At 35.4% G+C, this 60,432-nt stretch overlaps 1 protein-coding gene across 3 annotated transcripts; it reads left to right on the top strand.

Moving 5' to 3' along the window:
- The first annotated feature begins 26,623 nt into the window (after positions 1–26,623).
- Positions 26,624–50,664, top strand: LOC145684309 (uncharacterized). Of its 3 annotated transcripts, XM_081756492.1 has the most exons (4): positions 26,624–26,864; positions 32,041–32,468; positions 33,605–33,774; positions 48,231–50,664. In XM_081756492.1, exons 2-4 carry the CDS (start codon positions 32,113–32,115, stop codon positions 48,239–48,241), a joined length of 537 nt encoding a protein of 178 aa, XP_081612618.1. In that variant the 5' UTR covers positions 26,624–26,864; positions 32,041–32,112; the 3' UTR covers positions 48,242–50,664. The 3 variants fall into 3 exon arrangements, with proteins under 3 accessions (XP_081612618.1, XP_081612616.1, XP_081612617.1); XM_081756490.1 differs by lacking the exon at positions 33,605–33,774 and having other exon boundaries at positions 26,666–26,864; XM_081756491.1 differs by lacking the exons at positions 26,624–26,864; positions 33,605–33,774 and adding an exon at positions 26,955–27,451.
- Positions 50,665–60,432: the final 9,768 nt, after the last annotated feature.

Genomic DNA, 60,432 nt, shown 5'->3' with positions numbered 1-60,432 from the left:
GAAGTCATATGGTTTACACTTGTTTAGTCGTACTTCTGGTCATTCTAAGCTATGTTATCGGGTGCCTGATTGGTTATCTGAAACCGTAATTATGCGACTAATCGAATGAATCGCTGATTAGAATATTTGCGGTCTATTAGTCTACTGGTACTCATAGCGAAAATACATGCAATAAAGCTAGTCTTAACACTGCAACAGAATATCATTTTATGAATATCTTAAAAGGACATGGATGTTTGTTCCAACTACATCTTCAAAGCGTGCGAAAACTCAGCTATAAAATTCAAGAAGTATTTTCTTTTTTGTATGTAATATCGAATCCTCTTCTGGTGTTTTGTTCAATACATGACAAAATTGGTAATTTTGAAAAGAAAAAGCAATATATGTGCAATATGAAATCAGAACAAGGGGTCGATATTAAAAACTAAGAATTAATTTCAACTTTTATTCTTATGGATATTATGCACGTTGTAGGTGCAACGCTTCTTTCGTTCACTTTTGTGTTTTCTTTAGTTAAGTAGTCTTTAACACCAGTGGATCAGTGTGCACTTTATTTGCATCCATCCAGCTAGGAAAAGTTATTGCTAGGCAGTGTATGTACCTGTACAGCTTCCAGCAATTCGATGAAAATTGGGCCAATATATATTGTCCAGCAAGAATTCTTACTGAGCAAGAGGGCTTGCTGGACCGGCAAGGACCTCTAGATAGGGAATCGGTGTGATAATTACCGTAAATCTTGTACAATAATAACACACCTGTGCTTTTTTTTAAAAAAAATCTAAATATTACGGTAAATTACCGTAAAATATACGGTACCAAATTTCTTTCTAAACACGGTCAATATTACTTTGCTTCTAAATATATGGTCTGCCGTTTTTATGAAAAAACGGTGGTCCGTAAAATTTAGGGTAATCGGATGGCAGCGAGAGTTGACGGTAATCGGTCAGTAAATTTAAGGCGAAATTTTTTTACAGTGCAGCGCAGTCCACCACATGTAAATAGATGTAAAGTGTTCATGTTTGTGTATGAGTACGTGTGTATGTGCTTGTTTCTGAATATTTATATGCGCGTGTGTCTTGTAATTGTTATATTAATATCCAGTGGATTAAGTGAAAGTATAAAATGGATTTGATGACTGCCAAATTGACGTCAGCTTGGTAAGTCATTATTTTTTAATATTTAGTAATATTAAATTAGATTATAGTTTAGCGTCGTTTTCAGGAGCAAAGCTCTACAAGACATGAACCTACAGTTTAACGTCGGATTTGAAACACATCACACGAGCTCCTACCATGAATCAAACCTCGCTCGAGAAAGGCGCATACGCTAACCATAGCAACGGGGAGCTCAACATTTAGTAGTATGTATATTAAGTTGTAAAATTATATTCGTTTAATTTTCACTAATATAATCTTCACAATGTAAAGCCTTCGCTAGGCACGTTATCTTGTTTAAAAACAAAAAGCCTATCTCTTATGTTTCTGTCTCGGGGTTGGACTGCGGGGTGATTGAAATCTGAAAAGATGTTTTTATTATATTCTGTACAGTAGATCTGCTCCTTCAAAATCTCCGTGTTTGATAAGAATGAACCTCCCTGACTCACGAAAATGTATACGTAATAGAACAAACCATGCACATTAAATGCCAGACTAATATAGCAAACATTGAAGATGCCCCCCTAAAAAATTTTCTTCGGCCGCCCATGTCTGGAGGTACACAATTTCGTATCTAAGTAGATACGATGTGGATGTATTCAAAGTCTGATTTACCTATCAAATTCCAGGAGCGTTATTTAGGGGGTAATTCCTGCGTTTGTTATATACATATATAGATATAGATAGATATATAGATATACTGTATATATATAAAGATAAGTAGGAGTGGGTCTTTAAAATTAGTTCGGAAAGATAATATGAAAATCTGGCATAATTTACAAGAATCCATCTAGTCTAATATAAATAAAATAAATAGTTTGTTTGTGTGTTTGTCTGTCTGCGGCCTGGGGACCAGACGAGTGGACCGAGAGTTACCAAATTTTTGTCAGGGGTACCTTGACCCAGGCCCCAAATCAAGACGAATCTTTTTTGAAAAAAAAAGCGAACCAGGGGGTCTCGGGGGCGCTTACAGGGACATGTAAAAGTGGTAGAAAATGGCCGATATTACTGTCAAATTAATAGTTTTCGCAGTCGTTGAAATCAATGGTGAAACTCTGATCACATTAACTTCCAAATTCACCCTATTCGAGCAGGGGTCCGACCAGGGGGGATGTCGGATACCGAGACAAGAAAAAGTCACCATTTCAACGACCGCGAAAACTATGAATTCGACAGTAATATCGGTCATTTCCTACCACTTTTACATGTCCCTGTAAACGCCCACCTGAGACCCCTTGGGTGGATTCCTAGACATGTAAAAGTAATCCAAAATGACCGATATTAGTGTCAGATTCATAGTTTTTGCGATCCCAGAAATGAATGGTAACACTTCAACAGGCGTTGTCTTCCAAATACTGTCCCCATGCGAAGAATGGGTATATTCAGCTGTCTAATATAAATAAAATAAAAGAGTTTGTTTGTGTGTTTGTATGCTTGTGTGCGGCCTTTGGACCAGACGAGTGGACCGAGAGTTATCAAATTTTGGTCAGGGGTACCTTGGCCTAAGTCCAAGATCAAGACGAAGCCCTGTTTTCAAATTTCGAACTAGGGGAGTCTCAGGCTGGGCGTTTACCGGAACTGGCTTGGGAACCAGACAAATTTACCGAGAGTTACCAAATTTTAGTTACGAATACCTTGGTCAAGGCTCCAGACCACAGTTAAACGATTTTCTCAAAATTCGAACCAAGGGGGTCTCAGGGGGTCGTTTACCGGGACATGTAAAAATAGTAGAAAATAACCGATATTAGTGTTGAATTCATAGTTTTCGCGGTCGCTGAAATCAATGGTGAAATTCCGATCGCATTAACTTCCAAGTTCAAGCTATGCGGCACCGGGCCGGGGGTCACCGGGGGGGATTGAGATATCGAGACATATGAAAGTAATACACAATGACCGATATTAGTGGATCGCTGAGATCAATAGTGACACATCCATTAGCGATGATTTGCAAATTCAGCTACAATTGTATGTGGGCCGGGAGTCAGCGGGGGGTGGGGTGGATACCGAGAGATGTAAAAGTAATCCAAAATGACCGATATTAGTGTCAAATCCATAGTTTTCGCGGTCACTGAGATGAATGGTGACACTTTCATTAGTGATCACTTGCAAATTCAGTTACCATTGTATGCGAGCCGAGAATCAGCGGGGGGAGGATACCGAGAGATGTAAAAGTAATCCAAAATGACCGATATGTGTCAAATCCATAATTTTCGGGGTCGCTGAGATGAATGGTGCCACTTTCATTAGCGATCACTTGCAAATTCAGCTACCATTGTATGCGGGCCGGGATTCAGCGGGGTGGGGGAGATACCGAGACATGTAAAAGTAATCCAAAATGATCAATATGAGTCTCAGATCCAGATCCATAGTTTTCGCGATCGCTGAAATGAGGGTGATACTTCCACAGGCCTTGACTTCCATGCGAAGAATCAGTATATTTAGCTAATATATATATATATATATATATATATATATATACTGATCAAAAAATTAGAGAATCAGATGAAAACTCATGTAAAACTTCTTACGAAAAATGTGAGAACACTGTATCTTGTCCAGTTCAGATTAAAATCATGAACGTGAAAACGAACCGTTAGGAACATCTGTCCACATGATCAGTGACGTGGCGCTACCAGATATCACTTTGTAGTGTGGCGCTGCCAACACATTCCAGCTCCAGGATACTTTTGTTCTCATTGTGTTTAGTGCGTCACAAATCCACGTAGTGAAATTGCGCAACAACGTCATTTGCCAGAATCGTTGGCATGGCGAGCTGTCGGCAGGTTGGAAGCTGGTCAGTCACAGCGGGAGGTGGCACATGCCATAGGAGTGGCAGAAAGAGTGATTTCCCGATTGTGGAATCTATTTCAAACAACTGGAAGTGTTCGAAGAAGACATGGACAGGGCCGCTCACTAGCAACCAAAGCCAGAGACGATCGTTATCTCTTGTTAACAGCCCGTCGAAACCGGCACCAGAATACAACTCTGCTCCCGCGAGCCTTCCGAACAACAACAGAACGCACAATATCCACTCAAACGGTCCGCAATCGCCTTCGAGAAGGTGGTCTGTACGCACGTAGGCCTATGGTGTGTGTCCCATTAACTCCTATACACCGTATGGATCGAAGATAGTAGGCGGAGAAACATCGTGGGTGGGGACGCAATGAATGGGGCAATGTTTTGTTCTCTGACGAGTCTCAATTCAGTGCGGAGCCTGATAATCGACCTGTTTTCGTCTGGAGAGAGTGTGAAACACGACACAATCCCATGTTTGTGCGAGAAAGATCCCAGTATCATGGTGGTGGACTGATGGTGTGGGCAGGAATCAGCATTGGTGGGCGTACTGAGCTCCACATCATCCGAAATGGCTCTTTGACGGCTCTCAGATGTAGGGATGAGATCCTGAAAACACTTGTTCTTTCTTATGCTGGTGCCATTGGTGATTCGTTCCTTTCATGGATGACAATGCTCGTCCTCACAGAGCTCGGTTAGTGGATGAGATGCTGGATGCTGAAGGTATCGCTCGAATGAAGTGGCCAGCATGCTCTCCGGATCTCAATCCAATTGAGCATGTCTGGGATATGCTTGGCAGACGAATTGCCGCTAGGCCAGTACATACAACAACCATTCCAGAGCTGGAAGTCGCTCTTCTGTATGAGTGGCAACCCATCCCCCAAGAACTCATCGATAATCTGATTGAATGTACCCCTCCCAAAATTTTAGATTGGAACATAAATACACCTGTCTTATGAAAAAAGTAATAAATCCTGTACTCATTCAATAATAAAGCCGTATAAAAAAATAGGTCAATAACCTTTAAAATTTGAATATTTGGCCATAAGACGAACACCAACATTTACAATGGGTCCTAGAAAAAGGTTTACCAAATTTTGTCATTTGATAATTCCCAAATTTAAAAGGGAACATGTAATAAACCTCTGTGCATACCCATATAACGTGCTAAATCCTTATCAAAAGGGTCAATAACTTCCGAAATTTGTTTTTTGGTAGTTCTTTACCCATGAAAGGGAGCGATGTGGACCATCCAAATTTATAGTGGTACATATTGAAGACCTGTATTATGATACCAAATTCTTATATTAAACAATTTCTAAAACTGAGTGGATGAGCAAGATACCCCCTCCCAAATTTTAAAGGGTGCATCAATGTACCCATGTCTTATGATAGGAAATGAACCTATATACATGACGATATCACCATATAAGGTATTGCTTATGTTTATATTTTGGCAATTTTTTACCCATGAAAGGGAACAAGGTGGACCACCCAAATTTATCATGATACATGTTGAGGTAATGTACTATGATACCGAATGCTTAAATTGGAAAATTTCAAAAATTTAAGGCGTTGGCCATGGCACCTCTCCCAAAAATTTAAAGAGGTGCATCAATGTACCTATGGTTTGTGATAGGGAATGTACCCCTATAGATGATCATATAACCATATAAGTTAATAGGACCTCATCCAAGGGGATAAATTGGGCCAACATCAAACACGTGGTTGTACTAAAATTTGGCAATTTTGTATCCATGAAAAGGAACGAGGTGGACCACCCAAATTTATAGTAATCTATATTAAGGTTCTATACTATAATACTAGATATATAATTTGGGTAATTTCCAAAATTAAAGGGGTGGGCCAAGGTACCCCTCCCAAAAATTTAAAGGATTGCACAAATGTACCTATGTCTTATGATAGGGAATGGACCCCTATACATGACCATATAACCACATAAGGTAATAGGACCTCATCCAAGGGAATAAATTATTTCAAGAACGAAACACGTGGTACAACGTATTGCTGAAGTTTATATTTTGGTATTTTCTACCCCTAAAAGCGAACGATGTGGACCACCCAAATTTATAGTAATATATTTTAGAGTCGTATACTTAGTGTTGTAAAGAAACGTTTTTTTCTGTGAAGTTTTTTTTAATAAAAAAAACATCGTTCTTTTTCATGTTTTTCAAATGTCTGTTTCTTTTCTGGCAACTATTATTTATTGATTTATGTTTCAGATTATTGAAATAATCAACAGAACTTGAGTCGAAGCCCTCGTAACTTACAAATCGTTTGTTTCTTTGTACCTATACGAGCAAAATTGTGTGATAATTCCTTTCGGGTCCAGGTCATTTTTGGCGTTTTCCTACATTTCCAGCTAGTGACTTATTGCTCAAAAACTATTTATTCGATTGATATGGTTAAGGCCTTGTTTTTCAGAAAATGGATGTGGCTATTTTGTGGTGTAAGTTGCATTGCAGTGTTGACAACGGGTGGGAAATTATTGAGGGAAATGTAGGGGTGAAACTTTACAAAAAATTTCCTAACCGAATTTCAAAACTTTTTGTATCTGGTACCACTGCTGCCATATGGGTTCAAGTCACCTAAAAAAATCTTTGGTGTATTGACAATATACAGTGAAATCCTTAAGTCGCTGGCTTCCATTCAAAGAGGGAAAGAAAAATTTCTGTCATACACAAGAAATTTTGACACTTTTTACGCCTCATAAGCAAAAATCAAATATGCCGGGGCTACACCTTCTCTAATTATCCTATTGAAACTTTTAATGGTGCGTTCTGTAGGGCAAAGAGGAAGCTTTCAGATAGTGGTACATTTGTTTCAATGTAGCCAGTAATAGGGTAATAATAGAGAGGAAAAGGAAATTTTTCGAATTTTTCCTCTAATAACTGGGAATTAATTGTTTTGAGTGGAAACGCTGCAATCAGACAGACGAAAACTATCTGAAAATAAACCGTAGCACTCCAAGAATATACCCTACAAGCATCATGGCGATATAAAACAAAGTAAGGATGCAATTTTTTAAAAAAAAATCTGAATCTACCTCAGAAATTCACCATTTTCTTATCATTTCCATAACATAGTTTATTATAAACCTCAACTGTACTTCCCCAAATTATTCTAGTGAAACTTTTTATGGTGCGCTGTGTAGGCTAAGGATGAGTCTGTTAGATACTGGTACGTTTGTTCGAATGTAGCCAACAAGAAGGAAATAATAGAAATAAAAAAGAGAATCTTTTCCAAAATTTGCCTCTAAAATCTGGAATTAAAATTTTCTGTAGCTGGCAACACTACTATCAGACACAAACAAACTATCTTAATATAAGTTTTGGTATCTCTCTAATATACCCTACAAATATTGTGACGATATCTAATAAAGTAAGCATGTCAATAAAAATATCTCATTCTACCTTTAAAAAAATCACAGTTATCCTTCCAATTAGAGAACAAAGTCTACTGTAAACCCCAACTGTACTTCCCCTAATTATCCTATTGGAACTTTCTATAGTGCGTTGTGTAGAGCAAACTAAAGACTTCCAGATACTGGTATGTTTGTTCCGATATAGCCTACAAGAGGGAAATAATAGAGATAAAACATATAATTTTTCCAAAATTTCCCCCTAAAATCTGGAATTAAAATTTTCTGTAGCTGGCAACACTCCTACCAGACAGACGCAAACTATCTTAAATTAAACATTGGTACACCACTAATATATCCTACAAGTATCATGGCGATATTTAAGGAACAAAGCTTCTAATTACCAAACATATATTACGGTAAACAGAAAAGTAAGAAAAACCTAGAAAAATCAAGGGTTAGAACCTAAATACGAATTTTACGTGCGCTCCCTAATTATCCCATTGTAACGATCTGTACTTGCGTTTGTTAAGTAAGGACAAATGTTCGATTGGCGTAAGTTGACTTGCACTCGGAGTTATAGGTACGGATTTATAAACAAAAATTTCTACTTTTTGCCCAAATATAGGAGTATTTTAATTTCCCTAATTGGCAACACTGCGCGCAGGCCCGTCCAATTGATGTCAACAATTAGGTATCCATCCGAGGTATCTACCTGGCAACTTTTAAGGATGTCTTTCTACTACGAAGGAAGCTACAGGGAAAAAAGAAGTAAAGGAAATTCGAAATTAGAAAATTCTCAAATTTTTGACCGGGGTAAAATTTGAGAAGGAAATTCGACACCAAAATAAAAAGAAATTAATATGATAAGCTATGGTCCAACGATATTTGGCAAGAATAATATCCCGATATCCTAATTAGTATCCACACAGGAGCGGATTAAAAAAGTGACACACCAGTGTGTGCCACTTTCGCCTCCTGGGCCACCGAGTGTACATTTGATTACATTTTTTTGACTACTAACTCGTGTTGTTGTTAGTAGTCAATGTTATAGTCTCGACTAATAATAATATAGTTGTTGTAAACAATAACTTTATAAGGAAAATTTTCTCTTCTTTTTACATATTAGTTCCAACACTTGGTGAGAATGCAGAGTGTTTCAAAATGAATATCGGGGTTTTAATCTTCATAGTACTTATTGCATTTTACGTACAATTATAAGCAATGCATCAAGTAAAAGAGCACCTCAAACAGTCTTTGCTACAAGTATTCAATGTGAGATTCATTCGTCACACGGCACACATCTAGTCGATAGGCGAGAAAGGCCCATAAACTTTCTGCCATATGGCACAAAACACATTAAATGTAGGGGAGTCTCGTTTCAACTGTACCATCTCCTGAGGATTTGCTGACGGCCAGATGCAAACATTATGAGTGTTCACATTAGCTCTTAGGTGAAAGGTCAATTTATCACTGAAGACGACACGATCCAGAAAATCTTCATTGTTATGCAGGGATATTTCACTTGCGAAATTGGCATGTAAACCGTAGTCTGTAGGCTTTAGACCTGTAGCAACTGCAAATGATAAAGATGTAGTTGCAAGCGTCTCCTTAATATTCTTCACACAGACGGTTGCACTGTACAGATTAAGTCTTTATTAAAACACAAAAAGCTTTCTAGTCTCCATCTTTGCTACTTGCTCTTTCTAACGGCAGACAGAAGAAACAATGCATGTACATGCGTGCGTACAAAACTGTTTGAGTTGATCTTTCAATTGATATAATATTTATAATTGTAATAGATACTACAGAGTTTCAAAACCCTAATATTAATTTTGAAACACCTTGCATTACTTCAAATTGAGTCACCTATATTCATGTCCTTTATATACATATCATCAGGGCCGGTCCTACTCGATTTGTCGCCTCGTTCAATGGCATAATTTGCCGCCTCCCCCTTTCTCCAGAAAGAACAAATCTTAAAAGTCATGATTTTAAGTATGCTACTTCACCATGAACAACGTAGGGGAAAGTAAGTGCAGTCGCACTCAGAAAGGCTTAAATACTTACTAAAAATGCAATTCCGTTGTGTTTTTTTCTTCAAATATTAATCTATTATGTTAGTGAAAGATAAAGCAAACACACCTGCAGAGCAAAGATGGTAATCCTTTTTATAGAATTCACTATCGAGCTTCAATCTCAATGTATCAGTTTGCAATTCCTTTTTGCAACTAGCTCTTTTATCTTTATTTCTTGATTTTTCTTCTACATCTTCTAACATTTTTTTAAAAAAAGAAAACTTGTTTCTATTTTCAATGATAACGAACTTGTTTCTGACAAAAACAAGACTAGTTTCATATCAAAACTTTGATAACTTACTAATTCGAACAGATATTCACTACTATTCGAGAATTGAATTCTTGCATTTGACAACAATCAAGCAATTTGTGCTCGGATTTATTCGACCATTTTCTTTAGCATTGTCCATGTGGCCTTAAACTAATGCAACCTAAACATAATTTATGAATGTAGTATTCAAATAGAAGGTCAGCTTAGTAAATGTAACTACCATCATCATGAAGTATGTTTCCAACAAGAAATATTTAATTTAAATAATATACTTATGACAGATTTTGCCGGACCATCCAAACTTGCCGCTCCACGCAAATGCACGTGTTGCATATATGGTAAAGCCGGCTCTGCATATTATATATATCTAGTCGACAAATTATTTATATATGACATTTAGGAAAATACTATTAGGCAAATTAGTGTTAGTTTTTACCTTTAGACAAGTTATTGGAATTTTATACGGTTCGAGACATTATTTTCGTGCTTATTAAAGGCCTGATTTCACGAAAAAACAAAATTTCATTTCTACTTTTATTTCTTAGTTGATATTGATGAAAACTGCTGAAACCCGAATTGTTAATAGGTATGGTATTCATGTAAATTGTAAAATATTTGTAGCGTATCAGCATCTAGCGTTTAATTTATGTTGAATTTTACGGTGATTACACCTATATAAAAATATTTCATACTTAAATAGACGTAAGATGCATTACAAATGACTATTTGAAAAAAAAAACGAAATTTAGAATAAACGAGAGGCAATGTTTTTTTCTAAAAAAAAACGTACATTTCTGAAAAATACGAACCGTTTTTTTTCTATTTACAACACTACGTATACTATTATACCAAATGTATAACATGGGCAATTTCTAAAACTTAAGGGGGCGGGCCAAGGTACCCCTTCCAAATTTTTAAAGGGGTGCACAAATGTACCTATGTCTTATTATACGGAATGGACCACTATGCATAACCATATAAGCATATAAGGTAATAGAACCTCATCCAAGGTGATAAATTGGGCCAAAAAACCAAACACGTGGTTGTATTAAAATTTGGCAATTTTTTACCCATGAGAGGAAACGACATAGACCCCCAATGCTGATAGCGGTATATATTATGGTCATAGGCTACCATACCCAATTTTTAGATTTGGCAATTTCCAAAATTTAAGGGGGTAGTCCTATGCACCCCTCCTAAAGTTTAGGGGGTGGGCCAAAGTAGTAGTCCCCGACGTATGGCTCGCCGAGTCAGCAAAAATTCCTCGATTCTGATTGGCTGAGAGAGATCACGTGACGTTAGGCCCCGCCCACGCGGGAAATTCAAATTTCCAGGTCACGTGGTATGATGACCCGCGGGGAAATCCCTCATTCTCTTTTATGACCGGGATTTTTGAAATTTGTTTCCTTTTACGGGTAAGATGTGTGATTCTGATTGGTTGATAGCTGTCACGTGATTTTAGACCCTGCGATATTTGAAATTCGTTCCCTTTTACGGGTAAGATGAGTGTTTATGATTGGCTGATAGAGGTCACGTGATCTTAGGCCCTGGGATTTTTAAAATTCGTTCCCTTTTATGGGTAAGATGAGTGGTTTGGTACCTTGAATTTGATTGGTTGATAGCGGTCACATGATCTTAGACCCTGGGTTTTGAAATTTGGGTATCCTCTTTGATGAGTGCTTTGGTACCTCGATTCTGATTGGCCGACAGAGGTTACATGATCTTAGACCCGCCACACGGTGAACAGGTCACATGGTATGACGTCATGTTTTACCCTTGCGGGGAAATCCATCACTAATTCGTTTCCTTTTACGTGTAAGATAAGTGCTTTGGTACCTTGATTCTGATTGGATGATAGAGATCACGTGATTTTAGGTCCAAGGATTTTTGAAATTAGGGTGTCCTTTCTGATGTATACTTTGGTATCTCGATTCTGATTGGCCGACAGAGGTCACATGATTTTAGACCCGCCACACGATGAACAGATTACATGGGAAAACCCCTTACTTATTTGTTTTATTTTATGTGTAAGATGCGTGTTTTGGTACCTCAATTTTGATTGGTGGATAGAAGTCACATGATCTTACCCCCCCCCCAGTTCATGAGGGAAATACAGAGCGATATGACAGCGATCCATCCTAGACCGGGATTTTTTTTTTAATGGTTATGCGTAAAGTTCCCATGAAGGGTTCAACCTCCTCCTTAAATAACCCTTTTTTGGTATCATGATATTGTACTGAAGTTTACATTAAATATTATCGTTCTCTTTGACAGATAAGATGATTACCAGCTTTTTTACCTTGATGGAGATTCTGTCCTTGAATTAGTAGTCTATGTCTCTGGAAGTAACAATGGTGAAAGAGAGGTGTCGCTTGTAGATTTCTTATAACACATTGTTGTGAGTTTAAGCGATTTTTTAAACGCTCAGTAAGCGCTTCATTAATGGAAACAGTGTTGCCAGATTTTTTTTACCTAAACTGCTCCGATTCTTTTCGAAACGGTTCCGCAGAGTACAAGAAATTTTAAACTAAAAATTTTTTCGAACTAAAAAAATTTCAAAACTAAAAAAATTTTAAACAAAAATTTTCAAACAAAAAAAAATTTTCGAACTAAAAATTTTGAAACAAAAATTTCAAAAAAAATCGAACTAAAAAATTTAAACTAAAAACTTTCGAACTAAATTTTCAAATCAAAAAATTTTCGAACAAAAAATTTTCGAACCCAAAAAAAAATTCGAACTAAAAAAATTAAAAAATTTTCGAAAAATATTTTAAACTAAAAACTTTCGAACTAAATTTTCAAATCAAAATTTTTCGAACTAAAAATTTAAACAAAAAATTTCGAACCAATTTTTAAAAACAAGTTTCGTACTAAAGTTGTAAACCACATTTGAACATTTTCAAATCCAAATTTTTTTCGAACTAAATTAAAAACCAAATTTTGGACACTAAAAATTCTTTAATTAATTTTTCGAACAAAATCATGTAAACCAAATCTTGGATATATTTTCCACCTTAAATTTTCAAGATTACCATTTATTTGAAAACAAGTGTTCAAGGTTTCAAGAAATAATAAAACACATTTTTTTTTTCAACTTGTTGTATTTTAACGAAAGGTATGTGCTCTTCTCATACAAGTTTATTAACATAATAAATACAGGATCTAGTTAATGAATATATTGGACGTGTCATCATCTTCGAATGTTGTAGACGTATCCTGTAAAAAAAAGAAGAAACGACGGATTACTTTATGAATTTCTTTTTTCTGAAACAATAAAAATGAGTCAATATTGATAAGAGAGAAATAAAACTTACTCGTAAATGATGGATCTGTTTAGGCTCATCTTCCTCCTCGGGTACGAGATAACACCATTTCATCCACTGATGGATGTTTACGAACTTTTTCTGGGTACTGCATTTTTCTTGGTGTTGCAGCTTTATGGTCAAGGTTCCTCCTTGGATACGAGATGACTGCATTTCTTCCACTGATGGTGATGTTGATGATTTATGAACTCTTGTGGGTACTTCATTTTCTTCTTGGTGTTGCTGCTTTGTGGTTAAGGAAGGGAAAGAAGAAAAGGAAAAGGAAAAAAGAAATGGCGGCCTTATTGGGTGTTTACAGTTTTTTCTTCTTCATCTTCTTTTTCCAGTTCCATCTTCTGTTTTTTAACGTACCCGTACGGAACCGTATCGTAGGAATTGAATTCTTTAAATCGACGTTTTGTGTACTGGATACTGTACATTTTTTCTTCTTTGCGTGTGACGATGGTATGGTCTTTGGTCCTGCATATCTTATGGGGGATAGTGATGGTGACTTGTCCACGGCATTGATTTGTAATCATTTCTTTTAGCGTGTTGAAATTTAATTGTTGTCCTGCATTGTAATTTAATGTAAATCCTCTAATTTTGCATATGTAGCTGGTGACGTTGGTATCCGGATTGTATATTTCTAGGCTGTAATTTTTTCGTCCTCCACTGACAAATGTCTTGATGTATGCTCGTGGTCCGTAAGATTCCATCTCATTCGATAAGCATCCCAAGTACGTTGAAGGTTCAATGGTTGGCTCCCCGGGCTTTTCTGTAAATATTACAGAATCCGTGTCGAAATATAAAACACGTTCCTGCAACATTTCCAGGTACTTGTACAGTTCCAGGCGTGCCTGACATGTTGTAAATGCACCTAACACGACATTGGTGTTTCGGTTTTGAACAGGCACATGTTCATTGTACTCCCAGAACGCATACAACATCGTATCATTGATGGGTACAATATGATGGAGTTTAATGTCGGGGGAAGTGAGTTTTTCATAAAATTCTTCCGGCCGATCAATAATTGTGGTCTGGCTAAAGTTTGATCTTTGGCAAAGCTTTCCCCATAGAGAGTTAACACAAAGCTTAGATAAACTTCTTCGTGCAGGATTATTTTCAATTTTGGACGGATCCAATGCAATACCTTCACGCTCCAGGACGGTTTGTATGAATTTTGATTTGTCTTCTTCGGTCACACAGGAACTAGGCCAGCCAGACGCTTCCATTTTTGATTTTAAAAATGTATTGATATATTCTGTGAACAAGCCACCTGTTTTCGTGATGGGATCATATTGTTCAATGTCATAATCCCAAATTTCAAAAATTTCCACTGGTTGATATCCTAATTCTACTGCTTTCTGGATTTCATATGATACCCATGTTCCAGTGAGGCATCGCTCCTGGTCGTTGTGCGTACACGTTGCTGTAGGGTCTGGGTTCATTTCTTCGGCACACGCAGCACACAGTGGAAAGAGTAGTTTCTTGTTACATCGGTAAGGCAGGAGACCATGATAAAGATGGCGACTTGGTAATATCGTCATTTTGATCAGACCATTGACTTTATTTATTGGTGGTATATTTTCATCACCCTGTAGATAAATTCGTGGATGCCCTACAGGGTATTTAGCACACTTATTGATGTAAGGATAAAGCGAGACAATATCGAAATATTTTATTACTTCCTCCGCTTTTTCATCGACTTGGTGGTACAATTTCACGCAATTGGTCCTTCCTCCAAAAAAGCTATCTCTTGGATTTAATGGTCTGCGGTTCATGTACGGGTGATTCTTCAGATACGTCGCCATTGCAGGATTTTGTTTTAAGAACTGATTAAATTCGCACTCCCACATTTCATGTACAATGTACCCCAATTCACGCAGTCTTGCATTTTTGCGTTGCGTTCGTTCATAACGGAATTCCATGGTGTCTTCTGGATTGCTGTAGATGGGCTGATTACGGCCTGTAGTAAAACATACTTTACACCCGTGATAAAAGCAGCCGGCATGCTCGTAGACGTGCTCCTCTAACGTCTCAGGATCTTGGTAGTAGCCATCAACATGGAATCCCGCAATAAACACTTCTTTTTGTCGGGCCGCATGTAAGATTTGTTTTTCTTCGGTTTTTTCAATGTAGGCCAGCCATTGCATTGCAGCGATCGATTGGGTACTTCTCCATCGATATCCATGTGCCGGTAGAATTCCAATGGTGTTGGGTTTAAGGAAATTCCGGCGGAATACTAAATTGGAGGCACTGGCAATCGTGATCGTCTCCAAGAAGGGATTCACTTTGGTTTCTGTTTCAAATGACGTCATAAACGAAACGCATGCTTGTCGCAGTACATTGACATCTTGAATACAATACTTGATAATTTCTTTTTGGAAATCAAACGTGTCATTACGATGATCGTTGTACCACTGCATGAACTTGTTTCTGTCTTCGACGGCCATTTCATCTGCACCATAATACTTCGTTTCTGGAAGTGGTCCAATATACGATTGATTCTCCTTGGTGTTGAAGAAATGCGGGAAGTAGCCTTTGGTTGCGGGTAAATTGAACGCTTTTGACAATTTACTTAATGCCATAGGTAGGAAGTTCAAAGAGTCAATGAACGTCAGATTATTCAACGTTAAACTCAGTATCTTGGTTCCATTTAATATGACGTCAGGTCTCCATTGACATTGTTCTACCATGGTCTTTAGGATAAAATGTCCATCGTATCCCTTAGCATTGTGCGCGACACAGAAAATCCTATTTATATTGGGACGACGTTCCCGCAAGTACTGGAGAAAATTATAAACTGGATCCTCTCCTTGGAAAATATGCTGGCGCTGACCACACGTACTGCAAGACTGCTGGATATTATTGTTTTCAACACATGCATAACATACTTGTTGTGCAACCAATAAATTTGGAATGTGTACATACGTATTATCGCCAATATTCATGTCCTGCATAGATTCTATATCATAGAATATCAACAAGGCTTTCTTTGCGTGCATGAGTGAAGGAACACCAGGTTTCAAGCATTGTCGATCGGGAAGCATAAAACATTGATGTGATCCCGGAACAATCTTCTTACAAACATTGCAAAAGATCTCATTACAATCATGAAGTCGTTGTCCTGTATGCACAAAAGAATAAACTCTGTAGCATTTAGTACATTGCTTCACCATTTTGCATACAGGTTCCCCTTGATGATATACAATATTACGATGATTGTTAAAACATTGTTCGCCGTAAAATTGACGATTGCAGTCGTTACACAGCACTAGCGTTTGGTTCTTGTCGCATAGTGGTCTCTGTAGACATTTGGAGCACGTTACAGGACAATTTTTCACATGTTCATTGCGTTTACTATACTTTTTATGGCACGCCTCACAGTAGAAATTGGTTGCAAAACAAGCAGTTAAGGATTGGATGATGTCAAAATGACCAGCCAAACAAATCAAATTTATGGGAGTGCGATTTTCGTCGTTGGGCCCCTCGTACATGATGTCATGGCCTGTGAAACTGGTATACACTGTAATTTTATATTCTTTGAGGTATGCCTGGAATTGTCGTATTTCATTTACACTGGCACCATGATCCAAATTCACTCCTGCATTTGCACATAACGCATCCACTTCATCGTCCACAACACATTTTCTCTGATTTTTATACTGCTTATGTCGTTTCACATCTACATTCTTGTATTTTTTCAGGCCAATAGCAATAACAAGGGCGTACGCCAGGCACCTTGAATCTTGATTTCTTACACGTACAATCCCTCGCTTGCAACGTAATAATTCTTCGTTTTGAAGTACTCCTTGCCGCAAACCGCCATAGCCACGTGGAATATCCACACGATGAAAATGCACGGTGAATGGTTCGTGCAGGAGAAATGCATTGTTACTTTGTAACACTCTTTCGAATGAGGCCCACATCGTTTCCAGTGTCAAGTTTCGTGCTTGGCGAAAACTCACCCAAAACGGTTTATTTGTGTTGCGTGGTGATATTACTGATAAACCAACCATCGCCTCATCGTCGACATTGGCTAACAAATGGTCCAGCATTGCTTGGAAACTGTTATGTACATACTGTATGATATCTGTTCCTACGGGCGGTGCGTTGAATTGAATTTCGAGCATTCTGCCCTCAATGTTAAATCGTCTATAATGACGAGTGATTTCATTGCGCACAGTAAAACCCGATTCGGCCATGGTTAATAAAAGGAGAAAACAAACAAACAGGTACGGTAAAACAAATATGTAATGGGAAAAAAGGAATTGTGCAGCGTGAATTTACTACAAAAGAAAAGAAGAAAGAAAAATCTTAATCACCTGATAAACAGGAAATCATAACATTCATGATAAATTCTTAACTAAGCAATTCATGTAAAGGTCCTGAGTTTGATTCCTGGCGGTGACGTTCAGAATCTCATTATGAAAGCATATGTACTAGAAATCAAAGTTTTTTTTTAAAATAATTATGTTACTGAAATGAGTGTTTTATTGCTGTCAAACTCGAGAGCATTACATCAGCATGTAACTGACCTACCATTCTATAGTGATAAAAAGAATGCATGAATGAATGTTTCATCAGTGCTGAGATGTGATAAAGTACGCGTAAGCATTTTTTCTACTCACAACGACCTTTAAATGATGCGTTTGCAAGTTGAAGAGACTCATCGAACATTAACGATACACATTCGTAATTGTCGAAACAAAATCTGTATAGCGTATTTTTTTTATTATTATTGTGACTAAGCGGTTAGCGTACATGGTTCGGACGTGGAAGGTCCTGGTTCAAGCCTCGGTGGGTTTGCTTTCCACGTCGGGGCATGTCAAGCCTTTTCTGTAATTTAATATTCTCACGCGTTATCATATATTCTTTTCAAAACTAAGCTAAATGGTTGACGTGCACACCTCATAATACATAAACGTACATAAATCGTCTATAATGACGAGTGATTTCATTGCGAACAGTAAAACCCGATTGGACCATGATTAAAAATGAAAACAAACAAACAGGTACGGTAAAACAAATATGTAATGGGAAAAAGGAATTGAGCAGCGTGAATTTGAGTTGATTTTTTGATTTTTAGTTTAGCGTCCCTTTCAGTAGCGAGGCTATATGAGACGTGGACCTACTGATTAACGTGGAATCCGAACCACATGAGCTCCCCGCCGGGAATCGAACCCTGGTCTCCCACGCCAAAGGTACGTATGCTAACCGCTTAGCCCAGGAAATCATAACATTCATGATAAATTCTTAACTAAGCAATTCATGTAAAGGTCCTGAGTTTGATTCCTGGCGGTGACGTTCAGAATCTCATTATGAAAGCACGTGTACTAAAAATCAAAGTTTTTTAAAAAATAATTATGTTACTGAAATGTGTGTTTTATTGCTGTCAAACTCGAAACCATTACATCAGCATGTAACTGACCTACCATTCTATAGTGATAAAAAAAGAATGCATGAATGAATGTTTCAACAGTACTGAGATGTGACAAAGTACGCGTAAGCATTTTTTCTACTCACAACGACCTTTAAATGATGCGTTTGCAAGTTGAAGAGATTCACCAACCATTAACGTTACACATACGTAATTGTCAAAACAAAATCTGTATAGTGTAAATCTTTTAACCAAATATTCATGCACTCTTTTTTATTTAAGCGGTTAGCGTACATGCTTCTAACGTGGAAGGTCCTGGTTCAATCCTCGGTGGGTTTGCTTTCCACATCGGATCGCTGTCAAGTCTTTTTTGAAATTTAATATTCTCATGCGTTATCATACATTCTTTTCAAAACTAAGCTAAATGGTTGACGTACACGCCTCTGGCCTTGGTTCAATCCCGGGCGGTTGCTCGAATATCACGTTAAGCTGAAGGGGCCGCTAATGCTTTCAAAGGGAATCGAACCATATTATTCTCAGACATAGTTTTTAATATTCTGTAATGCATTCTTTTCAAAACTAAGCGCACACATTTTTCTGGCCATGGTTCAATTCCCGACGGGTGCTCGCTGAAGGGACGCTAAACCATATCATTATCGTGCTTACTTCTAATGTGTGGAGGTTCCTGATTCGTACTCCCACTTTCCCATTCCACTAATTTCTTCATAGTCTAAATATTTCGTACTAAAAGTAAAACAGTGTATGAGTGATCCACCCCCACAAATATAAAATAAAAATGATTTTCGAATCTTGTGTGAAAAATAAAATCTCACTGAACTTACCTCAAATTCAATGAACACAAAGTCGGTGCAGTAAAGCTTAAATGAAGACACTTCTAAAAAAGCAGATCTTCTTCACTTCACAGTTGAGAGCGATGTAGGATTTGAAAAATGAAATTTAGATTTTTATTTAGGTCGTTGTGAAAACGATGTCACCGTCAGCCAATCAGAAACGAGGAAATTTATAAAATGACATCACAACGAACCAATCAAAACGCTCGCTGCTTTTGTCATGAATCACGAACCAAAACGATGTGTAACAATCGATCGTGACGTCATTCACGTTTCTCAATAGTTACAACATCTAGTATCGCAATTCCGATGCCAATTCCCTTCTGCCAGGATCATGTCACTACTTGTCGTAACTGTGACGACATTTCATTTTCCTCATATTCCATACGAGAATGTCAATGTTTGCTTTTTTTCCATGAATCATGCTGACACGTTCGTAGTAAAACAAAAAGTAATGCGATCCGCTGACGTTTGCATTTTTTCAATCATATGTGCTTCTATGTCGTCACACAAAGAAGTCTATCAGCATTTTATTTTAATCCACGAACGAAAGCGTTACACTGTCAGATTTATTTTCTTAAAGTGTATGTGTATCCTTTTCAAGGACCATGGTTCGAAACCCACCAAGCATAATTAAATCCGAATTCATTCATAGCTAAGCGGTTAGGATACACATCTTTGGTTTGAAAGACCTGAGTTCGATTCCTGGAGAAACATTTCTTAGGATTTTTCTAAACTTGGTTTCAATTTCTAGTTCGAAAATTTTAAAAGTTTAGTTCGATAAAAAGTTTGATTTGAGAAGCGTTACACTGTCAGATTTATTTTCTTAAAGTATATGTGTATCCTTTTCAAGGACCATGGTTCGAAACCCACCAAGCATGATTAAATCCGAATTCATTCATAGCTAAGCGGTTAGGATACACATCTTTGGTTTGAAAGACCTGAGTTCGATTCCTGAAGAAACATTTCTTAGGATTTTTCTAAAACTTGGTTTAAATTTCTAGTTCGAAAATTTTAAAAGTTTAGTTCGATAAAAAGTTTGATTTGAGAAGCGTTACACTGTCAGATTTATTTTCTTAAAGTATATGTGTATCCTTTTCAAGGACCATGGTTCGAAACCCACCAAGATCGATTAAAACCGAATTCATTTAAGCGGTTAGCATACACATCTTTGGTTTGAAAGACCTGAGTTCGATTCCTGGAGAAACATTTCTTAGGATTTTTCTAAAACTTGGTTTAAATTTCTAGTTCGAAAATTTTAAAAGTTTAGTTCGATAAAAAGTTTGATTTGAGAAGCGTTACACTGTCAGATTTATTTTCTTAAAGTATATGTGTATCCTTTTCAAGGACCATGGTTCGAAACCCACCAAGATCGATTAAAACCGAATTCATTTAAGCGGATAGCATACACATCTTTGGTTTGAAAGACCTGAGTTCGATTCCTGGAGAAACATTTCTTAGGATTTTTCTAAAACTTGGTTTAAATTTCTAGTTCGAAAATTTTAAAAGTTTAGTTCGATAAAAAGTTTGATTTGAAAATTTTTAGATGTGATTTACATCTTTAGTTCGAAACTTTTGTTTTAAAAAATGTTTTAGTTCGACAAAATTTTGTTTCAATTTTTTTAGTTCGAAATTTTTTTTGGGTTCGAAAATTTTTTGTTTGAAACTTTTTCGTTTCAAAATTTTTAGTTCGAAAATTTTTTGTTTGAAAATTTTTTAGTTACAATTTTTTTTAGTTCGAAAAAATTTTTAGTTTAAAATTTCTTGCACTCTGCGGAACCGTTTCGAAAAGAATCGGAGCAGTTTCGGTAAAAAAAATCTGGCAACACTGTTTCCATAATTGAAGCGCTTACTGAGCGTTTAAAAAATCGCTTAAACTCACAACAATGTGTTATAAGAAATCTACAAGCGACAACCCTCTTTCACCATTGTTACTTCCAGAGACATAGGCTACTAATTCAAGGACAGGATCTCCATCAAGGTAAGAAAGCTGGTAATCATCTTATCTGCCAAAGAGAACGATAATATTTAATGTAAACTTCAGTACAATATCATGATACCAAAAAAGGGTTATTTAAGGAGGAGGTTGAACCCTTCATGGGAACTTTACGCATAACCATAAAAAGGGAACTAAATTCTAAGATCCCGGTCTAGGATGGATCGCCGTCATAGCACTCTGAATGTCTAGCATTGGGGGTGGGGGCTAAGATCATGTGACTTCTATCCACCAATCAAAATTGAGGTACCAAAACACGCATCTTACACATAAAATAAAACAAATAAGTAAGGGGTTTTCCCATGTAATCTGTTCATCGTGTGGCGGGTCTAAAATCATGTGACCTCTGTCGGCCAATCAGAATCGAGATACCAATGTATACATCAGAAAGGACACCCTAATTTCAAAAATCCTTGGACCTAAAATCACGTGATCTCTATCATCCAATCAGAATCAAGGTACCAAAGCACTTATCTTACACGTAAAAGGAAACGAATTAGTGATGGATTTCCCCGCAAGGGTAAAACATGACGTCATACCATGTGACCTGTTCACCGTGTGGCGGGTCTAAGATCATGTAACCTCTGTCGGCCAATCAGAATCGAGGTACCAAAGCACTCATCAAAGAGGATACCCAAATTTCAAAACCCAGGGTCTAAGATCATGTGACCGCTATCAACCAATCAAATTCAAGGTACCAAACCACTCATCTTACCCATAAAAGGGAACGAATTTTAAAAATCCCAGGGCCTAAGATCACGTGACCTCTATCAGCCAATCATAAACACTCATCTTACCCGTAAAAGGGAACGAATTTCAAATATCGCAGGGTCTAAAATCACGTGACAGCTATCAACCAATCAGAATCACACATCTTACCCGTAAAAGGAAACAAATTTCAAAAATCCCGGTCATAAAAGAGAATGAGGGATTTCCCCGCGGGTCATCATACCACGTGACCTGGAAATTTGAATTTCCCGCGTGGGCGGGGCCTAACGTCACGTGATCTCTCTCAGCCAATCAGAATCGAGGAATTTTTGCTGACTCGGCGAGCCATACGTCGGGGACTACTACTGCCAAGGTGCTCTTGGCAAATTTTAGAGGGGGTGGTCCTAAGTACCCCTAGATCATTGACTTCGGGCCAAGGTCATTGACCTTTGACGAATGACGTGACAAAGGTCGGGTTCAAAGTCCTAACTTCGATAGGGTGACCCCCTTGCTACTATATTATTCAGTTCAAGAATTTTCAAATGATAACGATGTATGAATATGATGTAATGATGTAACAAATTTAACATGTGATGTTTGTTTATAATTGTGTACTACAAATGGTGTAATAATTTGTAATTACAATTTGCATTTATATACATGTGACAACTGTAGAACTTATAGGAGATACTCTCCATATTGTAAGTCAAAACAGGCAAAAATAAATGAATACGCCACAGTAATTGTATACAAGCGCCAAAATGAATGGGTACATATCGAAGACGACTCCCTAACATGCTCATTTCTATCGGTGTATTATTTCCGGATGATGTGCGAAAACTATATTTACGTCTATAAGTAGAGAGTTACAACTGTGTAACCGTTACAAGTGCTGTAATATACGTGATTATATGCGACATCTAATATTTTATTTGTTAAAATCCTGCCCTGACTCGGCAAGATAGTATTCTCGGTTTTATTGGCTACCGTGAAATGGGGTGAATAGAAACACATTTTTGACTATATGAGTATATAAGTCTGGTGATGTTAAAGATTTCGCGTATCAGATTATTCCAGCAAAAAGGTCTTAATATGCTAATGAAGTTCAGTAAACGTCACATAAATTTATCAACTCCACTTTTCTTCACCTTGATTTTTCTTAATGTTTCTATTCACCCCTATCCATGGGGTGAATAGAAAAATGACTTTATTTTCATTGTTGTTTCTTTTATACTATTGGAAAGGTAAAAAGAAACAGCGTATTTGTTGAAACGAACTATTTATTTGATATCTGCAAGATATAAGTTCAATGAGACCAGTATTACCTAAGTTACAAACGTATAAAACAATACAATGCACAATATAGGTACAAACGACCATACAGTTTTGATGATATTTGAATAAGATTTAAACCACTGAAATCACTAGGGAAACTTATTATGAGTTGAGTTGATTTTGAGGTTAACGTCCCGTTCAGCAGCGAGGCTATATGAGACGTGGACCTACTGATTAACGTGGAATCAGAACCACATGAGCTTCCACCGGGAATCGAATCCGGGTCTCCCACACCAAAGGCGCGTACGCTAACCGCTTAGCCACGAAGGAGCCCGAAACTTATCATATACTTAAAGCGTGTTGACGAACTCCTAATAAAACCCAACAGTTTCATAACAATATCCTCATGTAGTAAGAACGATTCTTCAGAAGTTTCCGAAAATTTCATTGTTTATGCCTCTCTTATAAAACACTCCCTCATATCCATCATGTTCATATTTTTGCACTTGGGTAGTGAATAGTCTCATCGAGTTTTAGCTTCTCATAAACCTTTACCACAGCAAAATCACCAGCTTTAGAAAACCATCATCTACTTCTTGATCATCTGGAATGTTGTATTCTGGAGTGTTGTCTTTCTCCTCTTCCAACAACACAAGGGTAGGTTGAGTTTCGTTGTGATTTGATGAAAATGCATCATTTTCAGAAAACAAACCAAAACTCTTACCAGAAACTCTTCTTCCCTTTAATTTTTACATCTTCTCTCATGGTCTTGAGAAGATCCATAAGGGAACGGTTTACAGTCTGAAATGCCTTTTGCTGTTCTGTTTCTTCTCGTTTATTGTCTCTTTTTGGCAGCATCCTCAGTATTTGGTCTCGACAAGGGGAAAAATTCCACACTTTTCAAATCCAGCCCTGATATTTTCCTCCTTCAGTTTATCACACATTTTTTTTTTTTTTTCAGAACACTTGGAAATTTGTTCTTATTGTTAGAGATTGTTGATTCATTCCTGTCCTTTTTTCCACTCCTCACGAATTTTCCACTCCTCAAGAAGTGTTTCTATTCACCCCACTAATTAAAAATCATAGCAATAACCCAGTAAAGTTAAATTTTGATTAAAAATAATTTGCAAAAGGAAAACTTTTACTATGAACGTCAGTAAATGAAACAACAAACTACAAAATAGGCATATGTTCAGATGCAACAAATATGAAAATGTCATACTTACCAAGAAAGTTTGAGGGGCGCTAAAATACCGTGTAAGATTTCAGTAACACATTAATGCTACTGCCGTCTACCTCAGTGTTTCCAACTCAGTAAAACATTTTGTCTCTGCCCTGAACACTTTATCCGTTTTAGACTATGTTAAGAAATTTCAGTTTTCTTGATTAATTTATCGTCCAGATAAATCCAAAACTAATCTGAGAGTTTTGTTTCTATTCACCCCCATGTTTCTATTCACCCCATTTGACGGTACCTAGCGCATTTGGTATGTATTTCTTTGAATTTATAGTGTACGTCCGAACGGATATTTTTCAGTAACGTAAAGAGAATCAGCACCCATGAAATGACTTCTACGACGTTGCAAGTGAATTTCATGAGGAAACAATTGCATTCAGATCGAATGCATTTACTAGAAAAGCACATAGCCATTGCGACTGCACGTCAATTTGCACGCATACTATAAATCTGTACACAATTAGTTATTATAGGCCAGGGTAATAGTAGTCGAAAATGCCTCAGTGAATAATTGTAAGCAATAAAAGTGAAAGAAAAATGTTTATTTATTTGACGGACTATTAGAAATCTGGATCTAAATCATATCTGAAACTAAAAGAATACATATAGACAACGGATTTCAAAACAAATTTTTCAATGACTTTTCACCCAAAATTGAAGTTATTTCATTATTTTTTGCGAGTATTCGTGTAAATTTTTGGTACGACTGATCTGCGAAATAAGTTTTGGAATGGAACATGGATGGAGTGTTCGAAGCTTCTTGGCATAAGGGTTTAACGCAGGGATATAATGGGGCGTATACGGGAGTATGCGGCGTATACCCACCTAAAATGTATATAGTCCAACGTATACTTATCTTAAATTTACGAAAGAATGAGCGTGTATTGGGGTGCGTATACGACAAGTAGTTTGTGTATACGCTATACTTTTGAAAACGATCAAGCATATACCTACCATTAATTCTACTATTACAGCACTGGTTTAACGTGTTGTCTCGAGCGCATGTTTTTCTTTTGTTTAATACCAGTTTTTTTTTATGCTTTTTCTTACTTTTTATTCATTCTGTATAGTGTGCGAACATCCCTGGCATCGCTGTTTGTACAATGAATTTACTTTCTAACAATTTAGTTAAACACGGGAGAATTAGCGGTTCCACCCGCGGCTTTTTCGTTATAGCTTAGTAATTAAAGATCATATGCAGAGTCATTCTGACATATAATCAGTGCCAAACAAAAGAGTTAGGCCGTGACTCCAATGCTTCCGAGTGATAATTTTCCAGCACGTGTAAATAAATTGGAGTGCCTCTATTAGCTCCGAACTGCGAATTACGAAAACCGACGAAAAGATGCGAAAGCGAACGATCCCAAAATGCTGGGATTGTTCGTCCGAATTCGTGCGAATGGAATGTCACCTGCAGAGGAATTGAAGTCTACGTGAGAGAAGAAAGTTCGTTTTGCGTGAAAGCAGAAGACGTTGTGAGGTGCGGAGTTAAAAAAAAAAATTAAAAAGTCAAAATAAAGATGGAAATAGATGTTGATGTTTTAACAAATTGTGTTTTTGATAAAGTTCCGATGTGGAACCAAGCTCATCCAAGTTAAGAAATTACACGTTGTGAGTAAATTATGTGCAAATATAAGCAAGGAACTTTGAGTGGAAGATATGTGTATTTTCCTTTGTTTTGTCTTTAAAATATGAAGATTTAATTAATCCACGAACCACAACATTTTATTCAATTTATATTTCGTTTTTGTACCTCAAATAATGATTTTACAAATACATGTAATTATTGAAAAATATGTTTGAAATAGCAAAAACGTCATTCTTTAAACATGGAAAAGTTTTCTTAGAAAGAAGGTTGATTCTGTAATTTTATTTAATTAAATTATTTTAAAGTTCAAATAGTAGCGCTTACCATGCAAGCATAATAATGAAGGAAAAAACAACTTTAATTTTATATTAGACACTAAAGAAATTAATAGATATTATTGTTATTTAGGGTATCAGAACTTTAAGGTATGAATTTTCAAGCCAAAATATTTCATATTGAAGCTTTGAAAGAGAGGTTCCAACTTGATTCGCATTCACAAAACTTCGGATGTAGTGTAGGAAAAATTAATACGCAATCGCATTCGGAAGCAATGAAGCCTTATATAGCGAAACGACTCTGTTTAGGGCCTGGAAGGTTTTATTTATTTATTTTAGTGTCAACAATTTTTATGTTTTGAAACAAATACCAGAGCTGCTCATTTACACTACAGTAAACGACATGGCACCGATTGCTGCACCGCTTAAAAAAAAAAAAAATAGATAAAAATATGCCTTCAAATTTGGCTTGCTCACAGGACATATGCCTGGAGCAGCAAAAGATTGAGAGCACAGAATGGTGATAATTAATTCGTTGAAAACTAAACTTACGATCCAAGAAAAAAAAGTACAGGTGAGGAAAGTAATAAAGTAGAAGCTGAATAATTGTTAGTACAACACTGCAAAATTTCTTGCAGGTTTACTTTCGGCTTACCAGTCGAAATAACTGTTAAAAAAATAGATTTCTTTCACTAATTTCCCTCTTGTTTTCTAAATGATTCCGGCTGGGCACCATGAAAATATCTCACATGGTATAGTTAAAATTCAAGTTGGGCATCATAATCAATTGTTGAAAAATTACAGCTCTTTTACGATTTGGTTATAACGTCATTAGGTGAATGTTCCGTTAAGAGGGTCCAGTGTCTTTGACACCACTTCTTTCTATTGGTTTTTGTTGGATTACATAATATAACGTTATATTAGGGTATCTTAGCTTAAGGGGGTCCAGTGTAGTTTTGGATCCCCTTAACGGAACATAGACCCAACTTGGTCTAGTTTTGGACCCCCTTAACGGAACTACATTGTCCGCATGTATGCATAAAAGCTAGTGCAAAGAAACAAAACAACCTTTGCTAGGTGGCCACTAAAAAGCAGGAAAAAAAGAGTAGGGCGAAGATGAGGGCCCCAACGCTAGCGAGGGGTTGCCTTCAAAGGGAGCAGGTGCGTATCCTTATAGGCGAGGGTAAAAAAAACTACAGGGTTTTGCAATTGATACGAGTTTCAATAGTACTTGTCATAGCTTCATAGTAGTAGCGGATCAGTTGTAAACATAAAATACAACTTCTGTATACTGGGCAGAAATACACTGCCTGTGAAAAATAGCTTCTTATACAATCATCTTTCATGTGCACTCATTTATTTTGTCCGTAGTAAAGCTCTTGTGTGTATTTTACACTAATAACCCTACACTTGTAAACTTAAAATACAGTTATATTACTTTGTATTTAATTTTGCCACCTGCAGAAATTTGTTCTTTATAAATATGATTTTTCATGCAAAGCAGTGAATTTTACCTGTGAATTTTCAAAAATCTGGTGCACCAGGCTGAAGCAGCACACAAACTTTACATATAATATCGAGCACTCTCCGAAGAAAGACATGTGTAAAAGGAACTGATTCAAATAGTAACTGATCCAGCTCTGTTTTGTGTTTGGAAATGTGGAGTTTGCTAGTGCTATTCAACGTTTTGGTTGTTGCATATATTTGTTGTCTTTTGACGGCGTAGGATTTCTGCACAGTATATATGCAGAATAATGATGCGGATCCATACATACATTCATGAATACGGAAATCTTTCTCCCTGCATTCACTTCTTGTACCTTCAGCAACTTTTCAGATTTGAAATTGGATTCAAGGTTCAGATTTACTTTAAGCGTTCTTGTGCATAATTAACAAACAACCTTGTTAGGTGACCAGTAAACGCGCAAATGGTATCCAACCGAGTCACGGGAGGAGCGTAACACGAAGGGTAGCGAGGCGGGGCGTCTGAAGGAAGAAGGCGCCTCACAATGGTGGGTATCCGCGTAAACGAGGATTGTGGATCAGCACGTTTTCACCACACAAAGATTTGTAATAGTTCTCTTTATTTACACTTCCACTTACAAATCAAAAAAAAAAAAAAAAAAAAAACCTTACTATTCACCACATTTTAGCGCTCTACCGTGCTCAATATTTGTAACAACTGCAGAAATTTGTAAGAATTTCACCAACACTTCAATGGTTCCGCTTCTTCATTCTTCACGTTCGTATTCCCTGATTCAACTTCAATGGTTCCACATCTTAAATTCTTCACCTTCCTATGCCCGAAGTAATCTTCCATTATTTTATACACTGTGATCAATGGCTACATGAAAGAAAATATGCAGTATATTACATTTCCATTTCTGTTTTTCTGCGTACAAATCCATGTCGGACATAACATAACAACAAGGTACTTCGATTATTCGCATACTGGTCTATTAGAATATTACTACTGATTTATTCTGTAAATTTTGCAGTGTCCATCCGTTAGTATTTGCTTTATGGGCGAATACATATATACCAGATTCGACTTTCATCAATGTATTTTCACTTAACGCTACGTACGAATCTCACAGGTAAAAACACTATATTTTTATTTACACACTACTTTGTTAAAATATAACTACAATTTTCTTAAAAATTTACAAATCTGTGGATCTGTATAATAAATCTGCTCTCTCTCTCTCTCTCTCTCTCTATATATATATATATATATATATATATAACAAGTGTGGCGTTATTAAAAATGTGAAGGAGCATATAGGAATTATTACAACACTATTACAAATACAAATATATCAATAACGAAATCAATCCATTCAACCAAGAAAACTAAAGTCATTTTAAAGATAATACCAGTTACAATATGAAAAATATAAACTACATTTTAATAATACTACGAAGTATTGATCGTGTATTATCGAAAGTAAAAAAGAAACCTCAAACATTATAATTCCATAAGTAAATTGCTGACAAAGGGAAAATATAAATGTAGTGTGGGTAATAATATCAAACGCGCAGTAAATATTATTTGTAGTATTACTGTGACAATACATCAAGAGTAAATCACATAAAGAAAAACAGAGTGAAACGAATATAGTAGTAAGGCGCGAAAAGTAAAAGCAAAAATCAACAAACGTGTCATGAGAAAACATAATATAAGAAAATTGATGCATAGCGTCGTGCTAGATGCAAAAGTCTCGTATCATATTGGTCACATCATTTCTGGGAAGATCCATCAGAAGCCGGAAATTAAGAACGCCGAATATTTTCTGAGGGGAAGAGTATATTTCACTTTTAAAACTTACGTGCTTGTGCATCACCTGTGGTTCACACGGCTTCTAAAACAAGGATGCAAAGGCTGCGATTCACATATGATGCACAAGCACTCGCAAAGTAAACCCACTGTGAATCATGGGTGATGTACATGGCGGTCAACGTGTTAAAGAAAAAAATAAGAAGTATTCCTGTTTTTCTATTATTTAAAAATGACGAAACATTAAATATAGCTTTACTAATAGAAGTTGTTCGAGGAGGAACCGAATTTCTTCCCAATCATCATAAAATAACGAATATCCTAAAATTTACTTTCTATAATGAAAATTTATTGGAATAAGTAATGGCTGTCAGTTCTGAAACCACTTCAACGTTACATCAACAGTGACAATTTCCACCCCACTTAATCTTCTCAAAAGTTACCATGATGAGTTTTGGAAAACATCGGAAAGCTCTGTTTGGTAGGAAATTTTGTACTCTCTCAAATCGACCTTACGTTTTCTTCCTAAATTTAACCAAGCACTACCAGAAAGTGCTTCTCAGTTCTGATCAGTAGATCAGTAAGAACTTTTAGTATGTTGTTGAAAAAAGTAAGCGGGCAAATCTCGTGAAGAAAACCTGTATTCTTAATTATGTGCACTTATATCATATAAGCAAATTTTCCATCGATTTGTAATTATGTAAGTCTTAATAAGTATCTACGAACACAAAATTTACTATAAAATATCCATTGCTAAAATCCTAACTTGTCATCATTACTATAGATTGAACTTAAAATTATGAAGTTAATTCTTCTTTTCTATAATCATTAGTCACAATTAAAAAGGCAGTAGTTGATTTATTAAAATTATTTTTAAAATTTACACTTCGATAAGCAAAATCATGTTTACGGTACCAACACAATGTTTAAGTAATGTTTAGCTTTTTGTGCTCTTAAGTTACACTACGTATTAGAGATTAAATTGTCTCTTTTCATTGTTAATTAATTCACCTGTTTCAATCAGTGTAACAGGTTTTGCATACAGATATACTTCTCAAATTTTATCTTCGTAGATTTTCTTAAGTATCTTAAGAAAATAAGCTCGATTTGTTATCACACGTTTATAATGCATATGCTAAACAAGAAAGTGATGCACATGATGATTACTTTTTTTGTTTAGTGTCCCTTTCAGCAGCAAGACTATATGAGATACAGTGATTATGTAAGAACCGGTAGAATGAGAATCTGAGTGAAAACGGGTGAATCTTAAGTAAAAACTTACAGTGTACGTTTTTTCCTCTCCTTAAAAAGAATCCGTATGGCAACAACATTTCTTTTGTTGGCAACAACTGTGTACCATGTTCTTGTAGTTTGAAATGAGGCAAGAGTTTTTACTATTTTGTGGTACGTAGTATTGTGTCTATCAATCAGTAGAAAGGGGATTACTTTTGAACATTAATACACCAACCACTACAATTCACTTTGTTTCTCACTCTAAGCCTGGTCAGTAAAACAGTCGAAATTCTTGGCAAAATTTGCGCTTTTAACATTTCAAATGCATTTTATTTGTATCAATTTTAATGGAAGAGGTTGATTTCACCCCTACAATCGTCTGATGTAGTATTTTTACTTGTGACTAACACATTTGAAATGAACATGTAGCCAACTCCCATGCTTCCATAAGAAAAAACTTATACATGAAGCATTTAAACTACGTACATAGGTTTGAAATTGAAAAGCTTTTCCTACGTTATTATGACGAGTAAGGAATAAACTTTGTGATTGTACATTATCTGACATTAAACCTTGGAATACCTAAAAGTTTAGTAAACGAAATTGTTGAAGTAATAAGCTATTAATGTTATTAATTTATACAGAAAGCAAATGATATAAATTTACTTGCTTTTTCATTGCAAATACTTTTCTTTCGTTCTTACGACCATTCAAACGTAAAATAAAAAGCAACAACGGTGCATCGAGAAACCTTCTAATCTTGCAGTGTATTGTCTAAAAGTGGAAAAAAGACAAATTGTATTTCTGCGTGTGTGAAATATTGGATTTTGTGCAGCTACTTGTGCTATCAGTTGCAGGGAAAAAGAAACTTTCTTAAAACTTTGTGTGTAAGTTTGCTTTTACAAATCTTTCTTTATTGTGCTTTCCATACTGGTCATACTCTACTCTACTTGTTATAATCCTTACTAAGTGTCATCTGTGTCCTTAATCTTCTCTTATATATATCTAAAATAGCGAGTCTTCGATGCAATTAGAAGACGCATGTTGTTTATATGTGTCACATCTCAGGAATATGTTTACCGCCCTTTGTAGCATTGACTCTATAGTAGTTCTGAATAATGTAACATTTAAGGTAATCCATTATTTTTAATAGAAGTAAGTAAAGTTCGAACTTTATGTAGTTTTGTTTCATTGACTATAATGTTATATAATAATCTATTGTATCTTTTAATGCTTTCAGAATTAATAGTTTTCACCACACTAACTGGTGAAGATCTCAAGTCTCATATCTAAAGAATTTTAAGTTAAATAAATGGATTTCAATTATTTCGATGTTGCTTCGATTAAGCAGGAAATAAAAACAGAAAGTGAGCCTACTATAGATTGCAAATATGGATTACTTAGTGATAACCCTAATGAATTGAATTTTTTGGATCCTCTTTCAACATACTCTCTACCATATTCCGAAAGTAAAGAAGAAGAAAATGAAACAGAGAGAGATGATGAGATTAAGCTGTCTATTTTAGGAGAAACTTTGTTGCCCAGTTTTGCAGTTGCTTTGGAAAGTTATAAGCAGGATACACTATTAGAGTCAACCAATCACATTTCTTCCAGTTTTAAGGACCAGACCAAAGAGAACGTTAAAGAGAGGACTAATCAGGAGCTCAGGTGCGTTCGCTTGTATTCATTTTTTCAGTTATGCTGTGAATAATTTTGTTAGAACTTGCTTTTCTTTCTTAACTATCTCTTTTTCTTTTATTTTAAATTAAATTAATTAAATTGTAAATAGTTGAACAAATAATGGAACATAACCTATTGTTTAACCTTAAGATATTATATACTTAATTTTGATACGTTACACTAACGATAAAATGTTATAAAGAACTTCCATCATTTTTTTTTATTACATGGGCAGACGAACTGTAAATTTGATATTAAATATGTGATTGTGCTGGCCTCCAACATAATTTTACTTACTCTTTCCGAATAGAGTAAGACTTGTGATTAGCTTGCAGACTCCAGACAAAAGCAGATGATCAAATAACTTTACAAAATGTCCTGCGACCTACTAATGTGTTTCAGGAAGATGATACAACCGCAAAGTTGAGTCGAAACTATCGCGAATGTATACGATTTGCAAGATGTTCCAAGAAATACTGATATAGCTGATCTAGTCGTAGACTTCATCTTTAAATGAGCCATTCCACACAAGCACGTACCCAGACATTCGTTTAAGGATAGTGAGCATGCTTGGATAATTTTCGTGGAAACGGTAACTCTAGTAGAAATTTTGCATATTCAAGAAGTGTACGTCAGAACGCTTCTCTGGTTTAGAGCAGACATGAGGGAATAATAATTTTTCTTTTGCTCCGGAAAATATATAAAATATAATCCAGAAGGAAAAGCTCTCATGAAGTTTATTCTCAGCTTCACTCACATGCAACGGACTGAAGTTCTTGTTTCAGTAGCGACACATTTCTCCTTTTGATATTTTATTTTCATATGTTACGTTTCCGTAGTTCCAGAAATTAATATTTCCGCTCTGTTACTGGTAATGGCCGGTTAGTCGCAATTGGAGGAACAAAATCACTCTATAGGAACGCACTCTCGATTACAAACCTTTGTGTGAGCATAAATTTACAATCTACTGGATTCGGGAGTAATCCCTGTTATTTTGTCACAGAGTTTAATTTCCTGGAAATTGACATATATTTGTTTTATTTTATTTCATACGTATAAATAATCTAATAGTTATACTAGATGATAACCTTAATTTGACTATTGTCCCTACTTCCATTTTGTAGAGTGCTGGCACATGGTGCGTTAGGTGACGGCGGAGTAAGCATTATTTGCTTACATGAGTTGCTTTATCAATTGGTACTAGGTTATTGCATTCAAAAACAAGAAACTATTCGGGATTCCGCGAACCTAAGGCCAATAGAATGCAATACTCACTTCATTTATCCAAATACGGGTAAGTAATGACTTAAAGGTCCTTATAATGGTATCTATTGTCCTTCTTCACCTACTAAGCAAGTACCTAGGTACTATTTCCTTTACGTAGGATATAGCCAATTAACTGAGCATCAATTTTGAAATTTTTGAATTCTTTCTTTTTAACGTACTTCGCAAAATTTTATCCGTCGAAATTCCTAAATTATCTAAAACATACTTTAACCCAATTTATACACGAGTTTAACGGATTTTCCAATCAATTTAAGAATCTTTTGAGAATATAATCATTTTCGAAGAGACCGATTTGGCCTCCTCGTCGCTATTGAATATTTGATAGTGTAAAAGTCACTTCTCGGGCCAAATAGATAATGCTTACAAGGTGCCTCAACAGGACTATGTTGCGAGATCCTAAGCAATTTCCACGAAAACGTCTCGAGTTTCTCACTAATGGGAACACGAAGATTTACAAGTTCATTACCATGAAAGAACTTGGTATTTCTGCAGCAATGGTACACACTTTTCACAAAGCACACGACTGAACTTTGCCAATTTTGTTAAGTATAATACAGTATCCATTGTGACGACGTGTGTTAGAAAATCCACAAGTGGAATCCCTTACGTATTTCATAATAGTCCCTAGTTCTTTTCTCCAAACATGGGTCACATTGGATTTATTCCTAGCATTGAAATCAGTGTTTCCGTTTCATGAATATCTGCTTTGTGTAAGATATGTAATTCTTCTTCCAGGTTGCGTCATTGTTAACGAAAAGCATGTTCTGCACCATACTGTGCAAGATATTCCAGTCGCATCATCACTTGCTGCTTTTTATGGATGTCTGCGAAGTTCATTGTCACCATCAAACACTCATTTAACTAAATTTCAGTTCGCCAACCATATGATACACTTCCCCGCACAAAATATTCAATATACTTGACTGCTCGAAGATCGAGTCTCCGGTAATTAGAAATTGCTTCCACAGTGACCTGGCTGGAATGGTAATAAGACTGAACTTCAGTCAGTAGCAACTCCAATATGAATGTCCCATTTCAGAACTAGAACCGTGCGAGAAAGGCGCTATAACATATAAGGTCGCTGAAGTTCCAGACAATTTCAATAATTGCTCTATTGTACAAGCTGAAGGGTCGAAGCGTAGAAATAAATCCGAAATACCCATATTGGGTACTAAGAATATGAACCGTAATCCCTCGCAAGAAATACTAGGAGATAAAGTATGAATTCTCTGACCCTCCTGCGTGCGAGGGGAAACTAGAAAATACGGGGTGAAGTAATCGATCAGCCTGTGAAGTATTCGGCCGCAGATGAAAATATCTTCTTTTAGCAGACCAAACACAATATCTTGAAGTATACATTTTCTGTAATATTCTCTGCGGATATATGTAAATATCAACAGATCTAAGGACAGGAAGTAGCATATAACGTGTTTACACTCATTCGCAAGAAAATTATATTGTTTTGAAGACGCTTCCTTACGTTCATCCTTGTATCCAGAGGTGATACATCGTCTCTTCAGTGTTTTTCGAAAACATACATTGTCAGTATTAGAAGCTGACCTGCATTGCCCTGGCCAAGTATCGAATCAACAAACTGGCCATGTAATTTCTGCGCATGGCGAAGCTGCTAGGTGTGGGCATTCGACACTCATTTTATATCGAGAGGGCACACATTCAATGTTTCGAATATATTTGTGGGGTGGCGCCGAACTCGATCTGTGTTATAGAATCTTCATGAAACCTGTATACCGCTGAGTGTCAAAACTCCTAAATTGGTAGCAGATATTACTATAGGTAACAAATGAACCATCAGTAAGCACATGCCTTATTATTATATGAGAAGAGTAGACAATATCTCTGTGTAGCATATATTACAACAACAGCACTAAAGTGTGTACCATCTACTCAAACTACAGTCTCAATTCATCGATGAGTAAGCTGCACATCTGACTTTTTTTAAAGTGATGTTTTTTTTTTTCAAACGTGTAAGAATAATCTCTTATTTTACAAACCATATAGTTTTCGCAATGGGGGGGTGTGTCAAAATGTATAATTTGAAGAGATGAAATAGTCATATCTGAGAGGAGTAAAATCAAGGTATCATAATCCATATCAGTCACGAGCATATGTTGAAAGGGAATATCTAAGTAAGTTACCACAGAGGTCCTTATATTTACTAGCTAGATTTGATGGACAGTTTAACGTTCTTTCTGTGCGAGTAATGTTTTGGAGATGATTCTACTAGAAATTAGCGCTCGTGGTTCCAATATTGAGGATCCCCGACTCATACATTTCCTGGTGTGTAGAAATGTATACGAACGATAGTGCAAGGTTTTTCCGTGAAATAGTGCGCTCGTTTCCAGACCTAACATTATACTTTGCTGTTGTTTCATGCAAGAACTCTTATGTACGAAATGCGAGTAGTTCTTGAAGATGTGGTTACAAAAATAGTTTTCTCTTGTTATAACATTAAGAAATCACGACTTATTTTAACATATCTTAGAAAATTCCTACACATTTGTTGCAGTGCCTTTATTGATGTCGGAGACCGACGTTTTAAATAGGTTCTCCAGAGATATCATTTTCCTATTTCCTTTCTAAGTAGTAATACACTAATTTCATTAGTATTTTTAATCTTTGTTTTATTGATATGTAGTTGTCCTCAGTACCTGCACGAAGACTGCCATCTTACCTCTTATTAGAATATCAACTCCCTATCAACACATTCTGTCTAAGTTAACGTTTTGCTCACGTTGCATCCATATATACTAGGGTGCAGCGAAAAAATAAAATTTTCGAGTATCGAATTCTAATAAGGCTTAAAAGCTGCATATTCGCATACTAATCAATTTAAAAATAACGAAAAAAATTCATCCTTTAGATCTTCAGTACGAAATGCGAGTAGTTCGCAAACGGCCTAAAGTTTGAAAAAGATGACAACACCCAAATTTACCTTTACGCAAGAAATATGTAGATTACTTTTCTTTCATTTCTATAGCGTCCAAGTACTATATTTTAACTGTGTGAGGTCACGTTTGTTAATAATTCGTTAATGTGTAGTAGAGTAGAAATTAAAATGCTATTTGTGTCACATACAGAATCAAATTACAAAAGTTTACGCTTATTACTCCAAATTAATGCTATCGCCCATTTCAAACATTTTAAAAGCTTGAAAGTTATTGAAACATAGCTTGAAAGGTATTGCAATTTCATTTTTTATCGATAGTATGAAACGTTGTAAATAGTTGCAAATCTTCATAACTACTCTCCGACTGGATTTGTATACAACCAAATAGAGTTTTGTCAAGTTTAACAACAATTCAAAATTAACCTACGTGGGAGCAACTCCAATTTGTAAAAGAATGCATAATAATCGCTTTTGGCTTTCGCAATGGTCTTTGCAAGCAGCTTAACAATAATTCAGCATAGCATAACAACAAAAGCGGTTTATCTTATATGCAAAAGAAAAATTTGGTAAGGTGAATTAATGTGTGTACCGAATTCTACTTCGTCGCTGGCGCCGAAATCTCTATTTACGGCTCTGATCTGCGAATTTATTTTTTTCCTACTTGTTCTCGTTTATTTACAAATAGCTCTACTGGCCTCTGTCACGCCCCGGGTCGAACATCGTCGTTTCGATTTCGGTTTTGTCTCGACAGTCTCAAAATAAATTGTGTGAAATAAAAAATGTATAAAATACTTAATGTGGTCGTAGTAACCGGTCCGTTTCTTCTGTTTTCACATTCTCAATTCTAGAATAATCGTACTTTATATATCCCTTTATGACCCAATCGCAACCATTTATGTATTCTGTGCATGTGATTGCAGCTTCGATCCCATGAGCAGTAGCATACACATGAATTCGTCAAGGGGAGTTCAAGATCCCAAGTTTATATAATTCTAGGCGTTTGTATTTGTAGATTTTTATTTTTGCATTATATTTTTGTCAAAAACGGATTAAAACCTGGGAAGTCCCTTATGTACTTCACTACCCTTGAATGTAGAAAACTGGATAAAAGTTCAAATCTAGAATTCCACTTTCAGCAGTAGATATTCTGTCGTGTAGGCTCAGTGCTGGAAAGTAACCTAAAACTTTACTCAATTAATAAATCAACAAGCTCCAATTGAAAGTTAAACTGAATACCATTAGCCTAATTCCATCCTCTTGAGGGCTAAGTGAATCAATGCTCTTCAATTTCCGCAAACGGCCAAAATTTTGAAAAAAAATTTAAAAAACACCAATATTACCTTTACGCAAGAAATATGTAGATTACTTTTTTTTCATTTATGTAGCGCCCAAGTACTTTATTTTTAGCTGTGTGAGGTCATGTTTGTTAATAACTCTTTAATGTAAGTGATTTTATACATTTTTTTATTATGATTTTGCAGCTCTTCGCCCATTTCTCAACGTTTTTCACCTACAAATAGCCCAGAACCCACCATGAAAAAATGGGTGCAATTCGACTTCCTTCCACGCCCTATCCAACCATCCTATCAATTAGGGTGTGCTAAATAATGTTGATTTACTCAAGGAAGTCATAAATTCAGTTTTTTTTATTTTATTTATTTACTTTATTTTATTTTTTATTTATTTTGTTTTTGTCAATTTTTGGCGTTGTGAGTGTTGAGAGCAAAGTTTCTCTAATGTAGGCATCTCTACTTTCTTGTACGCACACTTTTCCTCCTGACAAGTTTGATACATCTTTTAACTTCCTGAGTAGTCTATTGCATGGAAAATTTAAGAAGTCAAACTCCTGATCAGATTTGTCATGCATTAGTGATTTGTCAAGCATAAGTCAAACTTTCGAGCACTGAAGGGGGCGACAGCTTACATTTTCTAAAATCTATCAGCTCACTGTTGTCCGTGGCATCAAAATTTATTAAAGATGCCATAAAAGTTCTAACACAGCAATTCAGACACTGTAGTGTGCTCCAGATATGGCTATAAGGAATCCTAGACCTCTCAGTCACTCCCGATGGCTGACATGTGCAAATCGAGTCTTACTTGTACGTTTCTCAAAGAAATCCTACAAACGAACACAAAATGCTTGTAAATTACATTATAAAGACATATGCTCCTGTCTAATTCGACATAGAGAGATAGTAGTGAAATATGGACCTAAATATATTTTGGAGGTAGTTCAAACCATTAGACATTTGCCAAACAACATTAAAAGAATCATCGATCCTGTGACAGAGAAACGCGTTCTTCTGTTGCCCAGAGAACATATTGTTGGCTATAGCATTGAATCAGATACAACACGTACGAGATTTGGGTTGCAGGAGAATGCTAGATGTACTCTACAATAAATTTTGATGCCCGACCTACAGTGAGCTGATAGTTTGGAGAAAGTGTAAGATGTCGCCCCCTCTAGAGCTCCAAAGCTTGACAAGAGAAACTATCTTCTCACTTACGTATGATAAAACTGCTAATGAGTTTGGCTTCTGAAATTTTCCATGTCATACTCAGGAAGTTGAAAGTTGTGTCGAACTTGTCACAAAGTCTACAAGAAAAGTGTGCAAACAAGAAAATAGAGATGCTTACATTAGACAAACTTTGCTCTCAATACTTACAATGCAAAAGTTTCATTTTAAAAAATCTAAATTTAAGACAACGTCTTTGGCTAAATCAACATAATTTACCACACCCTAATTGATAGGAGACTTGTATAGGGTGTGGGTGGAACTTGAATTGCAGCAACTTTCTCGTGGTGAGTTCTGGGCCATTTCAAGGGGGAAAAAGTCAAGAAATAGGCGAAGGGCTGCAAAATCATTACAAAAATGAAATTTATAAAGTCACTCACATTAATGAATTATTAACAAACATGACCTCACACTACTAAAATAAAGTACTTGTAACCTACAGAAGTGGAAAAAAAGTAATATTTCGTTTGTAAAGGTAAATTTCGGTGTTTTCTGTCATTTTTTTTTTCAATTTAGGCCGTTTGCGGGAACTGAAGGTCCAAAGTGTGATTATTTTCGTTATTTTTCCATTGACTAGCATGAAAATACGCAACTTTTGAGCTCTATTAGCATTCGATACTCGAAAAGTTGATTTTATATATTAACAACCTTCCACCGTCGTGCCTATATAGCATGGGGATGAAATGTTAAATGACGGTCGAAGATCGCTGCTACTCACCATCTAGAATGAGTAGGTACAGGATGACGGAAAGAAACCACATTGAATTAACTTTGAATTAAAACTTTGTATTTCATTAAAGCTTGTGTACTATTATTGTTGATCGTCGACTGAGTATAAACGCAAGATCACATATCTTTAAGCAGCTAAGAAGTTAACCACGAATAACTCGAACATAGCTGAGATACACGTACCTTTATACAACTGGTGTCTGGAACTGATGTCGATGTTCGTAGAAGAGAATCACAGCTAAGTAACTACTGTGATATAAGTCGCAGTGGATCTCTATGTGTATACTCGATGTCTCACGTTCCACCTCTGATCTCTGATCCACCTCCCCTTCAATTCTTCCAAACCATAAGTTTTATACTAGGATTCCAGACATCCTGGAATTCATTATTGTTGACTTTCTGTATATCTCAGCTATTGGTAAAACATTGGTTTCACCCGAATTACATCGTGATCAAATTCTCAGACTTACAAATTTCTGCAAACTCAACGATTATACCACAGTCAAAGTGTGTCAATGTTACGATGTTACAATTTGATGACAATTCAAAAACATTACAAATACAAATTACAATAGCTTACGAACTGACGACCAAGCGTCTAGCCGTAGCGAAACATCACATACACAAAACATTGATGTCAACACATAAACACACACACACGTGTTTACGTTACATGATAACATTGAGTTTCTTAACATTCGATTAATTAAATATACTTCCTTTACCAAAAATAATATCTTTCTGAATAATATCAATGACATGTATCAACATGCCCTACCTTCAAAATGAGAGAACTCCGTTCTCGACTCAATTTCTTCCCTGAAATTGACCATAAAATAATTGAGTATATTTATCCATCACCCTTTATATAGTTTTATATTCATTTATCACATTCAAAAGAAATCATAAAAACATCATTTAATTACATTTATTGTTTTCTTTTTTTTAAAAAAAAAATACTTGTCAAGAGTCCTCATAAAAGTATGGTCTCCTGCCATCTGTTGAGTTATCTATATAACTATTTGTAATTGTCTAGCACATCCTGTGCTCTTGAACACACATACATATATTTTCTCGCTCTCGTTCTCGGAAACTTCCACTGTATTCAGTCGCAAAGTCCAACTCAGTGTTTATTGTCTCCGCACATTTTCCACTAGTATCAGTGTCCATATCACTGATGCTTTCCATAAATACAATGCACTTCATTATACACTATATATGTTGTTATAAACCACTAATACACTAATGAACAACGTTTCTTGTCGTTGCATAATTTTAGAACACAAAAATAAAATTTGAAAATATTATTCACTTCACTTATGGTAAGTTTGCTATCTGTAGAGTTAGCAACTCTGATGCACTTCCTTCCGCAAAAATGTTATGTCACCAACGTTTTTGACACTGATCTTGAAAAATTTCCACGTCTCATCCTGTTTGCCGCGTTGCTTGGATGGTTAAAGTTAACTTTGAATACGTGCTCCGCACTTTTCGTGAAAATTTCGGCAAATTGTTCACAGGATTATTACGTCGCATGGACGCATGTACACTTTTTCGTGTTTCAAGTTTGTGACTAAATGTTTATCCGTTTTTTCCGCTTCAGAATCGAATAATTCGTGATTTGTGATACATCCCTCTTTGGTTTTGGTGCAGTGCATAGCAACAGTGTTCAAGTTACCTTGTGGTTCCTCTTTTTGCTTGAGATAGTGATCTGCATTTTGTTTTGTGCAAATAGTGTGCTTTTTAGTGTGGTTTTTATCTACTTCTGCATAGATTGGAAATAATCCGCAGTTTTCTATGTTTATCTATGATGATCTATTATCTATGCTTATTTTCTATTGCTTCTTTTTCTACCAAAACTAAGAGTTTTGCCGTATTAGTACTACGTAACCATTTTTATTCAACAACTTAATCGTTTCACCAACTCAACTAGACCAATCCTAGTTTTATCTAGGATGACATAACCAAAGGCTTTTCAACTCACAACTACCTCATGCTGTAGGTAAGTATCTCTACATATTACCAATTGTTTTAAATGTTAATCCGATATTCCTTTTCAGGTTTTTATTGCAACTTACACTTTTTTTCAAAATAAACTCCATTCTTCTTCATATCCAAAAATGTAAAAACTTTTTTTTCATAACCCAAGGCACATACAATATTGATTTACATACTATGCTTACTTTATTATTACTTTTTTATTATTATTATTATTATTATTATTATTATTATTATTATTATTATTATTGATTTTCAATTTTATACTTCCGTATTGCTCTATAAAGCTTACAATACAGTACTAATAACAATATTGTTGTCAAAATTAATGATATTATTACTCCAAAAATTACATACATAATATAGTCTGTTTTTAAATGTAGTTCTGGGATTGACGTATCAACTTTCAATTTTAACAATTTCTCAGTTAAACTATTTAGCTCTTGCGTATGCAAGGTGAAATTTATTTGTCTCTCAGTCCAATTACCGATCAATTTAATATGTTTATTTTGAATCTGAATTATCCGTTTGGTTGGAATGACCAGCTCTCCAATTATTATGTTATCAAATTTATCATAGTTTATGAAATTTGATTTAGCCTTAGTTTGATCAAGTTTTGTTGAAGTAATTTCTTGATGTACACCCACTTTTGTCATGTACGCTTCTTCAATAGAAGAATACATCACACCAGCGTGTGTATATCTGAATATCACATTCCCCAAAAATTTCTCAGAATTCTGCTGGCATCCTTCTAGAGAATTATTTAATACGATATTATTCAAACATTTCGATTCACGATCCATAGTTATGCTTTCACAAAAATATAGAAAACTTTTAAATTCGCATTTACTTTTATCCAATGAGTGAAATTTACCTTCAGCCAAATAAACTGCTTCCGGTAATTCATAAAATATTCTGGTCTTATTTATTAAGTAGCCCATTGATGTTACGTCATACATTATTGAGATACTAGTATCATATATTATCGGAGTTTTTATTATTAAATCCACATTATTTTCTTCGTAGTGATATTTTACTAAATATATGCTAGACATTTGGTAAAACATCCCAATGTCTGACCTATAAATAGTATTTTTCAATACGTCATGAAGACTAATTAACCTTTTAACATCAGCATTAGATAATATATGATATGCTAACTGATTATTTAAAATGCTATTTACTATTTTATTCACTCTCTCCTGTACAAGATGAGCAAACAAGTTTGCCATAATCTTGCGTTGGGATTGATGTAAATAACAGTATAGCTCCTGAATTTTATTTTTAAAATCTTGCAATACATGTTGCACTTTTACGACAATTCCATGGACTACTGCAATTTCATTATTAAATGATTCTTTTAGATTTTTAATTTCATTAGTTAATACATTCTCATGTTTACTTAATTTATCAATAGACTGAGACAACTGTTTATTATGTAATAAATTATACGTCGATAAACCAATTGACGACAATCCCAGTAACCATGAAAATATAAATCTTTTATTTCTGTGATTATTATTACACCTAGTTCTACCATTTTCATAGACAAAATGGCAGGGTAATAAATTTACTATGTTCTGTCTAAACTCTTTCTCTTTTACTGCATAATCATTTAAAATCTCGTATGCGTCAGTACATTTATCATGTACTGGCACCGATTCTTGGAAATTCAAATGCATTTTGACAGTCGTAAACACCATATTCGTAGCATGAACAGCATAGGCATTCTGTGTCAAAGCTAATCCAATATCTGATAATGTTATTTGTTGATGTTCTTCTTCAGCTACCCCAATACTAATCAATAGTACTAGACAACCGATAATCTTGAACATGATGATAACTGTAAACAATTAAAACTTAGAATTACTATTCTGAAATTAACTTAGTTATTTTAATTATTTCGATATATCTTATTTATTTAATATTTATGTTTTTATTTATTTAGTTTACTTTGTATGTGTACCTTGGATTATTTAACAATTTAAATCTATTTACTAGATATCTCTAATTTTAAAAAAAAATTCTCTAATTTCCTAATCACTTTACGCTCTGTAAACAATATATTTTTACCAGTTAAGGGATTTTCAGATGGAAATCAACATTTACTTTGATTTCGGGACACGGACTTTTGTTGATAAACAGCGGTCCATCTCGCTGTTTCACTGATAAAAACATGTTGTATACAGATACCTAACAAAAAAATAAACTTGTATACTAAAACTTATTCGTATTTTGTAGTTGCAAAACTTTTTTTTTTCTTCTCGTGATGTAGTCCTTTGAGTTTAAAAATCTCTTGGTTTTCCACGCGTTGTTTTTTTTTCTTTTTAGACATCACTGTCTAAATCCGACTCTTCCTCTTGTTTATCCGAATCTTCCTCATTTGCACTTACAAATGGTTTTAAACGTCTTATGTCAACGGAATCCGTCTTCTCTTGTCCTTTCTTAGTCTCATATTTCACCTTATATGAGTTATTATTCAACTTTTGCACTATTACTCCTCGAGTGTTATATTGCTTTCCAAAACAAGCTGGAATGCCTGCTCTTGGCATTTCACGAATCCAAACTTTTTGTCCTACGTCGAAGTTCGGTTGAGAGAACTTCTTCTCAATCTGCTTCTTTTGGGATTTAAACCGCTTCTGCAAATTCTGATACGCAACCTTCCTTGCTTCCTTTACATTCCTTATTCGCTCTTCGTTTTCTACATACTCACAAGGTATGTCCAGATCCTGTTCCAAGAACGTTCTGGGTTCACGCCCTGTAAGCAAATAATAAGGCGAGTGTTTTGTTCCGTCATGAATCTGTGTATTCATGGTAAACACTATTGAAGGTAAGATCTCGTCCCAGTTTGTAAATTCACGGTCTATATAGTGCTTCATAATCTGTTGGATTGATCCTATAGCTCTTTCCGATGTTCCGATGTTGTAGTGGGCATCTGTATTGGCAAAGTTCAACCTCATACCAAACCGCTCAGCCATCTCTTCCATAAGTCGGCTTCGGTGTGTACTGTGCCGGTCCATCGCAAGAATTTCAGGGATCCCATGTTTTGTAATCAATTCTTCAAAAATTACTTCTGCTATAATTTCTGAAGTTATAGCAGGAACTGCCCTAGCAATTACGTACCGAGTGGCACTGTCAACGAACACAATTACATACTTATTTCTATGATTTTTCGATCTTTTAAACGGTCCAATCTCATCCATAGTTACATGCTGGAATGGCATATAACTAGGATATGTTTGCGGATGCAGTGGTGTCCTACCAGCTTTACGTTTCTGGATTTGGCAACTGATGCACTGGCTGACCTTCTCTTGGAAAAATCTTTTCATATTCGGAAAATAAATGGATTTCAATGCTCGATTATAACACTTCGTGTAGGAATAGTGTCCACCTCCATATATCGAACAATGCAAGTTCTTAAAAACTTGTTCCCTTAAAGAAAAAGGAATACATAATAGAAATTTCTTTCCATTAGCCATCTTCTGAGTTCTGAAAAGTTTTCCGTCCTTAATTTCATACCAGCGAGCTTGTTTTTCCGCTTTTTCATCTGCTTCTTCCGGATGTTCTATTGCCTTCATTATTGACCCGAAGAAAGAATCTTTCCTCTGCAACTCAGCTACGTCCACATCCTCGTCGAACGTGATGTTGACTTCGAGGTCTTCGGTCTTGACTGGTAACGCATCTAAATCAATGTCTTCATCGGTTGGTTGGATGTTCGTGTTTCTTGATAATACATCACTAGGGTTTTTCTCACCTGGACAATGCACTGGCGTATATTGGTATTGTGCCATCTCTAAACTATACCGTAACAATTTTGGTGATAATTTTGGCGTTGTCTGTAAATATTTTATACATCTGCAATCCGTGTATAATTCAAATTCTTTATTATACAAATAGTAATTGAATGCTTTAAAGGCACTCACCACGGCCAAAATTTCCAATTCCACTATATGTCTTCTTGTTTCGTTTGGTCTTAACACTCTGCTATAATATGCTATAGGTGTCCACTCTCCATTCAATTGCTTTTGCATGAGTACAGCCCCTATTGATTTTGTAGACGCATCGGTATACACCCTTGTTTCCAGATTTTCACGGAACGGTGCTAATAACGGTGCATTCATCAACGCTTCCTTTAATTTTTCAAAACTAAGTTGGTGTTCCTGGGTCCATACGAATTTATGGTTTTTCCTTAATAATTGTTGGAAATTAGATGACATTTCCGCGTAGTTTTTACAAAACTTCCGCACATAATTAGTCAACCCAAGGAATGACTTAAGCTCTTTCGCGCTTGTAGGTGGCTTACAAGCTTTTATTGCCTGAATCACTTTAGGACTTATTTCGTAACCAGCTTCGCTCACGATGTGACCTAATGCCATTACTTTTTCTTCCATGAAGTGACATTTTCTACTGATAACTTTAAGCCATATTTCCTTAGTCTTTGAAAAACTGAATGCAATACCGATACCATCTTCTCCTGATTGTTTACATATAGGAATACGTCATCCATGTAATATGACACCGCCTCCGGATGAACGTTAGCTAATGTCATTGCCATGATTTTCGTATATATAGCGGGCGATTGAATGTAACCCATCGGTAATTTAGAGTATTGATACGCCCCTACGCCAGGAATATTGAATGCCGTGTACTTCCTAGATTCCTTAGAAATCGATACCGTGTGGTAAGCACTCTTAATGTCAAGCACACTAAAGAATTTGTGACCACCCATACATGTTAAGATCTGATGTATAGGCGGCAACGCCACGGAATGGAACTTTACGTGCCGATTCAGCAATCTACAATCCAAACAGGCTCTAATAGATCCATTTGGCTTCTTTACAAATAGCATAGGTGAGTTATACGAGCTATTACTTTCCTCGATGATGTTTTGTTCGAGTAAGATGTTTATCTGTTCTTTAACTTTATCTTTCATAGCTATAGGTATTGGATACTGTTGACGTCGAAACGGTACTTCCGTTTCCAACTCTATCTTATGTTCTACTCCCTTGACTCTTCCTAATTCGTTTTCTCGCCACGCAAAAACATCTGCGTAATCATAACATAATTTCTCTAATTTCTTTTTGATTTCTGGTTTAGTCTTATTGCCAAATTTCAACCGTGTTTTCCAACTGTGATATAAGTCGCAGTGGATCTCTATGTGTATACTCGATGTCTCACGTTCCACCTCTGATCTCTGATCCACCTCCCCTTCAATTCTTCCAAACCATAAGTTTTATACTAGGATTCCAGACATCCTGGAATTCATTATTGTTGACTTTCTGTATATCTCAGCTATTGGTAAAACATTGGTTTCACCCGAATTACATCGTGATCAAATTCTCAGACTTACAAATTTCTGCAAACTCAACGATTATACCACAGTCAAAGTGTGTCAATGTTACGATGTTACAATTTGATGACAATTCAAAAACATTACAAATACAAATTACAATAGCTTACGAACTGACGACCAAGCGTCTAGCCGTAGCGAAACATCACATACACAAAACATTGATGTCAACACATAAACACACACACACGTGTTTACGTTACATGATAACATTGAGTTTCTTAACATTCGATTAATTAAATATACTTCCTTTACCAAAAATAATATCTTTCTGAATAATATCAATGACATGTATCAACAATATATATATATATATATATATATATATATATATATATATATATATATATATATATATATATACCTAATATAAACTCCCTACAATGTCTAAAAACCCCTGTGTCTTTTGTGGTAATCCTGGTGTGAAAATTGCACCTTTTTGAAATAAGGATTTTTGTAAGCCTAATATTGAATTCGTTATGCACTTATATATCGCCAACCCTACGGTTTCTGATGTTCGAAATTAAGTACTTTTGGTGTTTCTTCTTTCTTTTTTTTCTAGCGTTTGCCATTGCACTTGAATTAAACATTTCTCCAAGGTTCATATACACGGTCTTCATGGTTTTGATATAAGAAATCACCTCTTAAGAGTTTAACCGAGTACTCATAAAATGTTTATAATGCCCCAAATAAAAATAAACGGCAAACACAATTTTTAGTACTTTGGTGAATACAAATAATAGAGAAGTCCCTTGATAACTTTTCATTTCATATTTTCACGTACCTTAAGTAAGCATATGTACATATTTTTTCTCATAATTGCATGAAAGAAAAAACAACTATAGGCGATTCTCAATAACTGTATTCGAAAATAAGTCGGTTTTCTTCCCCTGTCGCAGTTTATTTTTACATGGATGTTGTTTTTCTATTTCGTATTTTTACAAATACAATTCATTCTTTTTCAGGAAACAAATAGCGCCTACTTCAGGAAAGGAAATATTTCATCGTAGTAAGAAATCTTATTCCTTCCATAAAAATGGCAAAGGATTAGACAGAAAATCAGATGATGAAAGACGCATGAAACATACAGTTGAGAATGTGCATATATGTCAAGGGTGTGAGGTAAAATTTAAAACTACCTCATGTTGGAAAAAGTACGTATTAACACATACAATTAACAAAGTTTATACCTGTCAGGAATGTAGCAAAGAGTTTACTCAGAAATCATATTTCAGGGTCCACATGTTAACACATACAGGCGAAAAACCTCATATCTGTCAAGATTGTGGAAAAGGATTTATTCTGAAATCAACCTTAAGACGTCACATGTTTATACATGCTGGTGAGCAACCTCAGATCTGTGATATATGTGGAATGGGATTTAGTTGTAAATCGCGTTTGACAGCACATCTCGTTAACAATTTCTAGTCAAAAACTTTTGACCCGGCACAATTTTGAGAAGAAATGCTTTTGCTTTTGAAAACAATATGCTAATATCTACACCAGAAAAACTTTGTATGTGTCAAGATTGTAGGAAATAATATATTCCAAACTTCGGTTTGGAATCCAGATCTTCACACATAAAGTTGAAAAACCTCATATCTATAAAATTTGTGTTAAAAAGATTTATTCAGAAACCAGATTTTATGCTCCATATGTTATACAAGATTGAAAAACCTCGTACATTTCATGAATGCGGGTAAGGGTTAAGTGGGAAAACAAATTTGACTCCATGTTACTATATATAAGCCAAAAACCTCATACGTGTTATAGGTGTGGGAAACGATATAATCGAAAAATATTAGTAGAGTACATGTTAAAACATTGAGATTCAAAACATCCTAACTGTCAGGAGTGTAAGATGGAAAATATATATACATATATAGTTTAAGAAACATCCTAACACCTACAGGTAAAATATCTTAATCATGTCACGAGTTGGGAAAAGATATTGTCATAAAAATACTTTGCAAACCCTATCTTTACACATACAGATGAAAAACCTTACATATGTCGTGGTTGTGTTAAGGACCAACGATAATATTTTGTTTGACAACCATACTTTAACACATGCAGGTGAAAATCCTTATATTTCTGAGAACTGTTGCAAGAAATTTAAACAAATCAACTTTCTAAAACCACATGCTCAAACATACAGGAAACGAATCTTCTATATGTGAGAAATGCATTAAAATGTTTAGTCGAAAATTAACTTGAACATTGCACATGTTAACGCACACTGGTAAAAAATAAAAACCTAACATCTGTAAGGACAGTAAAAATTTAATCATCACAGCACAGATCAAGCATCAAAAGCATATGTTAGGACACAAGTAATCAAATTCATAAGTAGTGCGGAATAGTATTCAGTACAAAATCACAATTGGCAAGTTATATCTCAGAACTGAGACTCCTTCATGTAACTAAAGATGAAGGGATATAGTGTAAAATAGATTGTTTAAAAAGACAACTCTCTAGAGTGTAGGAACAGATTTATTCATAAATCAAGTTTGGGACCAATTAGAAACAAAAGCATGCCTTTAGGTGAATACCTTCGGATTATCACTGCAAAGATGTTTGGTGATATATTTATTTGTCAATGCTCATGTTAACAAGTACAGATGAGTAAACTCATATCCGAAGTGTAGAGAGGAATGATACAAGTAAGAAATATGTATTTCAAAGGTGTGGAAAAACTTAAAAGATGTACTATTTTACATTGCCACACGGGTAACTGACTTCATATGTGCCAAAAGATTTACTTTAGTATATTAATTAACTAAAGAAATATCTCATTACAGGTAAGAAACCTCATGTGTATCACGAAAGCAAGACAAGGTTTTGTGAAAAATCAAGTTGTCCAGCTATAAATTCGCCATAAATGAGTTTATTCCGTTTCAAACCATTACTCAGGAGAGAGGATGAGAATATCATATTTGAAAAAAGACAGTAAATAGAAAATTCAGTTAAGAAAACAGAATACATATGAAAAGCTAGAACTAAATTATCTTCAATTAATATTTTATTATTTAGTTTTAATTATAATGAAACCTGGTATGTTGAAGAATAAGAAACCTGTCTTGATTGTGCGTGAGATTTCGTAAAATATTGTAAAGATTCATGGCAGCTTACATGTAACTTCATAGAGAGAAATCTTGCTAAGACGCAAAGAAGTACAATCAGATGTGGAATTCTACGAGTTTGTTCATAGAGAATTATGCATTGATCATCGTGATTTCACGAACGCACAAGACAGCTGTGGTATCTTGATTCATAGATTATTTTAAATCAGTAAGAAGTATATTGTAATTCGTAACTTGTGAATACCCCTGTTTGTACTTGTTATAAGAATATCCTTTAAACATTAGAATTCTATCCATCCTATATAGTCTTTTATTTTGAATCAACTATTCTAATATAAATATTATTCTTCCAGATTCGTGATAAATAACGTTTACATGTGATGCAAGTAATATTTCTGTGAGTAGGCATACTTAGGGGCTACAATCATTGTTGCTTGCCTGCACTTGAATATAAAGATAGCATATTTACATTTGTTTATATTCTAATGACGTCGTGAGATATGTAATATGAAACAGCGAGAAAACTATGCCTCGCAACAACTCCCAGGGAATTAAATACGTGTTTAAACTTCTTGTAAGTCTATTTAAAAGAACGTTGAAATTTTACTTATTCACGCGTATATATAGGGTGGCCCGAAAGTAGGTATACGCCCTTGCATTGATTAAGTATAACATTTTAGCTTATGAATTTCTTTGCTTTGGCTGTTCCGAGCGTAAGATGTAAGTAAGAACATATTAAGAACAAATAATTAAGAAACTAAATCTACCTGTTGGGTAACAATAAGAAATAAAATAAAAAACAATGAGTTGATCAGTACGGGACTGTATACCTACTTTGGGTCCACCTTGTATGTAGGACGTTATAGTATACGTAAGGAAAGATAGTCATGTCAGTAATTTCCGGCTAAACTTGATCTTTATTTGTCTAAGACAACAGTCGAAAATTCCTGTACATGCATCATGTTTAAAAATATGCACCACCATTTATTCGAACTTTTTACAAAACAATTCTTAACAAACATAAGTAAGTATTTATACCATTAATGTTTTTTGTTGTAAAGAATCTCACCACCAGTAAATATTTATAACATTTCGTGCATCTATAAAAGAAATAAGACGCATTTCGTAAGATACTTACGGCCAATGCTGCGCAGTTTTGACTAACCTCACTCAAACTCACTCGATCTCACGATCACAACGTACTTTCGACATGCTCACTCATAATCGAACTGGCAACATCCTTCGGCAATATAATCACTCGTCTTGACGCTCACATCGTCAGACTAACATCACATTCAATCTCACACTCAACATCATTTCGGTGTCATGCTCACATCACCAACCCAACGTCACGCTCATGCAACCTCACATTCATAACACCGTATGGTCAAACCAACATCACGGTCGTCACATCTTTTGGATATCACATTCACTCGAATTCACCTCACAATTACTCAGCCTCACATTGACCTAATTCGACCTCAACTTTACTTAACTTTAACATACATCATCATTGGGACTTCGACATTTTGGAAGTTATATTCACACCCTCAATGTAGAGGGTAGCCCATCTGTACGAGTGGTCAATTTATCCTTGAATTTGATTTTCGGGAAAATTATGTCGACTAGGTTATTAAAAATCCTTTTGCACGCTTATATTATTTTTGACTATATATTTCTTTGCTTCATCGAATGGCGTACAAAAGATAAAAAATTGATATTGGATTTCATTTTGGAGTTAGGAATTACAGGGTAAGATTCAGAAGTAGTGAGCCTCACTTTATACTGACGGGTGCGCACTCTGCAGCGCTCTCCGCTTGACAGCGACGGTGGTGGTGGGTGTTGGCTTCACAGCGCAACGCGGTCAGTTGCCTTCCAGCTTTCGGAGTTGTAGTATCGGCATTAACAGTAAACCCTATACAGTGGTACGTGACACGGTGGCATGGAAAGTTTGTTACAGCAACGCTACGCGATCAGATTTTGCTTCCGGTTAGGCAAATCTCCTTCCTAAACGTTCGCCATGCTTCAACAGGCGTTTGGGATTGAGTGCCTGTCCTATTCTCAAATCAAAAAGTGGCACAACGCTTTTCGTGAGGACCGGGAAGAGGTGACGGATACCCCGGTCTGGACACCCGTCGTCGCAGGGGATGCTATGTTCAGAACCTGTGCTTTTACGCTCTCTTCACAGTGACGTCACCAGCGAGGAACTTAGAGCTTGTTGTTAGCTTGGCGCGCGAAAATTTACTAGTAAGACCACAAACAATTCTTTATTTATTCAGGGTTTTTGCTGGGCTGAATTGTGTTGGTTTCTTTTCTAGTAGCAAATTTTTGTGGACACATCTTTTCTATTGTAAGTTTCTGAGTACGTGGACGACTATTATTTAATAGAGAAAAAGTCAATACCTTCGAATATTTCTTTACGTGGGATTGGCTGTGCAGACATGCAATATTGCAAAATAGTGTGGTGAACTTCAGTAGACCCCACGTGTGTACATATTTATTTTTACACATATTTATGCCTTTCCTTTTGTGTAATATAACGTTTTGTGTGTGTGTGTGTGTGGCTGTAAATAAAAATGTCTTCTTGTGTTGTAGCAACTTGCAGGAATCATAATAGAAAAACAAAAGGTACAGGTATTGTGTACCACAATTTCCATAAGGACTCTCTTATTGCTAAACAATTAATAATAATAAGTAACCTTTTACACTTGATCTCTCGTGATTCGGAAAGATTCTCACAACTACTAGTTAAAATTAGGAAGCCAGAACATAAATTTTGTGCACAACATACAAAGGGCAAGAGAAACTTCGAGGCAAAACGAAAAAGAAAACTTTCCGAAAATCGAGTCGCTACAAGATAAGAAAACCTTATTTCTCGTCCCATCTCGACTCGTGAGTAACACTATACCAATATTTAGATATAAACCAAATACATTTTTCCGGACTGTGTACTGTTAATGTCACGAAGTGCAATCATAGCGTCATCAATGGGTACATTATAACCTGTGGTGGATAGTCGACGTGACGTTTAACACAGATGGTTAGGTTTTAACATTCACGTGGAACAGATATGAACTGGCAATTTCAAACTTTAATTCTGAGTGCAGTATACTGAACAATATAAAATGCTAGGCATCAAAGGGCTTCCGCAACTGAATGTATCGATAATCTATTATTATTATTTTTATTACCCATGGTTTTAGTAGTAATTGCCCCACTCTGCCTAACTTTCGATTATCCAATTTAGGGTCCCCATGGACCATAGTGAATGAATCAGGGGTGCTTTGGCCCGGGATTACGTCACCTATTGAAATTTTGCTTATGCTTATTCAGGGGCCATGCACGATGGTACGAATGAGTCAGAGGTACCTTGGCCATGCTATGACGTAATAGAATTGGGAGTATTGGATCAGAGGTCATGATGATTCTTTAAAATTATTAAAAAATATGGTCTTGATGATTCATTACGTTATGAAATAGTACAGGTTTATGAATGCTTTCGTTCCCTTTTACGGCATAAAATTTGGAGATTGTTATATCTTTGATGAGATGGACTAACACGGGTGCAAATGAAAACTTTAGTTTTACGTCCCACGCTTATGCCGGTTAGGCTAAAGGCCCATACAGCAGAGGTGAACGCTCTACCACTGAGCCACCGCACCTCTACTGGTATGAATGAATTAGAGGTAGTTGGTTCGAGCTAATATGTTCGTTTGACGTCACTGAACTGTGATTTTTAGCTTGGAGCTTATGATGGCTTGTTTCGTTCCCTTTTATGGGTATAAAATTACCAAAACAAGGTTTGATCTCTTTCTTGACGATCTATTACAGTATGAATTAGTAGACCCCAGTAATAGTATAAATTAGTATTAGTATTAATATGAAACTCGAAAACTTTGGAGTTCCTTCGTGACTAACCGGTTAGCATATGCGTCTTTAACGTGGGAGACCAGGGTTCGATTCCCGGAAGGAGCTCATGCGGTTCGAATTTCACGTTAATTAATAGGTTCTATTTTTGCTGCTGAACGGGACGTTAAACTCAAAATCAACTTAACTCGAAAACTTTGGGAGGAATACTTGATTTTTTGTTGTTATCCCTTTGATGAGATGGACTAACACTGGTGCAAATGAAATCTTTAGTTTTACGTCCCACGCTTATGCCGTTTAGGTGGTTACGATGAGAAATGAATAAATTGGTGGGAGAAAATTGGAGTATCCCGAGCATAATGTTGCCCACCACAAAACTATTTTTCGCGGTGTTGAACCAGGGACCACATACAGCAAAGGTGAACGCTCTACCACTGAGCCACCGCACCTCTACTGGTATGAATGAATTAGAGGTAGTTGGTTCGAGCTAATATGTTCGTTTGACGTCACTGAACTGGGATTTTTAGCTTGGAGCTTATGATGGTTTTTCGTTCCCTTTTATGGGTATAAAATTACCAAAACAAGGTTTGATCTCTTTCTTGATGACCTATTACAGTATGAATTAGTAGACCCCAGTAATAGTATAAATTAGTATTAGTATTAATATGAAACTCGAAAACTTTGGATTTCCTTCGTGGCTAACCGGTTAGCGTATGCGCCTTTAACGGAAGGAGCTCATGCGGTTTGGATTTCACGTTAATTAGTAGGTTTTATCCTCGCTGCTGAACGGGACGTTAAACTCAAAATCAACTTAAATCGAAAACTTTGGGAGGAATACTTGATTTTGATTAAGGTATAGCTTTCATTCACGAAACTTATGGGACTCGAACCATGATATTCAATTGTCAAAAAGTGTGTCCAGGAAAGCATACATTTATTGAGACGCATAAAAGAGGGGAGGGGCGATCCCGGACCTCATTAATTTATATCGTATTCGTTTGTGGGTTAAATAAAACTGTTGGAAAGATTTAAAAAGTTTCTTCATGTATTGACTTATAATCATATGTTGAAAAAGGAAACATCAGCTATATCGTGTTACCTATGCTTACGTATTCGTTGTCACAGTATCGTTGGCATTGTTTGTTCGAACAAATACGGTGTTTAATTGTCAAATAGTGTGTAATGGTTACTTTGAAAAAATATATTCATTCTTTGAGAAAGAGAAAAGGGATGAGATGAGGTTATTTTGGACCTAGTTAGTACCAATCGTTTTCGTCTGTGACGTCACATTTACTTTTTCGCTTAAATCTGATTGGTTCATTGCAATAACGATTAATCTACTTATGTAACGAGATAACATTGAAGAGTTATTTCTTATGACAAAACAAGAACATATATATGTAATGGTTTACTTTGAAAGAATATATTCATTCCTAGAGAAGGTAAAAGAGGGAAGTGATGAGCTGACTTCGAACCTAGTTACTACTTTTCGTTTCCGTTCGTGGATAAATAATAATGACGTTACATTTACTCTTTGCTTAAATCTGATTAGTTCATTGTAATAACTCTTACAAAACATTGTCATTGGTTTGAACGATTTAAACGTTCAGCGTTTGTGTTTAGTTTAATTAGTAAGGGCTTAGCTGATGGAAAACGGTTCCGACACTACTTGTTATATGCTTGTTATATGTTGTTTAGGTTCATGATTAAAGGTTCTCAATATTGTGTAATATTTCTAAGCTTGATTGGTTCTTTATTACAGTATATGGATGCGTATAGGTTTTTATAGAGCAAGGGTACATGGACGAACGTGATTGGTACCAACTTTTTGTGGTTAATTTGGCAGAACCAAAGTCATGGTCCCCAGAACTAATGTTAGTATTTGATCACCTAAAATTGCTAAAGATATAATTTGGGAAGCTTTTTGATGAGAGAACCACGATACTTTAAGGTCACCTTCTTGGTCCTGGTGTTAGTTCGTGTAATTTATATCTTAAATAAAATTGACTGTTTAGTTTAAATCATCATTTCAAAAATATTTTAGTATGTGCCAAAACTGTTCAGTGAATGCAAAGAGGGAATCGTTTCACGGTTAACCGCCAAACGTTATCCGGTTTTTAACTATTCTATTAACAAATAAACGGTTTTTAACTATTCGATTAAATTTTGAGTCCACTAATTTCCAGTTATTACAAAAGTTCAAGTGAAAATTTGAAACTAAATTTTTTCGAACTCAAATTTTTCAAATCAAAAATATTCAAACTGAAATTTTTGAATTTAAAACATCAAACTAAACTTTTCGAACAAAAAAGTTGAAATCAATATTTTCGAATTCAAATTTCTAACAAAAGAAATCAAACTGAAATTTTCGAATTATAAACATCGAACCAAAACTTTCGAACAAAAAATTTGAAATAAAACTTTTCGAATTTAACTTTTCAAACCAATTTTTAGAACTAGAAAGTTGAAACTAAAATTTTCGAACAAAAATTTGAAATAAAACTTTTCGAATTCAAATTTTTTCAAACCACACAATTTCACACTGAAATTTTTAAACTAGAAATTTTAAATTAAAATTTTCGAAAAATGAAATCAAAATTTTCGAACCAAAACATTTCAGTCCAAATTTTTGAACTAGAAAGTTGAAACTAAAATTTTCGAATTCAAATTTTTGAAACTAAACAGTTTCACACTGAAATTTTTGAACCAGAAATTTTAAGCTAAAATTTTTCGAAGAATGGAATCAGAATTTTCGAACCAAAACATTTCAATCCAAATTTTAGAACTAGAAAGTGGAAACTAAAATTTTCGAATTAAAAAATTTTTATAACGAAATTTTCAAATCAAATTTTTTGGACCTAAAATTTCAAACCAAAATTGTCGAACTGAAAGTTAAAGTTTCGAACAAAAGAAATAATTCGAAATTTTCAAACAAACTTCTTGAAAATATTTAACCATAGCCGTTTACTGATTTTAAAATTTAAATTATCGTGAAGAAATATTTGGGACTAAGTTTTGAGAGATGAACCGTTTGGTAAGCCATAGCCAGACCGAGACATTGATATTGCTTGAAATCAAGTTTAATCAAGTTTTATTTCATCAGACAGTCCTAACTTACGATCCGTTTTAGTGCATTTTTGTTTCAGATCAACGGCCAGCCATAATCGGACTTTTTTTCGTATCATCATGAAAGCATGCAAAGCTTCTTCTGGTCATAGCCGCTACACTACGACAAACCCGAATCCCTACCACTGAACAAACATAAACGCATATTTTTCAAGACCTTGAATCGAACCTGGGACCATTTTAAGAGAAGGTTACTTACCACGATGATTCCCATCTGATGAGATCAAGAAACCTTAAAATCAATCACGCTTGGTACCTCACCGCTCTCTCTCTCTCTCTCTCCTGTAATAACAAAATACAACTCAAGATAGGTTGAATGGTTGGATTTCGTAATGAAAACAAATGCGATTTCCTGTGGCAAGGTCGGTTAAGATGATTTCTGCAAGTGTCAGCATCAGCTGGACGATAACGTTTCATGGAAAGACTGACGAATGAAGTTTACGCACTGCTTTGAAACACGAGACACTTATCGTGAACGGCACAACACTGGTATCGTATCTGAGGGAAGAAATCAAACTAACATCACAAACACGTTTTCAAGAAATCCTATTGCAGAACAGGAAGCAAACTGAGCTTTGAATGATGTCGCAAAACAAAACTGCAAATGCTGCATTCTTTACCTGTGACGAAACTGAGTAATTTCAAGTGCAAAATCAAGATTTCTTTAAATTGAAAGTCGATCAGTTTACAGTATAATATTGTTTCAAGAGATTGGCTGGGCCGTTTGATCTCATCAGATGGGAATCATCGTGGTAAGTAACCTTCTCTTAAAATGGTCCCAGGTTCGATTCAAGGTCTTGAAAAATATGCGTTTATGTTTGTTCAGTGGTAGGGATTCGGGTTTGTCGTAGTGTAGCGGCTATGACCAGAAGAAGCTTTGCATGCTTTCATGATGATACGAAAAAAAGTCCGATTATGGCTGGCCGTTGATCTGAAACAAAAATGCACTAAAACGGATCGTAAGTTAGGACTGTCTGATGAAATAAAACTTGATTAAACTTGATTTCAAGCAATATCAATGTCTCGGTCTGGCTATGGCTTACCAAACGGTTCATCTCTCAAAACTTAGTCCCAAATATTTCTTCACGATAATTTAAATTTTAAAATCAGTAAACGGCTATGGTTAAATATTTTCAAGAAGTTTGTTTGAAAATTTCGAATTATTTCTTTTGTTCGAAACTAACTTTCAGTTCGACAATTTTGGTTTGAAATTTTAGGTCCAAAAAATTTGATTTGAAAATTTCGTTATAAAAATTTTTTAATTCGAAAATTTTAGTTTCCACTTTCTAGTTCTAAAATTTATATTGAAATGTTTTGGTTCGAAAATTCTGATTCCATTCTTCGAAAAATTTTAGCTTAAAATTTCTAGTTCAAAAATTTCAGTGTGAAACTGTTTGGTTTCAAAAATTTGAATTCGAAAATTTTAGTTTCAACTTTCTAGTTCAAATATTTGGACTGAAATGTTTTGGTTCGAAAATTTTGATTTCATTTTTCAAAAATTTTAATTTAAAATTTCTAGTTTAAAAATTTCAGTGTGAAATTGTGTTGTTTGAAAAAATTTGAATTCGAAAAGTTTTATTTCAAATTTTTGTTCGAAAATTTTAGTTTCAACTTTCTAGTTCTAAAAATTGGTTTGAAAAGTTAAATTCGAAAAGTTTTATTTCAAATCTTTTGTTCGAAAGTTTTGGTTCGATGTTTATAATTCGAAAATTTCAGTTTGATTTCTTTTGTTAGAAATTTGAATTTGAAAATATTGATTTCAACTTTTTTGTTCGAAAAGTTTAGTTTGATGTTTTAAATTCGAAAATTTGTTTGAATATTTTTGATTTGAAAAATTTGAGTTCGAAAAAATTTAGTTTCAAATTTTCACTTGAACTTTTGTAATAACTGGAAATTAGTGGACTCAAAATTTAATCGAATAGTTAAAAACCGTTTATTTGTTAATAGAATAGTTAAAAACCGGATAACGTTTGGCGGTTAACCGTGAAACGATTCCCTCTTTGCATTCACTGAACAGTTTTGGCACATACTAAAATATTTTTGAAATGATGATTTAAACTAAACAGTCAATTTTATTTAAGATATAAATTACACGAACTAACACCAGGACCAAGAAGGTGACCTTAAAGTATCGTGGTTCTCTCATCAAAAAGCTTCCCAAATTATATCTTTAGCAATTTTAGGTGATCAAATACTAACATTAGTTCTGGGGACCATGACTTTGGTTCTGCCAAATTAACCACAAAAAGTTGGTACCAATCACGTTCGTCCATGTACCCTTGCTCTATAAAAACCTATACGCATCCATATACTGTAATAAAGAACCAATCAAGCTTAGAAATATTACACAATATTGAGAACCTTTAATCATGAACCTAAACAACATATAACAAGCATATAACAAGTAGTGTCGGAACCGTTTTCCATCAGCTAAGCCCTTACTAATTAAACTAAACACAAACGCTGAACGTTTAAATCGTTCAAACCAATGACAATGTTTTGTAAGAGTTATTACAATGAACTAATCAGATTTAAGCAAAGAGTAAATGTAACGTCATTATTATTTATCCACAAACGGAAACGAAAAGTAGTAACTAGGTTCGAAGTCAGCTCATCACTTCCCTCTTTTACCTTCTCTAGGAATGAATATATTCTTTCAAAGTAAACCATTACATATATATGTTCTTGTTTTGTCATAAGAAATAACTCTTCAATGTTATCTCGTTACATAAGTAGATTAATCGTTATTGCAATGAACCAATCAGATTTAAGCGAAAAAGTAAATGTGACGTCACAGACGAAAACGATTGGTACTAACTAGGTCCAAAATAACCTCATCTCATCCCTTTTCTCTTTCTCAAAGAATGAATATATTTTTTCAAAGTAACCATTACACACTATTTGACAATTAAACACCGTATTTGTTCGAACAAACAATGCCAACGATACTGTGACAACGAATACGTAAGCATAGGTAACACGATATAGCTGACGTTTCCTTTTTCAACATATGATTATAAGTCAATACACGAAGAAACTTTTTAAATCTTTCCAACAGTTTTATTTAACCCACAAACGAATACGATATAAA

Source organism: Thermobia domestica, chromosome 4 (assembly GCF_964235325.1).
Source record: "Thermobia domestica chromosome 4, izTheDome1.hap1.1, whole genome shotgun sequence".
NCBI classification, from domain to species: Eukaryota; Metazoa; Arthropoda; class Insecta; order Zygentoma; family Lepismatidae; genus Thermobia; species Thermobia domestica.
Note: the sequence above shows the minus strand (reverse complement) of the source record. Positions and strands in the feature narration are given on the sequence as shown.

Coding starts and splice junctions, on each gene's coding strand:
- LOC145684309 (XM_081756490.1), top strand. CDS start 32,113: ATGGATTTCAATTATTTCGATGTTGCTTCGATTAAGCAGGAAATAAAA. Junction 32,469..48,230: donor AGGACTAATCAGGAGCTCAG/GTGCGTTCGCTT, acceptor ATTCTTTTTCAG/GAAACAAATAGCGCCTACTT.